This window comes from Aegilops tauschii, chromosome 7 (genome assembly GCF_002575655.3).
Source record: "Aegilops tauschii subsp. strangulata cultivar AL8/78 chromosome 7, Aet v6.0, whole genome shotgun sequence".
NCBI lineage: Eukaryota > Viridiplantae > Streptophyta > Magnoliopsida > Poales > Poaceae > Aegilops > Aegilops tauschii.
Window position 1 is genome coordinate 227469861 of NC_053041.3, and position 72089 is coordinate 227541949.

Genomic DNA, 72089 nt, shown 5'->3' on the forward strand with positions numbered 1-72089 from the left:
ATAGGGTACCATCTAAATCCGTTGAGACGACATAATATGAACTGTGGTTTGGCAAGAAACCAAAGTTGTCGTTTCTTAAAGTTTGGGGCTGCGATGCTTATGTGAAGAAACTTTAACCTGATAAGCTCAAACCCAAATCGGAGAAATGTGTCTTCATAGGATACCCAAAGGAGACTGTTGGGTATACCTTCTATCACAGATCCGACGGCAAAACTTTTGTTGCTAAATTAGGAAATTTTCTAGAGAAGGAGTTTCTCTCGAAAGAAGTGAGTGGGAGGAAAGTAGAACTTGATGAGGTAACTATACCTGCTCCCTTATTGGAAAGTAGTTCATCACAGAAACCAGTTTCTGAGACACCTACACCAATTAGTGAGGAAGTTAATGATGATGATCATGAAACTTCAGATCAAGTTATTACTGAACCTCGTAGATCAACCAGAGTAAGATCCGCACCAGAGTGGTACGGTAATCCTGTTCTGGAAGTTATGTTACTAGACCATGACGAACCTACAAACTATGAAGAAGCGATGGTGAGCCCAGATTCCGCAAAATGGCTTGAGACCATGAAATCTGAGATGGGATCAATGTATGAGAACAAAGTGTGGACTTTGGTTGACTTGCCCGATGATCGGCAAGCCATAGAAAATAAATGGATCTTCAAGAGGAAGACGGACGCTGATAGTAGTGTTACTATCTACAAAGCTAGACTTGTCGGAAAAAGGTTTTTTTTGACAAAGTTCAAGGTGTTGACTACGATGAGATTTTCTCACTCGTATCTATGCTTAAGTCTGTCCGAATTATGTTAGCAATTGCCGCATTTTATGAAATCTGGCAAATGGATAAACAAAACTGCATTCCTTAATGGATTTATTAAAGAAGAGTTGTATATGATGCAACCAGAAGGTTTTGTCAATCCTAAAGGTGCTAACAAAATATGCAAGCTCCAGCGATCCATCTATGGACTGGTGCAAGCATCTCGGAGTAGGAATATACGCTTTGATAAGTTGATCAAAGGATATAGTTTTATACAGACTTGCGGTGAAGCGTGTATTTGCAAGAAAGTGAATGGGAGCACTACAACATTTCTGATAAGTATATGTGAATGACATATTGTTGATCAGAAATAATGTAGAATTATTCTGCAAAGCATAAAGGAGTGTTTGAAAGGAGTTTTTTAAAGAAAGACCTCGGTGAAGCTGCTTACATATTGAGCATCAAGATCTATAGAGATAGATCAAGACGCTTGATAAGTTTTTTCAATGAGTACATACCTTAACAAGATTTTGAAGTAGTTCAAAATGGAACAGTCAAAGAAAGAGTTTCTTACCTGTGTTACAAGGTGTGAAATTGAGTAAGACTCAAAGCCCGACCACGGCAGAAGATAGAAAAAGAATGAAAGTCATTCCCTTTGCCTCGGCCATAGGTTCTATAAAGTATGCCATGCTGTGTACCAGATCTATTGTATACCCTACACTGTTTCGCAAGGGTGTACAATAGTGATCTAGGAGTAGATCACTGGACAGCGGTCAAAATTATCCTTACTGGAATAAGGATATGTTTCTCGATTATGGAAGTGACAAAAGGTTCGTCGTAAAGCGTTACGTCGATGCAAGTTTTTGACACTAATCTAGATGACTCTAAGTCTTGGTCTAGATACATATTGAAAGAGGGAGCAATTAGCTAGAGTAGCTCCGTGCAGAGCATTGTAGACATAGAAATTTGCAAAATACTTACGGATCTGAATGTGAAAGACCCGTTGACTAAAATTATCTCACAAGCAAAACATGATCACACCTTAGTACTCTTTTGGGTGTTAATCACATAAGCGATGTGAACTAGATTACTGACTCTAGTAAACCCTTTGAGTGTTGGTCACATAGTGATGTGAACTATGGGTGTTAATCAAATGGTGATGTGAACTATTAGTGTTAAATCACATGGCGATGTGAACTAGATTATTGACTCTAGTGCAAGTGGGAGACTGAAGGAAATATGCCCTAGAGGCAATAATAAAGTCATTATTTATTTCCTTATATCATGATAAATGTTTATTATTCATGCTAGAATTGTATAACCGGAAACATGATACATGTGTGAATAGATAGACAAATAGAGTGTCACTAGTATGCCTCTACTTGACTAGCTCGTTGATCAAAGATGGTTATGTTTCCTAGCCATAGACATGAGTTGTCATTTGATTAACGGGATCACCTCATTAGGAGAATGACGTGATTGACTTGACCCATTCCGTTAGCTTAGCACTCGATCGTTTAGTATGTTGCTATTGCTTTCTTCATGACTTATACATGTTCCTATGACTATGAGATTATGCAACTCCCGTTTACCGGAGGAACACTTTGTGTGCTACCAAACGTCACAACGTAAATGGGTGATTATAAAGGTGCTCTACAGGTGTCTCCAAAGGTACTTGTTGGGTTGGCGTATTTCGAGATTAGGATTTGTCACTCCGATTATCGGAGAGGTATCTCTGGGCCCACTCGGTAATGCACATCACTATAAGCCTTGCAAGCATTGTGACTAATGAGTTAGTTGCGGGATGATGTGTTACGAAACGAGTAAAGAGACTTGCCGGTAACGAGATTGAACTAGGTATCGAGATACCGACGATCAAATCTCCGGCAAGTAACATACCGGTGACAAAGGGAACAACGTATGTTGTTATGCGGTCTGACATATAAAGATCTTCGTAGAATATGTGGGAGCCAATATGGGCATCCAGGTCCCGCTATTGGTTATTGACCGGAGACATGTCTCGGTCATGTCTACATAGTTCTCGAACCCGTAGGGTCCGCACGCTTAACGTTACGATGACAGTTTTATTGAGTTTTGATGTACCGAAGTAGTTCGGAGTCCCGGATGAGATCGGGGATATGACGAGGAGTCTCGAAATGGTCGAGACGTAAAAATCGATATATTGGACGACTATATTCGGACTTCGGAAAGGTTCCGAGTGATTCGGGTATTTTTCGGAGTACCGGAGAGTTACGGGAATTCGTATTGGGCCTTAATGGGCCATATGGGAAAGGAGAGAAAGGCCTCAAAAGGTGGCCGCACCCCTCCCCATGGTCTGGTCCGAATTGGACTAGGGAAGGGGGGCGCACCCTTCCTTCTTTCTCCTTCCCCCTTCCCTTCTCCTACTCCCACAAGGAAAGGAGGAGTCCTACTCCCGGTGGGAGTAGGACTCCCCCCCATGGCGCGCCTCTCCCCTTGGCCGGCTGCCTCCCCCTTGCTCCTTTATATACGGGGGCAGGGGGGCACCTCAGAGACACAACAATTGATCCTTGAGATCTCTTAGCCGTGTGCGGTGCCCCTCTCCACCATATTACACCTCGATAATACCGTTGCGGAGCTTAGGCGAAGCCCTGCGTCGGTGGAACATCATCATCGTCACCACGCTGTCGTGCTGACGAAACTCTCCCTCAACACTCGACTGGATCGGCGTTCGAGGGACGTCATCGAGCTGAACGTGTGTAGAACTCGGAGGTGCCGTGCGTTCGGTACTTGATCGGTCGGATCGTGAAGACGTACGACTACATCAACCGCGTTGTGATAACGCTTCCGCTTTCGGTCTACGAGGGTACGTGGACAACACTCTCCCCTCTCGTTGCTATGCATCACCATGATCTTGCGTGTGCGTAGGAAATTTTTTGAAATTACTACGTTCCCCAACACTTACCATCTACTCTCTTCTATATGCTGCAAGATGAAGGTGGCCAGAAGCGTAGTCTTCGACTGGATTAGCTATCCCCTCTTATTCTGGCATTCTGCAGTTCAGTCCATCGATATGGCCCTTTACACATATACCCATGCATATGTAGTGTAGCTCTTTGCTTGCGAGTACTTTGGATGAGTACTCACGGTTGCTTTTCTCCCTCTTTTCCCCCTTTCCCTTCTACCTGGTTGTCGCAACCAGATGCTGGAGCCCAAGAGCCAGACGCCACCGTCGACGACGACTCCTACTACACCGGAGGTGCCTACTACTACGTGCAGGCCGCTGATGACGACCAGGAGTAGTTAGGAGGATCCCAGGCAGGAGGCCTGCGCCTCTTTCGATCTGTATCCCAGTTTGTGCTAGCCTTCTTAAGGCAAACTTGTTTAACTTATGTCAGTACTCTGATATTGTTGCTTCCGCTGACTCGTCTATGATCGAGCACTTGTATTCGAGCCCTCGAGGCCCCTGGCTTGTATTATGATGCTTGTATGACTTATTTATGTTGTAGAGTTGTGTTGTGATATCTTCCCGTGAGTCCCTGATCTTGATCGTACACATTTGCGTGCATGATTAGTGTACAATTGAATCGGGGGCGTCACAAATTGGTATCAGAGCCGACTGCCTGTAGGAATCCCCCTTCCACACTCCTTGGCCAAAGTTGAGTCTAGTCATTGCAAAACTTTTACTAACATGGCTGTGTGGCTTACGGGCCCACGTCGCCATTGGGTGGTATTAGGATCTTTTATTCCTCATCTATACTCTGGGACTCTGATCTCTCGTCTATTCGGGTTTAAATGAATTTACTAACTTTGACTCTAGGATCTCGTAAATACTTCCATCCGGAGAGCCCTTAGCGCAAACGATCGCCTGCTGCACCGAAGGATTCGGAAGATACTCTCTGATGTTCTCTCGAGACTTTGTGTCCGTTGCTTTTGCAATTCCCTACCACCGAAATATCCCTATGGATAAATACATACACTTGTTGTTCTTACTTTCAATCCCATGGATCTTGTTATTACAAGATACCCCGAAAATTCTCTCTATAGTTCTGAGAATTCTTTGTGCCTACTGCCTTGCAGTTCATTACCCACATGAACACTCCTACAGATAATGCCTCGCACATACCGAGTATCCGCCCATCCCCAGTTGTTTATGTGTTTCACTAAGGTCTTCGAAATACTATTCGATCTTCCAAAAATCCTTAGCAGCTTATTGCTCTTGAAATTCTTGCTTGCTTTCATTATGGTTAATCCCATAAGTATAGTAATCTTATTGGCAGCCTTTGTCACTATCATTTTGAGTCCATTGATTCAATTGGTTGCGAATGCTTGCAATCCTCAATCAGATCCTAGAATTCATCCTTTCGGCTCAGACGTCATATTAAGCATGAGCTGGATCTCGACCAATCAAATTGTTGTCGATTTTACCACTAAGCTTACTCAACTTATCCATCCCTAATCAGAGCGTTTGCTTCTGATCCTTTGATTGGGAAATCATAATTCCTTTACATGTGAGCTTTGAATTAGTCAGTTGCTTCTATAATCCAATGCCTCCGCATTGTTTCTTCCTCTGGTTGTGTGCCGATACACACATCAGCTCCGCTATGGACCGTCGGATCCTTTTTGAAATATCATCCGACAGTGTCCTTCGTATACAAAAAACCTAGAGAAGTTCTTTCCCCGATACATAATGCCTTCGGTAAATTGTATCTTCTCCTTTTGTCACCCATGCTCTACTATTGAGCTTGTGTTATTTACTATTGAAGCTTGTGGTATATGTTCCCAAGATACCCCTAAGGGTTGTACCTATGCCTTCCCAGATCCGGGTAAACCCGAGAGCTATTACGAGTCATACTCTTCTGGTGTTTTGCTAGATAAAATTTATAACATTACAACTTCTTTGAAAAATGAGAAGTGAATGAAAGGTTATGGATTGGAGAAGTGGGAGTCGACCTTGAACCTTTGTGTTCATGCCCATGGACACAATGTAGATCCTATCATGGAAGCTTCTTATAATAATAACTATTTCCCTGGTATAATATCATCTGGTATCGGTGAATTGATCCTTTGCAATCATGGTTCCGACCATGTTCTCCTTTAAATACCATTTCCTATGCAAGTTTAAGCAATTGTCTTCTATAGAGCAATACCCCAGTCCACCCTCTACTTTGATCTGTCGTCGAGTATTACCCCCTGGTATCTCGAGATTATCACGGAACCGCATAACTTCTTATGAGTTCTTCATCAAGTACTACATTCTCACGGATTACAATTTTCCCTGGGTTTTGAGTGGTTAATCACTCGAGACCCCGATAATTGAATCGAGTCCGCACTACGGTTCAACAACTTTTAGTAATGTTGCTTACTTACGAGTTTGTACCCGATCGCGTCATTCCTAGCCTGTTTGGCTATATCATTATCTTGATGATTTTAATTGTGCTACCTAGTCCTTATTCTCGGAGCACAAAATTTGACGATGAGCTAATCTTACGATGATCTTTCTCGTCATATCATTTCTCCTTGAACAGCAAACTTGATTTCAAGTTTGTGTCGTACCCATGGTTCCAATAACCCTTTGCTTCATCATTCCTTTGACTTGATGTCATCGCCGACCGATTACATCTTCATGAAACCTCTTGACAAATGTGTCGTGATCATAATCAAGATTCTGAGCGTTTCCAGGATATCAATCGAATTCATGATGGGAGATATCATCCTTGCCCCCACGATGATTGTGTTAACATCGACAACATTCTTGCATTTCCGCAACACAAAACTGGTTCACGGTTTGTGTTGTACCTTGAGTTCCTTGCTATCCAGCATTTGTTCTTTACCTTGGAGTATTACCATCTTTTATGTCAAGAATGTTGTGAGAATTTCACCACCTCTTAAGAATTCTTGATAAAGTGATGCTTCTCGACCTCACCATTCTTCTTGGTCCCCGTGTTGTTTCTAACCGGAAAACCGACAATTGAACTATGATGTGCGACTTCAAAACTTCTAGCAACCCTATTGCTTTGAAGTTAATGGTCGATATTTCATTCTTAGACCATTGGTTATCGAATCACCATTCTAGCATTGATCATTCTACCTAAGCCCATATTTCGGGTGCACCTTTCAACCAATGTTTAATTGTGTATGTTTGCCTCGAGCATACCTCATTAAATCATTTGATCTGACAAATGTTATCTCCTTGTTCACATAAGTGTGGAAATCCCTCTTTTTGGAAATCTCGATGAGTTGTCGCTGAGTCCATTAGCCACCTCCACATCCTCTCATTGGTTTAATGATGAACTCTTGTTTCGGAACTCGCTTCCACAGTTCATCTTCCGAGAATCTTACAATGTCATCTCATCAATTCATGTTGCACCTTTTCTTCTCAGGCATCCTGAGTCTGAGGTATCCTGACACCAATCAGATCTGAATCTCGGTCAGATATGATGGTTGAAACATTTTTCCAAGAGTTATAGCATTGGTCTACATAAGACCCGATAAGGTGATGTCATGCCCACAACACCTGGCCGGAGGCCCTATTGTTATAGATTCCTTCAACAAGATTACCCATTCTTCCATGAGGAAATGGTAAGACTTATTCTATAAGTTATTCCCGATGGATCCGTTGTGTTTCCAAAGTCTGATCTTCACCTAATGACCATGTCAATGCTATCTCGAGGCATGTCTATGGTACTCCGATTTTCAACAAGAACATTGCAAGCGCAATGCTAAATGTTTCTTGATCAACTATCCAAACATCTTTGTATGGGTACAAATCATAATTCTTCTTACCCATTTTATCTATATGGTCATGACTTTGATCTCCTGACACATATATCATGCCCTGCTTAATCTTGGGAGGGATATACTCCTATTCATTGTGATTAAACACATTTTCCTTTCCATTGTTTTGTTTAACCTTTCTCGTAATCTACTTAACTGAGCAGTGATAATTCCCTACCTAGGTGAGCACCTCGTTGTACACCTCTGTCAGTAAGTCCCTGTTACTATTGTTGTTGACATTCCGGTAGCCACCGATGGACGAGAACCTTGCCTATTGGTCCGCCTCGTTCAACGAGCAGGAAAATGGTTCTCTTCGTCCCTCGCCCTTGGTACTGATGTTGTTGCCGACATAAATGACAGGCTATCCTCTGACATTCCTTGCTTACATGATCACGCAAGACGTCTCCGCCCTTCCTACTTTTAACCCACATGGTGGGCCCATAACCCACAGTTCCACAGGATCGAAACCTGACTCTCCGGTACAACCCTGTTTCTAATGGTTATTCCTCACGCTTGGCTTCATATTTAATTCACGGTCCACCTTCCGAGAGATCATCAATTCTGGTATCAGACACAATACTGATTCCCATTGCTTTGAACCCCTTTTCATGCCCTGTTTCAGGCATCGAACGATTGCCTGCCCGCTCGAAACTTCCCATGATACCTCCTTACTTTGCTCTCGATATTTTCGTAAGTTTCAATTCGAGAGTTACTTCCACCACCTTCCTCGATGTTATTGACCAGATAGTCGACCTTGCAGAGGTCTGTTCTCCCGGAATGCCCACCCTTTATTCTTTCGTAAGTACGATGGAGTTCCTGAAGAAAGGACGCTGACTTTATCATGATGACCTGAAGCAGGGAAATGAAGACATCAATGTATTGGACCGGCCTCTTCGAGAAGAGCAAGCCAGGATGAGAAGACCCGCTAGATTCGTAACCAAACCTTCCCCCTTTCACTACCTCTTAAATCTCGGGATGATATTTCTTGTAGTGGAGGAGAATTGTGACGCCCGGATAATTAAGCTACAGTGATCCTGTGTTAATGATGTCACGACACCTCGATTACTGTTGCTAATCTCGCGTTAGTTCGAAACCAGTTCGAATTCAAATTCAAAATCAGGCAAACAACAAACATTTTCAAATATCAAGACTAAATTGTTCTAGAGGTGACAAATAATGCATAGGTAATTATAGTGGAGAAACCACACTTTTATAAAATGTTGAAATACTCTAAAATGAATGAAGCAGTAGCAAAAATATTATTTAAATGCCTTTGGTATTTTATAAATATTTTAAACTGTTTTATTTCGGAGTAAAACATTTTATGGCGGTGGGTTTTTCTGAAACATTAATTTAGGAGCTTTTGTCATATTTTACTAAACTAAAATTAATGTATAACTAGAAATAAAACAGAAATATAAACAAAAGAAAAGAAAAGTCAAAACAAGCAAAATGTTAAAACAAAGAAAACCCCTACCTCCCCACTGGGCCCTTAGGCCATAATGGGCCGAGGTAGCCCAGCCACCCCCGCTCTAACCCTAGCCCTCACCTCCTGATGCCCTCGTTCCCTCCCGTGCGCCGCCACACGCACACGCATCACAGAACGCTCTGCTCGATCCCCTTCTCTCCCTCTCTCGCTTTCCCTCGTCCTCTCCCACACATGCATGCGCATATCGCGCTAGGGAGAGGAGCTCCTCGCGCCATCCTCTGCTCGGCGGAGGGCCATGGCGTCGCCGCCTCTGCTACTTGGCCTCCTCCAGCAGCGCTACAGCAAGCCCCCTGCTCGAGCTCCTCCGTCGCACCTCGCGCCCGAGCTGCTCGTCCTCCGCCTCGTCCCCAGCTGCTGCTCGCCGCCAGGGCAACCGCCGGCCTCCCCGAACGCTTCCCCGACCCCTCGTTGTGAGCTCCCTGTCGTCCCCTCCGCTTCCCCCTCCTTCCTAGCGCTGTGGCCGCGCTCGCTCGCCGCAGACCGCGCTCACCGCGAGCCCCTGCGCCCGCCGTGGCCGTAACCCCCCACCCTCGCTCGCGAGCTCCGCCACTGCCGCTCGTCCGCTGGCCGCTTCTCTGCAGCCGTCGCGGTCGTGCTCACCGCCGGCGACTTCGGCGGCCTTGGCACGAACCGTGCGCACCACCCCACTCGCCTCTCTGGGGCATTCTAACACGCCTAGCCGCGCGCCCTCCCGACGCCAGAGTTGGCCGGACCGTGCTCCAGCTAACCGCCGGCCTAACCGGCTTAATTAGGGCGCTAATCACCTTTCCCCCTCTCACTGTCAACCGGGCCCCGTCCCGTTAATCAACTAAAATGCTAACTGATTTAACTAATGCCACACTGACATATGGGACCCAACACCCTAAGTAACTTAAATAAAATCGGTTAAAAGGCCCTGTTAGATTTATTTAGTGCTAGTTAAATTTTACACCCCATGACATGTGGGTCCATTGACCCTGTTGACCAGTCAAACTTTGACTGGTCAACCTTTTGACTGCACTGTTGACTAGACCCCTGGACCCCCACCTGTCATACTAAGAGGCTTGTTACCCTGTGGGTACACATAGCAGTTTTCTCATTTAGTATTTCGAATTAAATTAAATCCAGAAAATTAGAAAAACTTTTAGAAACTTTAAAAAACATATAAAATAATTCGTAGCTCGGATGAAAAAAACTTTGTACATGAAAGTTGCTCAGAACGACGAGACGAATCCGGATACGCAGCCCGTTCGTCCGCCACACATGCCTAGCATAGCAAACACGCAACTTTCCCCCTCCGGTTCATCTGTCTGAAAATGCGGAACACCGGGGATACTTTCCCGGATGTTTCCCCCTTCGCCGGTATCACCTACCACTACGTTAGGTCACCCCTAGCACCGCATATTGCCGTGTCTTGCTTTGTGTTACATTTGATTGCTCTGTTATTTATTGTGTTCCCCCTCCGTTACTTCTTTCCGGTAGACTCTGAGACCGGTGCCGATGTCCGTGTGTTCGACTACACCGAAGATGACCCCTCCTTCTTGCCAGAGCAACCAGGCAAGCCCCCCCCCTTGATCACCAGATATCGCCTATTCTTCTCTATACTGCTTGCATTAGAGTAGTGTAGCATGTTACTGCTTTCGGTTAATCCTATTCTGTTGCATAGCCTCTCATTGTTGCTACAGTTGTTACCCTTACCTGCTATCCTACTGCTTAGTATAGGATGCTAGTGTTCCATTAGTGGCCCTACACTCTTGTCCGTCTGCCATGCTATATTACTGGGCCGTGATCACTTCGGGAGGTGATCACGGGTATATACTATATACTTTATATACATGACACATGTGGTGACTAAAGTCGGGTCAGCTCGTTGAGTACCCGCAAGTGATTCTGATGAGGGGGCTGAAAGGACAGGTGGCTCCATCCCGGTAGAGGTGGGCCTGGGTTCCTGACGGCCCCCGACTGTTACTTTGTGGCGGAGCGGCAGGGCAGGTTGAGACCGCCTAGGAGAGAGGTGGGCCTGGCCCTGGTCGGCGTCCGCGGTTACTTCAAAATAACACGCTTAACGAGTTCTTGGTATTTGATCTGAGTCTAGCCATTTGGTCCATATGCACTAACCAACTACGCGGGAATAGTTATGGGCACTCGATGTCGTGGTATCAGCCGAAGCCTTCGTGACGTCAGCGACTGAGCGGCGCGCGCCGCATTGGACCGTAAGCTCGCACTTGTATTAAGGGGGCTAGGTCTGCTTCCGGCTGCGTATGCAACGTGAAGGTGTGCAATGGGCGATGGGCCCAGACCCCTGCGCGCATAGGATTTAGACCGGCGTGCTGACCTCTCTGTTGTGCCTAGGTAGGGCTGCGACGTGTTGATCTTCCGCGGCCGGGCATGACCCAGAAAAGTGTGTCCGGCCAAATGGGATCGAGCGTGTTGGGTTATGTGGTGCACCCCTGCAGGGAAGTTTATCTATTCGAATAGCCGTGTCCCTCGGTAAAAGGATGACCCGGAGTTGTACCTTGACCTTATGACAACTAAAACTGGATACTTAATAAAACACACCCTTCCAAGTGCCAGATACAACCCGGTGATCGCTCTCTAACAGGGCGACGAGGAGGGGATCGCCGGGTAGGATTATGCTATGCGATGCTACTTGGTGAACTTACCATCTACTCTCTTCTATATGCTGCAAGATGGAGGTGGCTAGAAGAGTAGTCTTCGACAGGATTAGCTATCCCCTCTTATTCTGGCATTCTGCAGTTCAGTCCACCGATATGGCCCTTTACGCATATACCCATGCATATGTAGTGTAGCTCCTTGCTTGCGAGTACTTTGGATGAGTACTCACGGTTGCTTTTCTCCCTCTTTTCCCCCTTTCCCTTCTACCTGGTTGTCGGAACCAGATGCTGGAGCCCAGGAGCTAGACGCCACCGTCGACGACGACTCCTACTACACCGGAGGTGCCTACTACTACGTGCAGGCCGCTGACGACGACCAGGAGTAGTTAGGAGGATCCCAGGCAGGAGGCCGGCGCCTCTTTCGATCTGTATCCCAGTTTGTGCTAGCCTTCTTAAGGCAAACTTGTTTAACTTGTGTCTGTACTCAGATATTGTTGCTTCCGCTGACTCATCTATGATCGAGCACTTGTATTCGAGCCCTCGAGGCCCCTGGCTTGTATTATGATGCTTGTATAACTTATTTATGTTGTAGAGTTGTGTTGTGATATCTTCCCGTGAGTCGCTGAATCGGGGGCGTCACATACATAGACAAACATAATGTCACTAGTATGCCTCTACTTGACTAGCTCGTTGATCAAAGCTGGTTGAGTTTCCTAGCCACGGACATGAGTTGTCATTTGATTAACGGGGTCACATCATTAGAAGAATGATGTGATTGACTTGACCTATTCCATTAGCTTAGCACTTGATCGTTTAGTGTACTGCTACTGCTTTCTCCATGACTTATACATGTTCCTATGACTATGAGATTATGCAACTCCCGAATACCGGAGGAACACTTTGTGTGCTACCAAACGTCACAACGTAACTGGTGATTATAAAGGTGCTCTACAGGTGTCTCCGATGGTACTTGTTGAGTTGGCATAGATCGAGATTAGGATTTGTCACTGCGATTGTCGGAGAGGTATCTCTGGGCCCTCTCGGTAATGCACATCACTATAAGCCTTGCAAGCAATGTGACTAATGAGTTAGTTGCGGGATGGTGCATTACGGAACGAGTAAAGAGACTTGCCGGTAACGAGATTGAGCTAGGTATTGAGATACCGACGATCGAATCTCGGGCAAGTAACATACCGATGACAAAGCGAACAACGTATGTTGTTATGCGGTTTGACCGATAAAGATCTTCGTAGAATATGTAGGACCAATATGAGCATCCAGTTTCCGCTATTGGTTATTGACCGGAGACGTATCTCGGTCATGTCTACATAGTTCTCGAACCCATAGGGTCCGCACGCTTAAAGTTCTTTGACGATCGGTATTATGAGTTTTTGTGTTTTGATGTACCGAAGGTAGTTCGGACTCCCGGATATGATCACGGACATGACGAGGAGTCTCGAAATGGTCGAGACGTAAAGATCGATATATTGGACGACTATGTTCGGACACCGGAAGTGTTTCGGGAGGTTTCGGACATATACCGGAGTACCGGGGGGTTACCGGAACTCCCCGGGGAGTGTAATGGGCCTATTGTGCCTTAGTGGAGAAGAGGAGGGGCGGCCAGGGCAGGCCGCACGCCCCCTCCCCCTCTAGTGTGAATTGGACAAGGAGGGGGGTGGCACCCCCCTTTCCTTCCCTTCTCTCTCCTCCTCCCCCCTCCTCCTACTCCTACTAGGAAAGGAGGAGTCCTACTCCCGGTGGGAGTAGGTCTCCCCCCTTGGCGCGCCCTCCTCCTGGCCGGCCGCCTCCCCCCTAGCTCCTTTATATACGGGGGCAGGGGGCACCCCAAGACACACAAGTTCATCATTGATCTCTCTTAGTCGTGTGCGGTGCCCCCTCCACCGTAATCCACCTCGGTCATATCGTAGCGGTGCTTAGGCGAAGCCCTGCGACGGTAACTTCATCAACACCGTCACCACGCCGTCGTGCTGACGGAACTCTCCCTCGAAGCTCTACTGGATCGTGAGTTGGTGGGACGTCACCGAGCTGAACGTGTGCAGTCCGCGGAGGTGCCGTAACTTCGGTGCTGGGATCGGTCGATCGTGAAGATGTACGACTACATCAACCGCGTTGTCATAACGCTTCCGTTTATGGTCTACGAGGGTACGTAGACGACACTCTCCCCTCTCGTTGCTATGCATCACCATGATCTTGCGTGTGTGTAGGAACTTTTTTGAAATTACTATGTTTCCCCGTAGTGGCATCCGAGCCAGGTTTATGCGTAGATGTTATATGCACGAGTACTAGAACACAAGTGAGTTGTGGGCGATACAAGTCATACTGCTTACCAGCATGTCATACTTTGGTTCGGCGGTATTGTTGGATGAAGCGGCCCGGACCGACATTACGCGTACGCTTACGCGAGACTGGTTCTACCGACATGCTTTGCACACAGGTGGCTGGCGGGTGTCTGTTTCTCCAACCTTAGTTGAACCGCGTGTGGCTACGCCCGGTCCTTGTGAAGGTTAAAACAGCACTAACTTGAAATATCGTTGTGGTTTTGATGTGTAGGTAAGAACGGTTCTTGCTCAGCCCGTAGCAGCCACGTAAAACTTGCAACAACAAAGTAGAGGACGTCTAACTTGTTTTTGCAGGGCATGCTGTGATGTGATATGGTCAAGACATGATGCTAAATTTTATTGTATGAGATGATCATATTTTGTAACAGAGTTATCGGCAACTGGCAGGAGCCATATGGTTGTCGCTTTATTGTATGCAATGCAATCGCCCTGTAATTGTTTTTACTTTATCACTAAGCGGTAGCGATAGTCGTAGAAACAATAGTTGGCGAGACGATAACGATGCTACGATGGAGATCATGGTGTCGCGCCGGTGACAATGGTGATCATGACGGTGCTTTGGAGATGGAGATCAAAGGCAAAAGATGATGATGGCCATATCATATCACTTATATTGATTGCATGTGATGTTTATCTTTTATGCATCTTATTCTGCTTTGTTTGACGGTAGCATTATAAGATGATCTCTCACTAAATTTCAAGGTATAAGTGTTCCCCCTGAGTATGCACCGTTGTGAAAGTTTGTCGTGTCGAGACACCACGTGATGATCGGGTGTGATAAGCTCTACGTTCAAATACAACAGGTATAAGCCAGTTTTGCACACGCAGAATACTCGGGTTAAACTTGACGAGCCTAGCATATGCAGATATGGCCTCGGAACACTGAGACCGAAAGGTCGAGCGTGAATCATATAGTAGATATGATCAACATAGTGATGTTCACAATTGGAAACTACTCCATCTCACGTGATGATCGGACATGGTTTAGTTGAGATGGATCACGTGATCACTTAGACGATTAGAGGGATGTCTATCTAAGTGGGAGTTCTTAAGTAATATGATTAATTGAACTTTAATTTATCATGAACTTAGTACCTGATAGTATTTTGCTTGTCTATGTTGTTGTAGATAGATGGCCCGTGCTGTTGTTCCGTTGAATTTTAATGCGTTCCTTGAGAAAGCAAAGTTGAAAGATGATGGTAGCAATTACACGGACTGGGTCCGTAACTTGAGGATTATCCTCATTGCTGCATAGAAGAATTACGTCCTAGAAGCACCGCTGGGTGCCAGGCCTGCTGCAGATGCAATTGACGACGTTAAGAACGTCTGGCAGAGCAAAGCTGATGACTACTCGATAGTTCAGTGTGCCATGCTTTACGGCTTAGAACCGGGACTTCAACGATGTTTTGAACGTCATGGAGCATATGAGATGTTCCAGGAGTTGAAGTTAATATTTCAAGCAAATGCCCGGATTGAGAGATATGAAGTCTCCAATAAGTTCTACAGCTGTAAGATGGAGGAGAATAGTTCTGTCAGTGAACATATACTCAAAATGTCTAGGTATAATAATGACTTGATTCAACTTGGAGTTAATGTTTCGGATGATAGTGTCATTGACAGAATTCTTCAGTCACTGCCACCAAGCTACAAGAGCTTTGTGATGAACTATAATATGCAAGGGATGGATAAGACAATTCCCGAGATCTTCGCGATGCTAAAAGTTGCGGAGGTAGAAATCAAGAAGGAGCATCAAGTGTTGATGGTCAACAAGACCACCAGTTTCAAGAAAAAGGGTAAAGGGAAGAAGAAGGGGAACTTCAAGAAGAACGGCAAACAAGTTGCTTCTCAGGAGAAGAAACCCAAGTCTGGACCTAAGCCTGAAACTGAGTGCTTCTACTGCAAACAGACTGGTCACTGGAAGCGGAACTGCCCCAAGTATTTGGCGGATAAGAAGGATGGCAAGGTGAACAAAGGTATATGTGATATACATGTTATTGATGTGTACCTTACTAATGCTCGCAGTAGAACCTGGGTATTTGATACTAGTTCTGTTGCTAATATTTGCAACTCAAAACAGGGACTACGGATTAAGCAAAGATTGGCTAAGGACGAGGTGACGATGCACGTGGGAAATGGTTCCAAAGTCGATGTGATCGCAGTCGGCACGCTACCTCTACATCTACCTTCGGGATTAGTTTTAGACCTGAATAATTGTTATTTGGTGTCAGTGTTGAGCATGAACATTATATCTGGATCTTGTTTGATGCGAGACGGTTATTCATTTAAATCAGAGAATAATGGTTGTTCTGTTTATGTGAGTAATATCTTTTATGGTCATGCACCCTTGAAGAGTGGTCTATTTAAATTAAATCTCGATAGTAGTGATACACATATTCATAATATTGAAGCCAAAAGATGCAGAGTTGATAATGATAGTGCAACTTATTTGTGGCACTGCCGTTTAGGTCATATTGGTGTAAAGCGCATGAAGAAACTCCATACTGATGGACTTTTGGAATCACTTGATTATGAATCACTTGGTACTTGCGAACCATGCCTCATGGGCAAGATGACTAAAACGCCATTCTCCGGAACAATGGAGTGAGCAACAGATTTGTTGGAGATCATACATACTGATGTATGTGGTCCGATGAATGTTGAGGCTCGCGACGGGTATCGTTATTTTCTCACCTTCACAGATGATTCGAGCAGATATGGGTATATCTACTTAATGAAACATAAGTCTAAAACATTTGAAAAGTTCAAAGAATTTTAGAGTGAAGTGGAAAATCATCGTAACGAGAAAATAAAGTTTCTATGATCTGATCGTGGAGGAGAATATTTGAGTTACAGGTTTGGTCTTCATTTGAAACAATGCGGAATAGTTTCGCAACTCACGCCACCCGGAACACCACAGCGTAATGGTGTGTCCGAATGTCGTAATCGTACTTTAGTAGATATGGTGCGATCTATGATGTCTCTTACTGATTTACCGCTATCGTTTTGGGGTTATGCTTTAGAGACGGCTGCATTCACGTTAAATAGGGCACCATCGAAATCCATTGAGACAACACCTTATGAACTGTGGTTTGGCAAGAAACCAAAGTTGTCGTTTCTTAAAGTTTGGGGCTGCGATGCTTATGTGAAAAAGCTTCAACCTGATGAGCTCGAACCCAAATCGGAGAAATGTGTCTTCATAGGATACCCAAAGGAGACTGTTGGGTATACCTTCTATCACAGATCCGAAGGCAGAACATTTGTTTCTAAAAATGGATCATTTCTAGAGAAGGCGTTTCTCTCAAAAGAGGTGAGTGGGAGGAAAGTAGAACTTGATGAGGTAACTGTACCTGCTCCCTTATTAGAAAGTAGGTCATCACAGAAACCGGTTCCTGTGACACCTACACCAATTAGAGAGGAAGCAAATGATGTTGATCATGAAACTTCAGATCAAGTTACTACCGAACCTCGTAGGTCAACCAGAGTAAGATCCGCACCAGAGTGGTACGGTAATCCTATTCTGGAGGTCATGCTACTTGACCAAGGTGAACCTACGAACTATGAAGAAGCAATGGTGAGCCCAAATTCCGCAAAATGGCTTGAGGCCATGAAATCTAAGATGGGATCCATGTATGAGAACAAAGTGTGGACTTTGGTTGACTTGCCCGATGATCGGCAGGCCATAGAGAATAAATGGATCTTCAAGAAGAAGACTGACGCTGACGGTAAAGTTACTGTCTACAAAGCTCGACTTGTTGCGAAAGGTTTTCGACAAGTTCAAGGGGTTGACTACGATGAGACTTTCTCACCCGTAGCGATGCTTAAGTCTGTCCGAATCACGTTAGCAATTAGCGCATTTTATGATTATGAAATTTGTCAAATGGATGTAAAAACTGCATTCCTGAATGGATTTCTGGAAGAAGAGTTGTATATGATGCAACCAGAAGGTTTTGTCAATCCAAAGGGAACTAACAAAGTATGCAAGCTCCAGCGATCCATTTATGGACTGGTGCAAGCCTCTCGGAGTTGGAATAAACGTTTTGATAGTGTGATCAAAGCATATGGTTTTATACAGACTTTTGGAGAAGCTTGAAAGTGAGTGGGAGCTCTGTAGCATTTCTAATATTATGTGTGGATGACATATTGCTGATTGGAAATGATATATAATTTCTGGATAGCATAAAAGGATAGTTGAATAAGAGTTTTTCAATGAAAGACCTCGGTGAAGCTGCATACATATAGGGCATCAAGATCTATAGAGATAGATCAAGACGCTTAATTGGGCTTTCACAAAGCACATACCTTGACAAAGTTTTGAAAAAGTTCAAAATGGATCAAGCAAAGAAAGGGTTCTTGCCTGTGTTACAAGGTGTGAAGTTGAGTCATATCCAATGCCCGACCACTGCAGAAGATAGAGAGAAAATGAAAAGTGTTCCCTATGCTTCAGCCATAGGCTCTATCATGTATGCAATGCTGTGTACCAGACCTGATGTGTGCCTTGCTATTAGCTTAGCAGGGAGGTACCAAAGTAATCCAGGAGTGGATCATTGGACAGCGGTCAAGAACATCCTGAAATACCTGAAAAGGACTAAGGATATGTTTCTCGTTTATGGAGGTTACAAAGAACTCGTCGTAAATGGTTACATCGTTGCAAGATTTGACACTGATCCGGACGATTCTAAATCGCAAACCGGATACGTGTTTATATTGAACGGTGGAGCTGTCAGTTCGTGCAGTTCTAAACAAAGCGTCGTGGCAGGATCTACGTGTGAAGCGGAGTACATAGCTGCTTCGGAAGCAGCAAATGAAGGAGTCTGGATGAAGAGTTCATATCGGACCTAGGTGTCATACCTAGTGCATCGGGTCCAATGAAAATCTTTTGTGACAATGCTGGTGCAATTGCCTTGGCAAAGGAATCCAGATTTCACAAGAGAACCAAGCACATCAAGAGACCTTCAATTCCATCCGGGATCAAGTCCAGGAGGGAGACATAGAGATTTGCAAGATACATACGGATCTGAATGTTGCAGACCCATTGACTAAGCCTCTTCCACGAGCAAAACATGATCAACACCAAGACTCCATGGGTGTTAGAATCATTACTGTGTAATCTAGATTATTGACTCTAGTGCAATTGGGAGACTGAAGAAATATGCCCTAGAGGCAATAATAAAGTTATTATTTATTTCCTCATATCATGATAAATGTTTATTATTCATGCTAAAATTGTATTAACCGGAAACATAATACATGTGTGAATACATAGACAAACATAATGTCACTAGTATGCCTCTACTTGACTAGCTCGTTGATCAAAGATGGTTAAGTTTCCTAGCCATGGACATGAGTTGTCATTTGATTAACGGGGTCACATCATTAGAAGAATGATGTGATTGACTTGACCCATTCCGTTAACTTAGCACTTGATCGTTTAGTTTACTGCTATTGCTTTCTCCATGACTTATACATGTTCCTATGACTATGAGATTATGCAACTCCCGAATATCGGAGGAACACTTTGTGTGCTACCAAACATCACAACGTAACTGGGTGATTATAAAGGTGCTCTACAGGCATCTCTGACGGTACTTGTTGAGTTGGCATAGATCGAGATTAGGATTTGTCACTCCGATTGTCGGAGAGGTATCTCTGGGCCCTCTCGGTAATGCACATCACTATAAGCCTTGCAAGCAATGTGACTAATGAGTTAGTTGCGGGATGATGCATTACGAAACAAGTAAAGAGACTTGCCGGTAACGAGATTGAGCTAGGTATTGAGATACCAACGATCGAATCTCGGGCAAGTAACATACCGATGACAAAGGGAACAACATATGTTGTTATGCGGTTTGACCGATAAAGATCTTCATAGAATATGTAGGAACCAATATGAGCATCCAGGTTCTGCTATTGGTTATTGACCGGAGACGTATCTCGGTCATGTCTACATAGTTCTCGAACCCGTAGGGTCCGCACGCTTAAAGTTCTGTGACGATCGGTATTATGAGTTTTTGTGTTTTGATGTACCGAAGGTAGTTCGGTGTCCCGGATATGATCACGGACATGATGAGGAGTCTCGAAATGGTCGAGACGTAAAGATCGATATATTGGATGACTATGTTCGGACACCGGAAGTGTTTCGAGAGGTTTCGGACATATACCAGAGTACCGGGGGGTTACCGGAACCCCCCGGGGAGTGTAATGGGCCTATTGGGCCTTAGTGGAGAAGAGGAGGGGCGGCCAGGGCAGGCCGCGCACCCCCTCCCCCTCTAGTCCGAATTGGACAAGGAGGGGGGCGGCGCCCCCCTTTCCTTCCCTTCTCTCTCCTCCTTCCCCCTTCTCCTACTCCTACTAGGAAAGGAGGAGTCCTACTCCCGGTGGGAGTAGGACTCCCCCCCTTGGCGCGCCCTCCTCCTGGCCGGCCGCCTCCCCCTAGATCCTTTATACACGGGGGCAGGGGGCACCCCAAGACACACAGGTTGATCATTGATCTCTCGTAGCCGTGTGCGGTGCCCCCCTCCACCATAATCCACCTCGGTCATATCGTAGCGGTGCTTAGGCGAAGCCCTGCGTCGGTAACTTCATCAACACCGTCACCACGCCGTCGTGCTGACGGAACTCTCCCTCGAAGCTCTACTAGATCGTGAGTTCGTGGGACGTCACCGAGCTGAACGTGTGCAGTCCGCGGAGGTGCCGTAACTTCGGTGCTGGGATCGGTCGATCGTGAAGACGTACGACTACATCAACCGCGTTGTCATAACGCTTCCGCTTACGGTCTACGAGGGTATGTAGGCAACACTCTCCCCTCTCGTTGCTATGCATCACCATGATCTTGCGTGTGCGTAGGATTTTTTTTGAAATTACTACGTTTCCCAACATTACCCAGGTTCGGGCCCTCTCCATCGAGGTAATACCCTACTTCCTGCTTGATTGATCTTGATGAATATAGGGTTACAAGAGTTGATCTACCTCGAGATCATATGTTGTGGTCTAAGACCTAAGGGTATGATGAGTAATGTCATGATCATCTATCGGCTAGCTTGGCCTCGGCTTATATAATGTACCAGAGGCCTAGGATAACTAGATTCCTAGTCGAATACGCCGGTGGAGAGGAGTCCTTGTATTGATCACCAAGTCTTGTGGAATCTTCCTCGTGTATGCATCGGCTGTCCGAACTAGCCCATGAGCAAACGGCCATGGGGGTCCTCGACCCAATCCAACTGATCGGGAAACGACGTGGTGAGTACCCCCTAGTCCAGGACACCGTCGGTAGCCCCCTGAACCGGTCTTCAAGTTGGGGACGCTCCTCGATCCTTCCGAACTGTTCTTCATCTTCGGTCGTCGGTCTTGAAAACTGGTTCAACAAATCTTCTCATCTTCGATCTTGAGGATCGCCGAAGTAAATCCGAAGAGTTTACACGTCGGTTATCCGAGGAGCCCCTTTAAGTTTCTAGCCTTTATCAATGCCTTGTTATTTTTATGCCACACCTCGGGTTTGAAGTTGTTCCCGGGCGGCAGTGTCCTCTTGCATCCGAGCTCCAATGTCGGACTGTATTCGAGGTATCTTATGCAGCCGAGCACCAACGCCGGACCGCTTCCGAGCTCCAACGCTGGAGTGTATCCGAGCTCCAACGCCGGACTATATCCGAGGTGTCATAGATCATCTTGGTTCAAAAAATTTGAAGGAGTTTAGCCGAGCTTAATGTCGGAAATGCCCTCTATGGAGCCAGCCACTGGCGCCCGAGCTTTATGCCGGACTTCTTCCGAGATGGTGCACCACCCCGACTGGGGCCGGTTTTTTGTAAATATTTTTAATTGGTGCAATTTATTCTCTGCCGAGATATATAGCCAGTAGTCCTCAAGGTGTGTATCGGTCTAAAACCCAAGATGCACCTGAAGGATGACATAAGACCGCTGATTCCAGTAGCCCCCTGAGACTCAGGTGGATTTGCAAAATCTGCCTGAGGATCAACTCCTAGCTCGGCAGCATACGTAGGAATAGAAACACAGTGTATTACATTAGAGGTAATAGTGATCGGCGGACGGGCCCCTGAAAGTGGGTCGTGAGAAGCCGCCGTGATATATTAGCTTGATGCCGGATAAGTCCCGGACGGTACTTATTATTGTCCGAAGACGGACTTGTCCATAGTTCGGTCATGCCGAACACTGTGCACTTTGAATTTTCTGCATTGAATAGGCAATGCAGTAGCCCCCGAGCCATTGGTCGGGTGGCAACACCAGATCAGGGGATCGATGTGCCCCTTTAATATTTATAAATAATGAGCGCGAAGCCCAGTAGCCCCCAAGCCTTAATGTGGGCACAGGTGGCCGAATTAAGGATCAATATCCGGAGTAAAATCAGAAATTATGATTCTATGTGTCCAAGTGCTTGACATCATTAATCCTTGGATCCGCATTGTACAACACTTTGTTGACCGACCATCAGCTTCCACCTCCTTGGCCAGTAGCTGAGGAGTGTTTGTCCTACTTTATAAAGCCTTTATAAGGGCAAAGATTTACGGCAAACAAGGCAATCCGGCCATACGGTTTTATAAACATAGGTACGCGGAGAGATATACTATATTACTTGTTAAAGTAAGAAACATCTTCTGTCGTGGTTTTGTCACGGCAGATGTCCTAGAGAAAGGACTTAGTCGTGGAGCCATCGCTACGGGTTAGCTTAAAGGGGTTAAAGCGGACAAGGGACGCGAGAGAGTTTTATACTAGTTCGGCCCCTTACGATGAAGGTAAAAGCCTACGTCTAGTTGTGATGGAATTGATGGGGTTTCGATGACCAGGGAGCGAATACGTTTTGCCTGAGTCTCGAGTTGTTGTCTGTTGTCCTTGAACCGCCGCCGGGTCATCCCCTTATATACATGGGTTGACGCCCGTCAGTTTACAGACTCCGAGGCCGGCTCATAATCGTGTCCGGCTCGGTCTCTGCTACTCTTATCTTACAACACAAGTTTACATATCAATGCCGGTTTGTGTCTACAGGCCTTAAACCGGCTTTGGGCCCTGGGCCTTCATGAAGCGTCACCATCTGTCTTCATAGGCTTCAGATACAGATGAACTACTTATGGGGTTAACCCGGCCACTCCTGGCCGGTTTACGCCCAGTGGTAATATCCCCAACATTAGGCCCTAGATTGATTTGAACTGGTTCATGTCAATCCTCAATACTTAAGAAATTTGCTTCTTCAACATCTTCACATAGTCTTGTAAACCGTCGTGACATCATCTTCTAGGATCATGGTAAACCGTCGTGACGTCACCTGCTATTTAAAACTGTGTATAATCCACCTTCATTAATGAGCCTCCGACAATCGAGGTGACAGCTTCGCCTCATATCCAAAAATTCGGCTCCTCGATTTTCGCGCCTATCGGTTATCTTCCTTATAAATAGGGCCAGGGGGTCTTTCCATTTTCCCCCTCATGCCTCTTCGCGTCATCGTCATCCTCGCGGCGCCCGAGCCTTCGACCTCAGCCGCCGTCGTCAACCTTCGACTGCTGGACCAACCTTGGCCGCTGCATCGACCTGAACGTACCAGAGCTCCTCCGCGCTCCGCCGCTGCTCGACAGCCTCCGTAAGTCTCCCCTTTCTCTTACCATAGATATGCACTTAGGGTTTCTGTCGTTCATCAGTGTTCTTCGCCGCCCTTCTTTATCCTTACTTATATCCATGGATTAGATCCAAAAAAACACATAGATCTCGCGCGGTAGTAGTTTTAGCACCTGTTTGATATCCAACTCATCTCGTTTAAGTAGAAAATCCCATCTGAACCTTCGTCAACTGCTTTGGTACCAATATTTAGGTCTAAATACATTTTCATTTTCTGACATGCGGTAGATCCAAAATTACAATGCCAACTTGTGAAACCTGTTTTCCCCTTCACTTATACATCTTTAATACCAGATTGGGCGGTTTAACTTCACATACAAAATTATGACCCAGTAGATACCATTAGTCCCCTGTTGAACTGCCAATGCTTTCATCATTGTACTGTTTCCATTGTCAGACTCCGGTTTACGAATAACCAATTCCGGTTTATCAATATGCTTGTATCCTTATACTATTGTATAGTTGTCCACTGTAAATCTTAAACCGGCAATAAACATGTTTCAGATTTCCATTGCCATGGCCAAGCAAGTGTATGAATGCAATTGGGCTCCTTCTCGAGTAACCGAGGAACAATTAAACAATCTTGTTAAAACGGGCGCTTTAGCCAAGAAAGATGTCATCCACTGGAGGGTCCCTGGCCCGGAAAGTCCTCCTAGACCCAAGGACGGAGAGGTAGTCGTGTTTGCTGATCATCTTGGACGAGGTTTTAGCCCTCCCGGTTCAAAAAAATTCCGGGATGTACTGGCCAATTTTTAGCTGCGCCCTCAAGACATCGGTCCCAATTCTGTGACCAACATCTGCCACTTCCAAGTCTTTTGTGAGGTTTATCTGCAAGAGGAACCTTCAGTCGAACTGTTTAGGGATTTCTTTCACTTAAACAGTCGCACAGAGTTCTCAGATGGACCCAATACGGAGCTGGGCGGAATGGCGGTTCAGAAAAGGAAGGAAGTCACCTTCCCTCACCCCAAACTCCACAGTCACCCCAAAGAGTGGAACCAGACTTGGTTTTACTGCATTGATACATCTCCATCTGATGAAAATCCTTTGCCGGGTTACCACCCTGAACGTCTTAGCAATACTCATCCTTTTCCTCAGAGGTTGACAACAAGAGAAAGGGCCAACTATGCTCCCCAATTATCAAAGCTTAGAGCCTTCATGGCGAACGATTTAACAGGAGTTTATCTTGCTCGTTGCTGGATAAGCTGGAGTATTCTGCCCATAAGCCGGCGCCCCGGTTTGATGTGTGAGTACACGGGGAGTTTGAAGGATGCTCAGTGGCACATTGACATTCAGCTTCCAGATGCAGTAGTCACTGAAGCTGTAAAGAAGATACTGAACGAACCGGAGGCTGTCTATGCCCAAACCGGACCACTCCCTTTCTGCACCTTCAACAAACCACCAGCTGTAAGAATCATATAATCTTTTTATCTGAAGTTGCTTCTGTCCAAATATTCTCTGAAAGTGTGATTATTTTCTGACAGGGTGACGATCCGTTCTGGAACAAGAAACCATCCCAAGATAAACCGGTGAAGCCGCAAGATAAACCGGTCAAGCCAGTTCGTCCAAAGACCAAGGTTGTTAAAAAACCTGCCAAGAGAAGGACCACTGCATCCTCCGATCTACCAGCTGATGACGATGTGCGTAATCCGGAACCAGAGGTAGAACTTGACTCTCTTGGTTCATTTTTCGTACATTTGATTGACAATAATTATTATCAGGATGACGCTGAAGGAAGTCATGCTGAGGACATAGAGGTAACCATTCTTTCCTCCGATTCAGATCCTCTGCCAACATCAAAAATCCGTCAAGCAAACCAGAAAGTAAAATTTTCTCACCCTCTTGCTTACTTGGACCCAAACTTTCTTTTGAAGACGCAGCAGCACGAGGCTCGCCGTACAACCCGGCACAGCGGCCAGGTAGTTACCTCCGCCGGTTTAACGAACAGTCCGGTTCGGAAACGCCAATCAGAGGTCTCTTATCCCATTGATACTTCATGCCCAAAAGCAGGTTGTTTTCGCCAGCCTCTTAACCCGTCTGATTCAAATTATCAGGGTACTTCTCACTCATCCTCTGGCGAGTCATCAGCCACACAGCTTCCACCCCTCAAAACAGTTCCTGGGTGAGCTATGCACGTGTCTTTATTCTTGATGTGTTATCTTTACATACTGTATTGATCCTTATGTCTATCTTTTCTCAGCGCCAAGCCAAGACCCAGCAAGAAAGCTCGGTTAAGCAAACCGGCTGATGATAATGTAGCTGCTGAGCCGGAAACAACTCCAGATCCGGAAGAAACCGACGCTGACGCCATGCTTCACGATCCGCCGCCTCAAGACCATGAATTCCTTGCTGAACAAGTGCAAGTTGACACTACAAGCCATGCAGACCGGCCAACCAGCCCTGTCCGAACTGATGACAAACCGGCCAGTCCGGTTAAGGGTACTAACAATCCGCCAACTCCAGCGAAGGCTGCTGATGACCAAGATGATGACATTATGATTACTGGCACTGGCCACACCACTCCTGGCAACCCTGTCGCTTTGTCAAAGCATACTGCCAAGGACGAGCTTTCTGCTATCGGCAAAGGCAAATGGAATGCCGATTTATCAAGCTATGCCAATCTCAATGCTCAAGACATTCACTCTGGCTTCTTGAACCGTCTGTATACCAGCCGTGACTATGAAGCTAGTTTGGTAAACTTGATGAAGGAGCGATATGAGGTAACTACTATTTTCTCTTTTGTCCAATTGCAGTTTATCAAATCCTAGTAGCTCCCAAGTGACGGTTTATGATACCAATCTAAACCGGGACTTTTACCATAACTTAACTTTGCATATTTAGCTTCCAGGGACCGGATTACCTTTTTAAGATGAACCGGCTCCTTAAAATTTGCCATACTTCTCTTTCACCGGTATAGCCCCCAAGGGCCGGTTTAACTTTATAAAGATGAACCGGGACTGTAGAAGAATTCTCATACCAACAGTTTTTGAACAAACACACATTAGCCCCCAAGTGCCAAGATTAATACTTGTATTGTGCTTGGGACTTGTAGAAATTTCTGATAAGGAGAAAATATGCATTAGCCCCCAAGTATCAAGGGGATAACTTGTTATGTGCTTGGTACTTCAAATATGTACTGTCAACTCATTGTGTATCTGTCTCTTTATAGGCTGAACTGAGCAAGAAGGAAAGCCAAACCGCTGATCTGCAAGAGAACATCAAGTCCCAACAGGCCGAAACTTCAAAAGCAAAAGATGAGCTGACGAGCGCTTTAGCCGCTATGGAAAAGCTAAAGGAGAGCTTTGCCAAGGAGCGGGTGGATTGGAACACAGAGAAATCCGCTTTGCGGAAAAGAGCTGAAGACGCAGAAGCAGCTCTCAAACCGGTGGTAGACGAGCTGACTGGTGTAAAGCGGCAAGTACATGCGATGACCGCTGCTGTGTTTGGTAAGCATCTTTTCCTTAATACTTTCAACATATCTTCCCATGCGTTGCCGGTTTACTGATGTTTGCAATGATGCAGGAACTCGCATTAGTCATCTGGGCTCTGATGTTCAGAAGAAGCTGAAGGCTGCCTACACGCTAATAGAACAACTGTATCCCGGCGCTCAACGAATTATCTGCACCGCTTCTCACAATAAGCCGCCGACGTTAATCAAGGATACCTTAGACAGGCTATCTATGCTGCCTGCCCGGGTAGAAGAGCTAAAGAGGTCTGCTGCAAGGGCTGGCGCTCTGACCGCTCTAACCCAGGCAAAGGCGTGGGTGCCTGATCTTGATCCAGTGGACGTGGCTAAAGGCTTCCCAAGCTTAAAAGAAGACGGATCAGAATCTGGCCAGGAGGATCTCCGCGCCATAAACCGGGAAGTACGTCCACTGGCTTGTCAATTGGCTGAAGAAGTTGATCTCTCACACTATCAGGCAAGTTATGATGACAAGAACAGACGGGTTGCGGCGCCAGTTCCAGAAGCGCAAAATCTGATCCCTCCAATCCGTAAGCACACTTATGCCCCTGATATTGAACCATCAACCCTTATAAGCGACGAAGCTGTGTTCCAAGCTTTAACTGGGATCGACTGGACAACTGTTGATTTCCAGCCGCTGGCTAGAGACGAAGAAGATGAACCGGTGCAAGATGATCCGCAGCCGTCAGGTCAAGCTGATAAGCAATCATAATCCGGGGGCCGGTTTAGTCTTCCACTTGTTGCAATGCTTATTGAGAAACAATTATCCCTTTGGGCACTGAAACGCCTTGTAATAGGCTAGTTAAAACACTTGGTCTGTTATGCCTTCGTGCATATTTATCTGCGACTGATGCATGTTAATCCGCCATGCTTAAGATATGATGTTCATAATCCATAGCTATTTATTCAAGCTGTTCCTGCAGATAAGAAGTTAAAAGCGCCCTGGCGATTTATCACCGGGCGGGTCATGATACCCAAATATATATATGACCAAGGTTGTAAAAGATAACCAAATATGGAAATACATGATACCTGTTACCTTTAGGCAAAGTGTTGGCTGACCAACCTTGTAATGGGGGTAATAACCCTAATCCGAAGTAAAAGTAACTCGTGTTATATGATGCCGGTTTACAATAAAACCGTTTCGGGTTGTGATAAACACCGGTTTACTCCATACTAGTGACTATGAGTCAAAACCAGAACGGGCTGATAGTCTCCGGATTATAACTTGATCATGTACTGACAACTTGTAGTTGACAGTCTAACCGGGTTGATAAACACCGGTTTGAAAACATCACAAATCTTATGAAAACAAAGAAAACTCAGCAAAAGGCAAATAAAAACCGTTGTAGTTGAGGCTTTTCACGGGCTGCCAGGCCCCAAATTTGATCAAGAGGTGTAGCTATGGTTCGGGTTCGACCAAGCCCCCAAGTGATGATGTGGCATTACGCCGATCAAGAGGTGTAGCTATGGTTCGGGTTTGACCAAGTCCCCAAGTGATGCTGTGGCATTGCGCCGATCAAGAGGTGTAGTTATGGTTCGGATACGACCAAGCCCCCAAGTGATGCTGTGGCATTACGCCGATCAAGAGGTGTAGCTATGGTTCGGGTTCGACCAAGCCCCCAAGTGATGCTGTGGCATTACGCCGACCAAGAGGTGTATCTATGGTTCGGGTTCGACCAAGCCCCCAAGTGATGCTGTGGCATTACGCCGATCAAGAGGTGTAGCTATGGTTCGGGTTCGACCAAGCCCCCAAGTGATGCTGTGGCATTACGCCGATCAAGAGGTGTAGCTATGGTTCGGATACGACCAAGCCCCCAAGTGATCTAATATCAAGCCTTGAGAAGCTAAATCAAGGGGTAAACCGGACGCTGCTTTGTAAGCTCCATGTAACCACACATGATGTAAGAAAACAACACATACCCCGCTTTAACTGAGGTTCCGGTTTATTATATTGATCATAATATATGCAATGTCATAATATGTACTTAAGCAGAGCCTGTAGCTCAAGTATAGTAGAGCCGAAGATGAGCAATATTCCACGGCCGGTTGGTCTCCTCCTCCGATTTACGTGAGTCTTTGCGCTCTCGAACATCGATTAGGTAGTATGACCCGTTGTGCAGATTCTTGCTGACCACAAAAGGTCCTTCCCAAGGGGGGATAGCTTGTGCATATCCGTCTGATCCTGGATGAGTCGAAGCACCAAATCTCCTTGAAAGGTTCTGGTTCTAACCCGGCGGCTATGATAACGACGCAGATCTTGCTGATAAATCACCGAACGGGCTGCCGCCATGTCACGCTCCTCATCTAACAGGTCAAGAGCTTCCTGCCGTGCCTTCTCGCTGTCAGCTTCAACGTATGCCGCTACACGAGGTGAGTCATGACGGATGTCACTAGGAAGAACCGCTTCCGCTCCATAAACCATGAAGAACGGTGTATATCCTGTCGATCTGTTGGGTGTGGTATTGATGCTCCATAACACTGAAGGTAGCTCCTCAACCCAACAACCCGGCGTCCGTTGCAAAGGAACCATAAGCCGGGGTTTGATGCCTCTCAAGATCTCTTGATTGGCCCTCTCCGCTTGACCATTGGACTCGGGGTGAGCCACTGATGATACGTCAAGACGGATGTGCTCACGTTGACAAAACTCCTTCATGGCACCCTTTGACAGATTGGTACCATTGTCTGTTATAATGTTGTGTGGAAAGCCAAACTGGAAGATCACCTTTTTGATGAATTGAACCGCCGTGGCTGCGTCACACTTACTAACTGGCTCTGCCTCCACCCACTTTGTGAACTTATCAACCGCCACCAAAAGGTGGGTCTTCTTGTCCTTGGACCTCTTGAAAGGCCCAACCATATCCAGCCCCCAAGTTGCAAATGGCCAGGTGATTGGAATCATCCTCAATTCTTGAGCCGGTACATGAGCGCGCCTTGAGAATTTCTGACATTCATCACATCTTTTGACCAAGTCCTCGGCATCAGCATGAGCTGTCAACCAATAGAAACCGTGACCAAACGCCTTGGCCATCAAAGATTTTGAACCGGCGGGGTGACGACAATCTCCTTCATGGATCTCACACAAAATTTCACGGCCTTCCTCGGGAGACACACAGCGTTGAAACGCCCCTGTTACACTGCAATGATGTAACTCTCCATTGATAATAGTCATGGACTTGGACCGCCGGGTTATCTGCCTGGCCAAAGTTTCATCCTCTGGTAACTCGCCCCGGTTTATATACGCCAAATATGGAACCGTCCAATCCGGGATAACATGAAGAGCCGCCACCAACTGGACCTCCGGATCAGCAACAGCCAAATCCTCTTCACCAGGGAGCTTGACGGACGGATTATGCAAAACATCCAGGAAGACATTAGGTGGAACCGGTTTACGTTGGCAACCCAGGCGGCTTAAAGCGTCCGCCGCTTCATTCTTCCGCCGGTCCACGTGATCAACCTGATAACCTTTAAAGTGACCTGCAACAATATCCACCTCACAACGATATGCTGCCATTAGTGGGTCCTTGGAATCCCAAGTGCCGGACACTTGTTGAGCCACCAGATCCGAGTCACCGAAGCACTTAACTCGGCTTAGGTTCATCTCCTTAGCCATCCGAAGACCATGGAGTAAAGCCTCATATTCAGCTGCATTGTTAGTGCAAGGGAACATTAAACGGAGAACATAACAAAACTTATCACCTCGTGGGGAAGTTAATACGACTCCAGCCCCTGAGCCCTCCAATTGCCTGGACCCATCAAAATGAATAGTCTAATAAGTGTGATCCGGCTTCTCCTCTGGCGCCTGTAATTCTGTCCAATCATTGATGAAATCCACAAGTGCCTGAGATTTGATCACCGTTCGGGGTATGTATTTCAACCCGTGAGGCCCGAGCTCAATAGCCCACTTAGCAATCCGACCAGTTGCTTCACTGTTCTAGATTATATCCCCCAAAGGAGCAGAGCTGACCACCGTGATGGGATGACCTTGGAAATACTGCTTAAGCTTCCGGCTTGCCATGAAAACCCCATACACCAATTTTTGCCAATGCGGGTACCTCTGCTTGGACTCAATAAGTACCTCACTGATATAGTAAACCGGCCGCTGAACCGGATATTCCTTTCCTGCCTCCTTGCGCTCCACCACAATAGCCACACTAACAGCCCGAGCATTAGCTGCCACATTAGCTGCCGCTTTAAGTCCTCAAATGCTTCATTAGCAGCGTCACTCCAGACGAAGTTATCCATTTTCTTCAACATCTGATATAAAGGGGTGGCCTTCTCACCAAGGCGACTGACAAACCGGCTCAATGCGGCAATCCGGCCTGCCAGGCGTTGAACATCATTGATACACTTCGGTTTAGCCAAGGAGGTGATGGCTTTGATTTTTTCCGGATTAGCTTCAATGCTCCTGTTAGACACCAAAAAGCCCAAGAGCTTGCCTGCAGGTACACCAAAGACACACTTGGCCGGATTAAGCATTATTTTATAAACCGGCTGGTTATCAAAGGTTTCCTTCAAGTCATCAATCAATGTCTCCTTCTTCCTTGATTTTACCACAATATCATCCACATAGGCGTGAACGTTGCGGCCGATCTGTTTGTCCAGACAATTCTGCACACACCTTTGATAAGTCGCCTGGGCACTCTTGAGCCCAAAGGGCATGGACACATAGCAGAAGGCTCCAAAGGGAGTTATGAAGGTTGTCTTCTCCTGGTCCTTAACTGCCATTTTGATCTGATAATAACCAGAATATGCATCCAAAAAACTTAAACGCTCACAACCCGCCGTAGCATCAATAATTTGATCAATACGGGGAAGGGCAAAAGGATCTGCTGGACAAGCTTTGTTGAGATCTGTGTAGTCCACACACATACGCCAAGTGCCATTCTTCTTGAGGACCAGCACCGGATTAGCCAACCACTCAGGATGGAATACTTCAACAATAAATCCAGCCGCCAAGAGCCTGGCTACTTCTTCTCCAATAGCTTTGCGTCTTTCTTCATTGAACCGGCGGAGAAACTACCTGACCGGTTTATACTTGGGATCAACATTGAGAGTGTGCTCAGCGAGTTCTCTCGGTACACCTGGCATGTCAGAAGGCTTCCATGCAAAGATGTCCCGATTCTCATGGGTGAACTCGATGAGCGCGCTTTCCTATTTTGGATCCAAGTTAGCGCTGATGCTGAACTGCTTGGATGAATCGCCAGGCACAAAGTCAACAAGCTTAGTTTCATCAGCCGATTTAAACTTCAGGGCCGGATCATGCTCTGTAGTTGGTTTCTTCAATGAAGTCATATCTGCCGGATCAACATTGTCCTTGTAAATCTTCAACTCTTCTGTTGCACAAACCGACTCAGCATAACATGCATCACCTTCTTCACACTCCAGAGCAATCTTGCGGCTCCCATGCACGGTTATAGTTCCCTTGTGACCCGGCATCTTGAGCTGCAGATAGACATAACAAGGCCGTGCCATAAACTTAGCATAAGCTGGCCGTCCAAATCTGGCATGATACGAGCTTCTGATTTTCACTACTTCAAAGGTCAAGGTCTCTGATCTTGAATCATGCTCATCTCCAAAAGCCACCTCCAGAGCTATCTTACCAACAGGATATGCCGACTTACCAGGCACCACACCATGGAACACCGTATTGGACGGTTTAAGATTTTTATCTGTTAACCCCATGCGACGGAAAGTTTCATAATAAAGGATATTGATACTACTCCCTCCATCCATGAGTACCTTAGTGAACTTATAACCTCCCACCTGAGGTGCCACCACCAGAGCCAGATGACCTGGATTGTCAACCCGGGGCGGATGATCTTCTCTACTCCACACAATTGGCTACTCGGACCAGCACAAATAACGGGGCACCGCCGGTTCAACGGCATTCACCGCCCTTTTATGAAGCTTCTGATCACGCTTGTCCAAGCTAGTGGTGAAGACATGATACTGTCCACTATTCAACTGCTTCGGGTTGCTCTGGTAACCCGACTGCTGCTGCTGCTGTTGATTGCCCTGATGATTATAGCCGCCTTGGACCCTGATTACCTTGATTGTTATGTCCACCCTGATTACCGTGGAAGCCTGAACCGGAATTTCCTCCACCATAACCCGGCCCATGAGACTCGGGGCCCGAACCGCCTCCTGGTCCATGATCATACCGGAAAGAATCAGAATTTTTGAACTCTTGCATGATGTAACAATCTTTCCAGAGGTGCGTGGACGGTTCCTCCTTCGTCCCATGCTTTGGACAGGGCTGATTCAACAGATAAGACAAACAGTCCGGATTAGGACTTGGCCTTCCACCGCGCTGGGGCGGTTTACCCTTACGCCGCTCGCCCTTGTCCTGTGTATTAGTGTTAGCCACAAAGTCTAAACCGTGGTCCGCTTTACGCTTGCCACCATTTCCATGGCCCGCCGGGTTGTGGTGCTGCCCCTTGGCGTTGCCGCTCTTCTTTCCCTTCCCTGTCTTATCATCGTCAGACTCGGGATCCTTGGTACTATCAGAGTCGGCATACTTCACCAGTGCAGCCATGAGGGTTCCCATGTCATTACAATGACGTTTGAGCCGTCCCAACTTCAACTTCAGGGGTTCAAACCGGCAATTGCCTTCCAATGTTAAAACTGCGGTGTCGACGTTGATGCGGTCTGATGAATGCAAAATCTCCGAAACCCGGCGCACCCAATGGGTTGTTGACTCTCCTTCCTCCTAGACACAGGCAGCTAAGTCCACAATCGACATGGGCTGCTTGCATGTATCCTTGAAATTCTGAATAAACCGGGCTCTCAACTCGGCCCATGACCTGATAGAATTAGCCGGTAAGCTCTTTAGCCAAGTGCGGGCCGTCCCTTCTAGCATCATGGTGAAGTACTTCGCACATGCCACATCATCTACGTCCAGCATCTCCATGGCCATCTCATAGCTTTCGACCCATGTTTCAGGGGATAAATCGGCGGTGTAATTCGGCACCTTACGCGGGCCCTTGAAATCCTTGGGCAGGCGCACATTGCGTAATGCTGGGACAAGACATGGCACTCCCAAAGAACTAGAGGTAACTCCTGGTTCCACCAATGTGGTTGGACGAACCGGAGTAAGCTGACGGGCTTCATGCTGCGCTGCTAACTCGGCCTCTCTGCGTGTCCGAGCCCGGTCCACCACCTCCTGAGCATCACCAGCACCACCCGCCGGGTTATTGCCACGGGGCGGATCATGGTTCCGCGCATTGCTTGACACCGCCGGTTCATCCATACGCCTGCTATAACTCTAGCTTGGAGGGGGAGTGGAATGAATCCGATCGCGACTATATGAATAAGCCTCCTGTTGAATCAAGGTTGTCTGAAGAAGCTCCTTAACCCGACGCGTCTCGATCGCCACTGGAGAATCGCCTTCGATCGAGATGGCCGCCAGCCGTGAAGCGGCAGCGACAATGTTGTCCATCGGATTAGAATAGTGACCCGGTGGCGTGGGGACATGCGGTGCCACAATGTTGTTCTGACGAGGCGGATCCACCAAACGTGGCTGAACCGGTGCCCCTGCTCCAGGTGCCTCCGCCCGGTTTACCACCGGTGGATTAGTGGTCCCTGCTCCTGCGGTGTTAAAGAGATTTCTAGCGTCATAAACCGGCGGCAGGCGAGATCGGTGCCTCCTCTTCAGGACTTCGTTCGACGCACTCTGATCCAGCATAATCCGGTAAGCTTGTGCATCCAAAGCGGCCCGCTCCGCGGCTATCCTGGTATCCTCAGCTGCTAAGTCGGCTTTGGCCTGGGTGATCTGATCTTTCACTTTCGCGATTTCCGCATTGTGTGCATCCTAATCCGCTGGGTTAACCTCCGCCATCAGCATTGCCAATGCGTCAAACAAATCGGATAGAACCTGAGCTGGTGGTCGCACAGGGCCTCCTGCCCCGGCAGCTGCCGCCGCTGCTGATCCGGAAATCATCACCGCTGCGGTCGAAGAGTGGAGCGCCGGTTGCGTACCGGCCATGAAGATCGCAACCCGGTTTGGCAGATCAAAGGGGTCCGGAATACTGTCGCCATCGGAACAGCCCCCAATCCGGCCATCTTGTAACTGATATAACGACTCGGTCTCTCCGGTTGATGACTCGTCGCCGGAATAGACGACAGTCTCACCACCAGATTCCGATCTACCCTCAGATTCCCCTCCATGGATAACTCCCACGAAGGCACGCTTCATGACAGGCTTGACCCGGGCAGATCTCGCACGCTGAGCCATTTCGGCGAGGTCGGTGCAGATGTCCGGCTCAGGGCCCGGTTCGCCGATCTTGCCAATGAAAACGTGTATGCCACCAAAGGTGACCCGGTACCCGTACTCGATTGAGCCGGCCTCGGGGCCCCAGCCTGCATCGTCGATGTAGAGCTTGCCGCGACGACTCTTGGTCATCCGGCCCACAGCGTAACCCTTGAGTCCCTCGAAGTTGCCCTCCAAGAACTTGAAACCATCGTGCGATAGCCCCACGGTGGGCGCCAACTGTCATGGTTTTGTCACGGCAGATATCCTAGAGAAAGGACTTAGTCGTGGAGCCATCGCTACGGGTTAGCTTAAAGGGGTTAAAGCGGAAAAGGGACGCGAGAGAGTTTTATACTAGTTCGGCCCCTTACGATGAAGGTAAAAGCCTACGTCTAGTTGTGATGGAATTGATGGGGTTTCAATGACCAGGGAGCGAATACGCTTTGCCTGAGTCTCGAGTTGTTGTCTGTTGTCCTTGAACCGCCGCCGGGTCGTCCCCTTATATACATGGGTTGATGCCCGTCGGTTTACAGACTCCGAGGCCGGCTCATAATCGTGTCCGGCTCGGTCTCTGCTACTCTTATCTTACAACACAAGTTTACATATCAATGCCGGTTTGTGTCTACAGGCCTTAAACCGGCTTTGGGCCATGGGCCTTCATGAAGCGTCACCGTCTGTCTTCTTAGGATTCAGATATAGATGAACTACTTATGGGGTTAACCCGGCCACTCCTGGCTGGTTTACGCCCAGTGGTAATATCCCCAGCATCTTCCAAAGAAAATAGTCCCGCTATCGGTTCCTTTCCTTGGGTTGTCCTGCTGACCATGATCATGAAACCTCACCTCCAATCAATGTGGGAGGAAAATATTGAGGATTTAGTTCGGGTAAAGTTTCCGAACTCTGTGGTCTAAATGAACCAAAATTTTCACTTCCGTCGTTGTCGACCAATTATATCCTTTAAGATTGCTAGCTTTCGGCTTCACCCAGTCTGAGGTACTAACTCGAATGACCCGGTAGTAACAATCACAGAGGTGCTCCCTTTACCGCCAAGCCGAACAATCCGGAACGTAGGGGTAAGCACAGGAGCCAGGCAACCCAGCTTGGCCAAAATCTTAAGTCAAATTGATGCATATTTATGGCTTTATAACGAGAATTATGGAAGGCAACGTTCGTATATTGAATACAAACGCTAAGGATATGTTTATTTTGACTCTGTTGCGACCGTTTATCAGTTGAAAGTGGCCCATCGTCGGCTTCCACCCCCTTGTAGATGCTACACAGGGTGTTTCCGTAATAACAAATCAACCCCTAACTGACGTCTCGTTGCCCGAAGGAGATTGTGTTAGCGGAAATGAGGCAATCAGATATGCGGGTTTTATAACTTTCACGTAGTCATAGGAGCTTTAAAATGGGGAAGCTAGCTATGAGCCCCCATTTAGTGTTCGGCGACAGCCGAGGTCAAGCCGTAAACACTTAGGCCAATGTTATGAACGGCCCGTCATTTAACATGGGGTGACCTCTATCGATGTTATAGTTTAACACAGTCATCGGATCGTTGACCAGTTTGCGCTTATTGTGACAGTCAGTTTTCGGCATTCTCCACTGAGGTGCTTTAACGATGCTAGCTAGAAGCACAATCGCAGTGGTTCTCCCTTTGCACACCTAGCCGAATAAAGCGGAACGTAGGAGGCAAGCACAGGAGCCGGGCAACCCAACTATTGACCGAAGTCACAATTCGAAACCGATGCATATATAGCAATATCCGAAAAGTTTTTTGCCGAATCTCTAAAGGTGTCCGGAGTTGCACTGCGAGACTTATGCTAGAAACACACAAATAGTTTAAAAGTGCCATAGGCTTGGAAAACCAAAAAACTGCAGTAAAAACCTGACGTCGAACTAGATAAAGTGTTCGGTGTCAATCCGAAAATTGGTCTTAGAAGAAAAATTGTGCTTCTGTCGTGCTTTAACACGACACACCTATCTCAAGACTTAAAGCGGGTCAGCCTACGGCTTCAACCTCCTATCCCGAAGCGGAGTACTTCTCGTTAGGCCAGTTTAGCAAACTAAACTCTAGCGGCTTTGAGAGAGAAATTAGGCTCCCCGGCTATTGACCACACACTCGTGTCGAAAAAAGGAGTGATAGAAAAAGACTCTGCAATGACTAAGAAGAAGAACACTTATTAAACAGCTCACATAAATTTAAGAGCCCCCATGTGACTTGGGTAAAAGAATTTTATGTATAATGAATGTATGTACCGAAGTACTTATATCATATATGTGTTCACCCGAACTTTAAACGCGTCTTAACCGACCGTCGGCTTCTCCCTCTTCGGTCAAGGGCCGAAAAGTGTTATGTACTCCACCTGTCGAGAATATCGACGGTGTTTCCGATAACCAGGCAACCAGGCCATAAGGCTGTAACAGACAAAGCGCGCTCAGGGAACTTATACTATATTACTGACGAAGTGTAAGAAGCATCTTCAAAGAAAATAGTACCCCAACCGATACCTTTCTTCGGTTGCTCATTGTTACTATGAGACTTGTGCAATAGATTTTTTGTACTCATGAGTTCCGTTGTGTGCCGACCATGATTGAAAACAATAAGAGTGCTAGCTTTCGGCTTCACCCAGTCTGAGGTCCGAGCTCGGATGACCCGATCGTGACAATCGCAGAGGTGCTCCCTTTACTCCCTAGCTGAACAATCGGGAATGTAGGGGTAAACACACGAGCAAGGCAACCCAGCTTGCGGAACACTTAAGTCAACATGGTGCATATTGTGGCGTAATACACGAACAAGGAACAAAACCATACAAGTATAATCATATGCAAGAGGAAAGGCTTCATAAAGGAAGCCCCCAAGTAAACGGGGTATTTGAATTTGTGTGTCACAAACAAAGTTTTGACAAGGAAGTTTTTCACATACAACTTTTTGCCAAAAAGGTATAATGCTTGGTCAAACCGAAGAAAATTTAAAACTGAAAGTTTTTGAGCATGAAAGCGACTTAGCTGGTTAATGTGCTCGGTGTTGATGCATGGCCCGAGCTTGCGGCGAGACAGTGTCCCAGCCCCCAAGCCGGTCCCGAGGTGGCGGAGCGAAGAGCTCGGCACTCTGAAGTGGCGACATAGCACGGCCAATGTAGGCCGACAGTGTGACACCGAAGTCCCCGGCGTGGGTTAATGAAGTGATGACGAAGCCCCAGTCCAGCCGAGGTGACGTGATACGTCGGTACGCCGAGGTGACAGCGCTGCCCGACCCGGATCATTTACCTGTGCACAGAAAATAGTGCAAGCCGGAGATAATAGGAATAATAATAAATTAAAAAAATATTGCATAATTAATAATTTATGCAAAGTGAGTAATAAAAGAAATATGGTTCGTGTGCCGAATACTCGATGAGGTAGAGTTCTCTCAATGATGCCGAAGTCCCCGAGGCAACCAAACATGTCGGTATGGCAATTCGACCAACAAGGTGATCACGCGAGCCCATTTATGCCGATTGGGACGACGACGTCGGCTTGCGGAAGTGAACGCGTGATGCAGTCAAAGTCGATCACCTATACACATAAATAGTGCGGTCCAAAAGGAACAATATAAATATATATAAAATCCTTGCATAATTGCTTTTCGCAAAAATAATTTATTTAAAGAGATGAGGCCTGGCGCCAAAGTCAATGTCGATGCAGGGCATCGGCGTGACGTGGTGAAGGCGTGGCAAAGCCTGAATTCACAAGCCGGTCCGAGTTCCGAATGCGGCGTTCGCCGAACGGTATACGGAAACTGACCGAACCACCACGCGATCGTCGTTAATGCGGCCACCCTTTGACAGACCTGTGTACAGATGATGAAACAAACCAGAGTAATAATTCCTCAGGAAAAATAAACCCAAGCAAGAAAAAATTACTAGGATTAATAGCACCTGATTTAGCAATATGAAGAAAGGTTACTCCCAAAATTGGGACTTGATCCGCACACCCATTGCATGACGGGCGATGATGCTGACAAAGGTTGGCTCGCCGAGGCAAAGCCCCCGGTCCAGCTAACGTGACGAAGCTGGTCGGCTGGTGACGCCGAAGTCTCCGGAGTAGGTTGATGAAGAGATGGCGAAGCCCCTGCTCTAGCCGAGATGACGGAGCGAGTCAGTAAGGAGATGTTGCAGCTGCCATGTAAGCCGAGGTGTTGAAGTAGTTCGGCGTGATGGACACCGGCTTGAAGAAGCAACAGTGCGGCCATGCCAACGCTGGTCATAACTTGTGACGCGGTCAATGCCGGATTGATGAAGTGACCGAGTGGCGATGTCGGCGCGCCTGACCCGTGGGGCGATGGTGTTGGTGATGACTTAGCCTTCGCGATGCCGAACTCTTGTTCGGCTTGCGGAGCTGATGATCCGATAAGGTTAGGCTCGGCTCGATGAAGCGACGATCTGTCTAGCGCAGGCCGGCTGACATGGAGCAATGTTACCGGACTGGTTTGACACCAGCGTGATGGTGAAGAGTACCTCCAAAAAGGAGCAAAATTTGTGAGCATGTGTTCAAAAACAAAACACAATACCCTACAAAGAGATTCTTCCTAAAAGGTTGTCCAATATCCCGTTCATGAAGAAAGATGAACTCAGGTCGGATTCGTATTTGCGCAGAAAACAGATCCGAAAAGTGATGCACTAATCGGAAGGTTCCCGGAGTTTGGACGGTCGGATCGAGCTAAAATTTTGAGAGGTAGTAGATATAGGAATTCCGCAGCCGATCAACGGTTGGATCTTCCAAAGGACGTCCGAGCTAGACGCTGGACACCACTCTCCAAACTCGTCCAGATTCCCGTCCAGATTTGACAGGGCTCCGGTATATCGGAGATCGTCGGAGATTGCTCCATCGGAACGCGATGAAATTTTACAGTGTTGTTGTAGACTCAATTCCGCACAATTCCACCGAAGGAATCATCAAAGCGATGCTCGAGGAGGTGGTGGTAGCGGATACAAGTTCGCTGTTCGAAAAAACAACACGGTCACCCGAGGGCAATGTTGACGTTGAGCCCCCGAGCTCCATGGGTGATTCCTCCATGATCATGATAGAGATCGGAGTTGATGTTGATGAAGGCCCTCATCCGAACATGACGATTGGAGGCAGGGCACAGTCCTTGGTCAAGCCAAGGTGACCAGTCGAGGTGGCGACGAATACGCCGACTTCATAGTTGATCTGCAGGCGAGCCATTGATCCTTTTGTCGACCACACAGCGGAGCTCTCAATGAAAGCACCATTGCCGGTGTCAAAACCGGCAGATCTCGGGTAGGGGGTCCCAAGCTGTGCGTCATGGATCGATGGGTAACAGGAGACAGGGGACACGATGTTTTACCCAGGTTCGGGCCCTCTCTATCGAGGTAATACCCTACTTCCTGCTTGATTGATCTTGATGAATATAGGGTTACAAGAGTTGATCTACCTCGAGATCATATGTTGTGGTCTAAGACCTAAGGGTATGATGAGTAATGTCATGATGATCTATCGGCTAGCCTGACCTCGACTTATATAATGTACCAGAGGCCTAGGATAACAAGAGTCCTAGTCGAATACGCCGGTGGAGAGGAGTCCTTGTCTTGATCACCAAGTCTTGTGGAATCTTCCTCGTGTATGCATCGGCTGTCCGAACTGGCCCATGAGCAAACGTCCATGTGGTCCTCGGCCCAATCCAACTGACCGGGAGACGACGTGGTGAGTACCCCCTAATCCAGGACACCGTCAGCCGCCGCTTGTTGGGACCCCATTGGGCAGGGGGATTTTCTTGACCCCCGTCCAAGGGTTTTCTCCTGTCGGCGGGCCGTCCTCCTCGACCTCCGGCGTGGCGATGAGCACGGGGCCGATGCCACAGGCCGTCGCCAGGGTCGGCTCCTCCTCTGCTCCGCCACCTCTCTCCTTCCCGCCGGGGTTTTTACACCGGCCTCGGTTCGCTGCGACTGCGCGTGCTCCGGTGAGTCAAACCCCCTCAATGCTTGCACGTAGATGTAGATTAGGGGTTTAATCCATAGGCATGTGCTAGTAGTTAGTGGATTCGATAGGACTCGAGTAGATCCGATTGGATGCGATCCCAATCGAATCCAATCGGACCGATCTGTTCTTGTTTCGTACAGTGTGTGTCCTAGGATAATTTTCTTCTGCTACTGCTAGTGTGTCCTAGGATCCGTGTTAATGCTAGGATCTGTGTTCATGGTAGGGTCTTGCTAGGATGTGTGTTCATGCAAATGGCATGTTCATGTTCAAGCTAGGATCATGTTCATGTTGTTGTTCATGTTGTTGTTCATGTTGCTAACATACATGTTCAAGCTAGGGTTTGTGTTGATTGTTATACGTGCATGTAGTAGGACCATTCTAGGATGCTGCAAAATGTGCATGGCTGCACATGGGTTGTATTGGCACTTGTTGTTGCTATTTTTAGATGTTTCCATGCTTAGGATAGTGCACTGATGAGTGGCAGTTGCAGAAAAGCAGATGCCATTGATCATTGGCACTTGCTGTTGGGCAAGTCCACTGATTAGTGGCATTTTCCCAACAACAAGTGGCATTGATCCTATGGCACTTATCAATGGCACTTGCTGTTGGGCAAAATGCCACTTATCAATGGCACTTGCTGTTAAACAAATGCCACTGATTAGTGGCCACTTATCAATGGCACTTGCTGTTGGGCAAGTCCACTGATCAGTGCCACTGATCAGTGACATTTGCCTAACAGCAAATGCCATTGATAAGTGGCATTTGCTCAAAGAGTTTGTGCACTGATCAGTGGCATTTTCTCTTGGGCAAATGTCTCTGATTAGTGCCATTTTGCAAAGAGTTTGTGCACTAATACTTGTCATCTTACCTGACAAGATATTGAAGACTGACTGGGATGTGGCAGGTGGAGGAGCTTAGGTGGTGGTCGGAGCTGAGGGCGCCGAGGACTTCATCCCCACGAACAGGTGGCTCAGGACGGTGGACCTGCCTGGCAGGATCGCCTTCACGAGCCTGCCTCGTTCAAGGGGACGATCTCTGAGGCAGGGCCACGAGGAGGGGGGCCGGGAGCCGCTGCGCTTCTACCAGCAGATCAAGGACAACAAGGACCTCACCATGATCGTCATCCCTCGCAAGTTCGTGGAGGTGATGAACACCTGGCTGGTCATCAAGCGGCTCCCGCGCGTGGTCAGGCTGTCGGCGAACAAGCGGTACGTGTTCTGGGTGCAGGTCCAGAACTTTGAGGGGCACATGGTGCTTGGCCGGGGCTGTAACTACTTCTGCTACCGCCACCGGATCGTCCCCGGTGACCTCGTCGTTGTGCACACCTCAGGACTCGGACTGAAGGTTCAGATCTACAACCACGACTCCTCGGTCATGTGCAGGTTTCGTTGCAGCAGGAACAACTGCGTTGGTGACATCGAGCATGCTATGTAGTTAAGTTAAGTAAGGTGTTAGTGTTGAACTTTTATGGTGTGTGGCGAGACTTGTGCTGGGAACATGTTCATATTTTGCTAGGAGCAGCACCCTGGCATGGAGCAGGGAAGGAGGATGCCCCTGCTATTAATCTAGACTTATGCTATGTAGTTAAGTTTGTTGTCATTTCCTTGCTTGTTGTGTTAAGTTTGCTGTCATTTCCTTGCTTGCTTTGTTTGATCTTGCTGTTGTGCTGATCATGTGGTGGTAAGGCCACCACATTTGAATGGGGTGAGCAGAACACAAACGTTGTTTGCAACCAAACATCTGAAGTTTGCATCTGCTCACACCCTATGCACAAAAACGACAACCAAACAGCAGGGGGGTAAGTGCCCCTCCATGCGATGCACACAACCAAACATGTTGCATCTGCTGCATATGAGGCTGTATTTCAAGAACCAGGCTGGCTGGAGATGGACATGCAATGCAACTACTGTTGCAAACTGCAACCAAACACGCCCTATACGCACGACAAAATATGAAGGACTCATAGACGATGTTCAAAATCCAGCCACACGAAAGAAGGGCAGACCCCCTCTCTCAGCCTCTTGTCGCCCCCCCCCCCCCCCCCCCGCGGGTGACCCGGGCGCTCGAACCCTAATCACCAGCCCTCGACTCCCCCTCCCCTCTCCCTCCGCGCCGCCGCCGTCGGCGGGATCTCCATCGCCCATTCCTGGAGCGGGGGGCTTCTCCTGCTCCTCGACCTGACGGCGAGCTCGGTGGCCGGCGCGCCGTGGTTCGGCGAGGCACACAGGCAGGCGGCAGAGCCCACTGGTCGACCTTGGCGCGCTGCTGGCAACCAGTGCGGTGCTTCGCGTCGCGGTGAAGTTCGGGTCGGGCCAAATCCAATCTGGTCGGATGTGAGGGCGACGACTGGAGCATGGTGGAGCGGCAGGCCTGACGGGGACCGGCAGCAGTGCGGTGGAGCGTCTATGGTGGAGCCGGTGATGCCCGGAGGCGGCGGCGTGAGCTCACGGTCAAGCGGGTGACGGCCCTGTGATGGCTCGGCCAGAATGGAGTTCTGGCGAGCAGCGAGCAGCCGGTCACCCATGTGCGGTGTAGCGAAGGGCGGTGCGCTCCGGGTGGTGCCGGCTTGGGTGTTTTTCGTGGTGAGGCAGATCTAGCCGTTGCAAGGCTGTCCCTTGGAGTGGGCGATGGCCGTCGTGGGCGGTCCTGGACTTTGCCGGAGGAGTGGGGTGGTTGTGTTCTTTGTCCAGGCTAGGTGTTGGTGTTGTGGCCGTGTTTTCCCCTTGTCGTGCGTGCGGCCGGTCGCCGGCTCTCGGCTTTGCGACTACATTGACTAGGTGCTGCGGTGGCGGCTGAGGCTACTTGGACGGTGCCACCAATCCCTGGAGGTGTGGTGAAGTGCGATGCATGGATGAAAGTCTTGCGCGGGTTTTGCCGGGCCGGCGACGGTGGCACTTGTGGTTGTCATTCCCCTCTTTGGAGGCGTTGTCGAAGCGTGTTCGTCATTTCCCTCGCTCTTTTGGAGTTGATGGTTGTCTCGGGCGAAACCCTCGATTCGGTGGTGGATCGGCACGATGGCGGCGTCCTCAACGTCGTTCCTCCGTTGGGAGCATGGTGTTTGGAGACATGGTTGCTTCCTCGTTGTTCTTCTCCGGTGCTCGGTGCTATCCTTCCTAGATCCTCGACGGCGCTATGCACGCCCGTCGCCGGTGTGTCCAAGACGGCGTCTTCTTGGGATTGGATTGAGCCCTGACATCCACTTGCCACTTCCTCTTAGGCGCTCAGAGTGGATGGTGCGTCGACAAGAGAAGCTCTGCGGAAGTTGTGGTCTTTGGAGGTGATCGACGTTGGTCGAGACGCGGTGTTGTGTACCAACTTAGGATAGGCTCTTTGGTGTTGTAGGTTGCTTTGTGGTGGTGTCCGTCCTTGGTTTTTCTCGGGTGTGGTGTGTGCTACGCTCGTTGTTCGCAGTGGGTGTTAGTTTTCTTATAATTATATAAAAGACCTTCTACCTTTTATAAAGCTATGATACTTTTATAAAGCTATGATATGTCTAGACGTACTTAAAAAATATCCGGCCACACATGCGCGCATACATCGGCACCGGCCGCTGGATTATGATGTCGTGCAGCAGGATCGTGCACGAAGGAATTTCGTTTCTACTCTAAGCCGAGCTCTTAGAAACCCGGAGACCATCGTCGCTGATCGTCGCTGGCCACGTTTGGTGGCGTGCGTCATGTCAGTGCGTCAGGATTGGTGCAAGAAAACCCTCGTCCAGTCTTCAGTTGACCCGTGGTCGGCCCCTCCGTTCGGCAGCCACCCGTGAACAACACCTTCTGCCGTCCCCTTCTTGTTCCGTTTCACGTACAGCAACAGACAGCGATATGCCGTCGAAGAACAAAGAAACAAACAAACAATGATGGGTGGTGGTACTGTACTGTATTGAAGGTTGGTGAAGACGGCCGGGTAATCCACATGCACCTTCGTTCCTTTGGTCAGAGGAGCACAAACCTCCTTGCTCATAACCAATAAGCAGAGGGTTTGGTGCCGCAGAGTGCTCAAGTTTATTCCGGTTAAGCAGTATACTACTAGGACTAGAGTCCAAGGAGCATCACCTTCGTTCCTCGTGTGAGAGCAGATTCTCCTTCTTGAGAACCAATGAGAGAGAGGGTTTGATGCCGAAGAGTTTGTTCCGGTTGAGCGTTATACTACCAGCAGCACCACCACCGTCCAAAGTTCCGGGTAAAAATGTTGGAATAGACTAACCCACGAGTAAACAAAAAGCATGGGACATACGGTATGCAACTTATAATGATACCTAAAACCATCTACACTCAAGCGTTCCAAACCAATTTCAAACGTCCGGACGGCCCGCCCGATCACTGACCGATCACGAAAATCTGACTCAGCCGGGCGCCATAAATGGGCCTCAAACGCCAGGGCTATCTGGCGCCCTCATATCCAGCCCAAATATAGGAAGGATATGGGGCTGCACGGGCGCGCCCGGGCACGTCCGTCACGTCGGACCCGGCCCGCCCCGACCCCACTCCATCTCCACAAATATCCCCAATCCAGAAACCCTAGCTCACTCTACTCTCGATCCGTCTCTTCTTCTCCCCTATGATTCCTTCGATTCGATCCACTCTGGCGACTCCGACGACTCCAGCGACTGCGGTGATCATGTCGAGCGCCGGCAGCCGCTCCCCTGCCGGCGCTCCAGATCGGCCGCCTCGCCTCTCCCCTGCCGGCGTTGGCTCCTCCCGGCCCGCGCTTGGCTCTGTGCAGGCTGCGCAGTCTGCCCCTGCCACGCGGGCAGCGGTGGGTGCTTGTGCTTCCCCAGCCGGCCCAGACACGCACGCCGGAGTCGCAGGCACGCGCCGCCCGCCACGAGAGGCAGCGGGCAAGGGATAGGGACGCGGCGGAAAGCTTTGTCCGCCGCAGTCGCAGGTTACCGACGGAGCCCAACGAGGATGAGCGGCTCCTCCCGTGAGTCTACCGCCGGTCGCTTAAGATGCCGGAGATGGACGCTCGGCGGCTCCGCCGGAAGAACGCGAAGGATCTCCGGCTTGCCATCGAGCAGTCCGAGCGTGAGGTCAAGGAGAAGGCGACGGAGGCCGCTCGGCTGGCGAAGCTCAAGCGCTAGCAAGACCGGGCCATCCGGTGCCTCAAGGGCCTCATCATCGTCTTCTCCTCCGATGATGACGACGACGGAGGTTCCTTGTTCGACGAATCGGATGATCCTCCACCAGCCGCCGACGGCTACAGCTGCGCCGACGACCGGAAGGGGAAGGAGCCGACCCGGAAGTGCCGAAGATCCGCTTTCTTCAATTAAATTTTAAGTTTTAGCTGTAGTTTCAAGTTGTCCGTCGTTTATGTGAACTTTGGTGGTCCTATGAACATCCGGTCGTGATCTTTTGGTGAAAATATTGTGCTTGCCGATGCCCGTTTCTATGTCCGTTTGCTCATCTACGTAGTTTGATCGACGTTGCATGGTTTAGTGTGGATATAGGGATTGGATATGAGATATACGGATGTGGATGCCACGATTTGAGGAGTGCCCGGTCACTGCCCACGGACGCGTCCGGGCGCGTTCACGGACATTTCAGGGGTCATATTTGTCATAAACGGTTGTAGATGCTCTAAGCATGTGAGCATGCATAGTACATAGAAACGAAGCATCTATGAACACAAGATATACGACTTGCACATGAACGAGTAAACGAGGGATGAACAGATCATACCCTCAGATTGGCAAGGCCAACGCGACGACGACGGCCGCAACCTCTGCGTCGTTCGTGGCCTTCTTCTTGGTGGCGGCGTCTTTGACCATGGTGTCGATGCAGGGAAAGTAGTAGAAGTAGAGGAGGAAGACGAGGACGGATCGGGAGCAGTCGTGTCGAGACGCTCGCCAAAAACCTTATTATCGTTCTCCCGGGCAGAATCTCGAATGACAGGGTTCCAGAGGCACCTGCTCTCTCGACCAACCGTGCACGCGGTCGTCATGATGGGTCGCCGGAAGCAGCATAGGGAGATGAACATTAGATGACGGCTAGGGTTGTGCAGGAGGTAGTGAGTGAGTTAGGGTTCACTCTACTGGCCAGCGCCTTCTTGTATAGGCCGTCAGGTTGATGGCTTGGGCTCAGGCTCATGACCGAGTCCGCGAACAGCCCACGGTCCAATGTCTTGGACAGTGGCATGACTGTGGCGACTTGTCAATTAATCCGAGATCATTTTACCATTCTAACAAGCAAAAATAAGGATCGGCTTGTTCCCGCAACCCACGACACGCGTGGCGTGGCGTGGGGAGGCGAGGCGAGGTGGCGGAGGAGGAGCGCGCGTGTACAACTCCTCTTCCTAAGCTCCGACTGGCATGTGGTAGAGCATCCCTTATAAAGGGATCTGACCCTAACTCCACTAGCAGTACGGTACTAAAATTTTCATCAATTGTCATGCACCTAAATGGGTTTTAGAAATTAACCCGGGTATATTGTTATATATGGGTCTAAGCCCATGTATAATCCAACAATCCCCCACAAGATCTGAAGGCACACAAGTTTGTCAACCGTTTCAAACAAAATTTGATATACCAGAATTTTCAGTGAAGACTGTAAAGTTGAACTTCCACCTAGAGCAACAGGGTTAGACTTCTTCACAACTGAACAATGAATTATGCCTTGAATTGTCAGTTTAGCATGCAGAAGTTTCGACTATTGTTAGCTGATACGTGGCTGCCGAAGGCTAAACCCCACGGATGAAGCTTATTAGTTATACTACTTACCTTCTCATGAGCATCTTGGAGATTACCCAATCTCATGGACTGTAACCAGCAATAGGGTTATGTATGTTCCTTCAAAGAATAATGTGTAGGATAGCATCTTACTTACATAAGCTTTGAAACACATTAAAACAAAAGTTAGTCTGCCGTACAGATTATACTACTACTAGTATTAGAGTACAACGAGCATCACCTTCTTTCCTCGTATGAGAGCACAATCTCCTTGAGAACCAATGAGAGAGAGGATTTGATGCCGAAGAGTTTGTTCCGGTTAAGCATTATACTACCAGTAGTTGCACCACAGTACAAAGTTCAGGAAAGAAAGAAAAAATTCAGAGTTCCGAAAAACAGCGTTCTACACGGAACGCATGGCCCTAAACGGAAGCTTGCTTCTTGTCTTGCTGTATAATTCGGCCGAGCTGAGCTTTGACCCGAAGCTCCAGCGCAAACATAGTCGTCAACAACTTTCAACTTACCAGTAGGAGTACATTTACTACCACATCACCGGCACGCCGGCCAAACCAGGCAAGAAATAGCAAAAACGTCATTGCTATCAACTTGCCAGTAGGAGTACATTTACTACCACATCACCGGCAAACTTGCGAAAACAGGCAAGAAATAGCAAAAACACCATTGCTATCACTCCGCCCGATGAGATCTCCACTCCGGTTACAAACTTCTCAGAAAGATTAGGGAAAAGCGACCCAGGGAAATTCGGGCAGGAGATAAGCTAGGAGGCCGGCAGCGCCTTCCTCTCTGCTTCTCCGCAAGGCGACACCTGTGTGAACGTGGCTTTGCGACCGCGAGAGAGCCCTTTTCCCCTTTCTCCCTGTGACTTTCGCCTTTCTTCCATTCATCTAAACCGGCGGCGGCAGAATCTAAACTCGTGGGGCAGGGAAACCGGTAGAAATACGGACGCGGCTCGGGCAGTGCACGGCGTCCAGCCCAGTTGAACGCACGGGCGCGAACGCTGTTGAGGTCGTCTCTCGGCCTCTTTCTTGGTTCGCCATTAATGGCCGTGCGTTTCCTCGTACTACTGTCGCTCCTCGTCCTGGCCTCCTCCAGCTCAGGCTCCACCACCTCGCTCGCCACCAACGCCACCGCCGATGGCGGCTCGCTGGATAGTCTGGATGCGGGGAGCCTCACCGAGTTCAGCTTCTCCACCTTCCATCCCGAGTACCGCGGCAAAAACCTGACGGTGGTCGGCGACGCCGACATAACCAAGCGCGCGCTCCAGATCACGCCGGACACGGGCAACGAGGCCGCCCACTTCCTCACCAACAAGTCCGGCCGCGTCCTCTACTACGCCCCGGTCAGGCTCTGGCGCCTCCAGAAGGGCGGCAAGGGCAATGCCAGAGGCGGCGCGGGCGGCGGCAAGAGGGTCGCGTCCTTCCGCACCGTCTTCACCGTCAACGTCTTCCGCCCGTCGGGCGCGGACCCGGCGGAGGGGTTCGCGTTCCTCATTGCGCCGTCCGCGGGCGAGCCGCCCGCCGGGAGCTACGGCGGGTACCTCGGCCTCACCAACGCGACGACCGACGGCAACGCCGCGAACCAGGTCGTCGCCGTCGAGCTCGACACCGAGAAGCAGCCCTACGACCCGGACGACAACCACATCGGCCTCAACGTCAACAGCGTCGTCTCCGTCGCCAACGCCTCGCTCACGCCCCGCGGCATCGAGATCTCGCCGGTCAAGACCGCCAAGTTCAACGTCTGGATCGACTACGACGGCGCCGCCCGCCGCATCACGGTGTACATGGCCGACTTCCAGGACGCCAAGCCGGCGTCTCCGGTGCTCGCCGCGCCGCTGGACCTCGGGGCCACCGTGGCCGAGAGGTCCTACTTCGGGTTCGCCGCGTCGACGGGCACCAAGTACCAGCTCAACTGCGTCCTGGCATGGAACATGACGGTGGAGAAGCTCGACGAGCCGAACGACAACAGGGGCCTCATTCTGGGGCTCGCCGTCGGGGTGCCCGTCGCGGTGCTCGCGCTGGGCGCCGCCGCCGCATTGGGGTACTACCTGTGCGTGGTGAGGCGGCGGAAGGTGGGCCGCGACCAGGGCAGCGCCATCACCGGGACGATGATCCGGAGCCTCGCCGGCGGGCCGCGGGAGTTCGACTACCGGGAGCTGCGGAAGGCGACCAACAACTTCGACGAGCGGATGAAGCTGGGGCAGGGCGGGTACGGGGTGGTGTACCGCGGCACGGTGGCCGACGACCACAGCAACCCGACCGCCGCGGGGACCGCGGTGGAGGTGGCGGTAAAGAAGTTCTCGCGGGCGAGCACGCAGGGGCAGAACGACTTCCTCGCCGAGCTCAGCATCATCAACCGCCTCCGCCACAAGCACCTCGTCCGCCTCGTCGGTAAGCCCTGCCCCCTCCCCCCTCCGGCCGCCGCAGCGCGGTTTACAACTTGTTGATTTAGTAGTAGCAGGAGTATAGTATATAATTTCTTTATTCGCTTATCGTTTCCGACACGTGATTCTTGCACATGGGGTGTCGCCGTTAACAAAGGCCAATTCGTGCCGCCATTAACAAAGGCCAATTTGAACCGGGTTTGCTCGGTTTCCTAGGAGCTTGATGCATGTGCACACTTGCACAACAATGCTTTGACCCTTCACTTTAGTTGAACTTTACAGCTTGAATGCGTTCATGGCGTCAAACACAGACCAACATAAGGCTTTCACAGTCTGTATTCTGCTTAATTAACAATGTCATCTTGCCCTTTTTAAATTTAAAAGGACATCTTGCTCAATTATCACACGGGATAGTTTCATGGGTACACCTCATTACAAGCAATGCCCATCATGATCTATCTATTCGGTTCATAAAGAATACAAAGAAAACATCTATACATTCCTTTTTTTTCAGAACGCATTACACACACTTTTTTGGGGTAAGGCCACATTTCTAACAGTATGTTCATATGCTGTAATCCAAACTTTGTACATGTACATGACATTCATAATGTCAGATTAGACTATAAGCGCACATTTGTCTTACAAGAATCTGATTGATCTCAAACATTTTGTGCAAAATTATCACTCCACACCTGAATTACAGGACCTTAAAAAAATTGCGAGTGAGAGATACAGAGTGCTAACTAACATGGGGGGATGGACGGTGCAGGGTGGAGCCACGACAACGGCGAGCTGCTGCTGGTGTACGAGTACATGTCGAACGGCAGCCTGGACCAGCACCTGTTCAGCTCGGCGCCGGGGTCGCGGCCGGGGCAGCCGCTGGGGTGGGAGCTCCGGTACAGCATCGTCCAGGGCGTGGCGTCGGCGCTGCACTACCTGCACGACCAGTTCGACCAGCGCGTGGTGCACCGCGACCTCAAGGCCTCCAACATCATGCTGGACGCCGCCTTCACCGCGCGCCTCGGCGACTTCGGCCTCGCCCGCGCCATCGAGACGGACAAGACCTCCTACATGGAGGAGGCCGGCGGCGGCGTGCACGGCACCGTCGGCTACATCGCCCCCGAGTGCTTCCACACCGAGAAGGCCACGCGCGAGTCCGACGTCTACGCCTTCGGCGCCGTCATCCTCGAGGTCGTCTGCGGCCGCCGCCCGCGCTGCGACATCGACGGCTTCCACTTCCTGGTGGACTGGGTGTGGCGCCTCCACCGCGACGGCCGCGCGCTCGAGGCCGTCGACCCCGGCCTCGACGGCGCGTTCGACGAGGACGACGCCGAGCGCCTGCTCATGCTGGGCCTGGCCTGCAGCCACCCGACGCCCGCCGAGCGGCCCAAGGCGCAGGCCATCTCGCAGATCCTGCTGCGGTCCATGCCGACGCCGGCCGTGCCGCCGTTCAAGCCGTCGTTCGTGTGGCCGGCGACGGACGGAGGATTCGACACCATGTCCACGACGGCGGGGTCGACGTCGAGCACGGTCGTGACGTCCGCGTCCACGTGGAGCGGCAACTTCGCGAGGGGCAGCCAGAACCACGCGCCGCCGCCGGAGCAGGACACCTCCGGTTCACTGGTTTGACACGTCGGTTTCGCATTGCCACCGTCACCGTGGTTTCTGATTGTTTAAACCGGAGTCTCCTACGCTTTTTTTTGGCTTTCTCAAAATTCCTCATCTGTAATTATTATCTTTCTAACGAGAATTGTTCTTGCATTTCTCGGCCTCTTTGTGTACTTGGTTAGTGCAACTCTTGTGAAGGCAAAGTTGCAAGTCTAATGAGTTCTGTTCTAGATAGCGGCGCGAACAGGAAAAGTTTTTTTTTTAAGATCCAGCAGTCGCTGGCTTCATTGTACTATTAAGGAGGGACATGCTGAAAAAGAAGATTTCGCTACGAATCGAACGTCAGATATTTTTAGCATGGCAAACCAAAAGCCTAAGATGACAAATTATGTTCTCATGAGGATGACAATGTATTTTAGCACGCAAGACAAATCCTACTCGCGATAACATAATTTGTCATAAAAGCGTTCAATTTGCCATGCTTAAAAACTGATCTTGGATTTGAACATTTCTCTCAAAAAAGGTACAATCCGAACATCAAGGAAAAAGTCCAGACAAAGGGAAAAAGGCCGGAAACAGTGCAAGCCCAGTCTTTCACGTCATATCCCTGAACGCCATAGATCGTAGATCTCGTGTGATGGCCGCCATCACATCATTGACCACGGTGTTTCCTCCCTAAAGGTGCAGTTGTTGTGTTCCTGCTATATCTCCCAAGTTACTAGTATAATCATCGGTTTGGTCTATTTTCTATTATCGTCGGCAACAGAGTCGATGATGGTCGTCGTCTTCTGTTGCTGCCATAGACCAGATGGCCAGGGCGACAAGGCAGGTCCAGTGGAGGTGAAAGGAGGACTCGAGGAGGCTCCGCATTCAGAAATGGCAAAATTAAGCATTTGGTCATTTCCTACGCTGCAACGGATCATTGTACCAGAGGAGTTCTTGGTGGAGGAGACAACTGAAGATCTCCATCATTTCTGGCACCCAAGCCGCCCAGAAGATGGACGTGTATGCTACTACCGTTGATCCTTGGGATTGCATGCAGTAGGTCGAGCTGGACGAGTACTCGCCGGAGCATTCAAATTTCCACGTGATCGTGTCCAGGGCTTCCTTGGACAACGCGATGTTTGCCGCTTGGATCTTCCTGCAAAGCTTGATGAATTCCAGGGTGAGCCCGGAGACATTGCCATGGCAGAGGCCCTGAACCCACGTGTGGTTCCTCAAAGCCGATGCTACTGTCTTGTTCTTTCTTCTTGTGTGCTCAAAGAGGTTGGAGAAGACTTCACAGAGGGAGGCACCGCCCAGCCACGAGCATTGCCAAAATATGGTTGTGCTGCCGTTCCCGATGTATACCTTGGTGGCGGACACGAAGAGTGTCCGGTCAATGGTTTTGTAGGGTGCTTAGTGCCCACCCATGCACACTCAAGGTGGCACCAGGAGAGCCAAAGCCAACACGGAATCAACGCCCGGCTGAAAAGACCAAGTTCGTGAAAGCCAAGCCCTAGAGTGTTAGACCGGAGAGCATACTTGGGCCATTTCACCTTGTAGCTGATGCTAGAAATCCCATTCTCATGCGCCAGTATGAAACAACATCACACCTTGTCGATGTCCTTGAAGAATTTTTTCGGGGCGCCCAACACCGTAAGAGCAAAGGTCGGTATAACAATAAGCATGCAGCGAACCAACACATGTCGACCGCAACCAACATTAGGTGACCTTTTCAACCCACAACTCTATCCCTAATTAGGTCTAGTATGAACCGCAACTGAACCAGGCGAATGCTTGTGACGCTGATGGGGACGCCGAGGTATTTCATGGGGAAACCGACTCTAGACCCCAAAGATCGGCAACACCTAGGTCGGCTTGTGTACTCAAAGTTTATGGCAATCCCCCATGATGCTTATATGTGAAGCTTAAAATAGCCGGCCCAAATGGGGTGATTACAGTTAGCGGGGCTGCCAAGAACACACATGAGGTTGAGGTGGCTTACCTTGAACTCTATGAAGCAGAGCTCGCCTCCCTCGGGGTTGACGACACAAAGGAGGCCACAAAATTAGAGACATTACTCCATCGAAGAAAACAAGAGCTGACCCCGCTCCATCATCGGCTCAGGAGAACATGAAGGTCTCCACAGACTCAACCGAATCCACAAAGATAACTACCATAGGCGTAGGCAATACGAGGAGGAAAGGTGCCGCACCCTGATTTCTTAAATTCGGCAACGCCAACAAGCACGTGTGGTACACCACCCCAACCGCATAGTTTTATCCATTTAAGAACTTTTTATATTCCTCAATTATGCTTATAGTTCGGTCAAACAATTATGAATAAATGTGTTCCACTCCATAATGACTTTTGTGATTTCATTCATTATTTCAATCGCTCAAAACATTGATCTCTTCGGGGTAGACTTGGGGGATGCATCCAAAATGACCTCATTGTAGCTAGACCCGGGAGAGGGATCTTTCTCCGGTTTTAGGTGTTTTTATGAGTTTGCTTATGGTTGTGTTCTGCTCGGGAAGACGAGGCGGTGGCAGTTCCCTGAGGATGCGATAAGGTTCTCTCTGCTTAGCCCCCATTCCGCTGATGCGTCTAGCATTGTCGGATGGTGTGTGGAGGTGTATCTCCGGCGGATCTCGCGGGATCCAATCGGTTCTGGTCCTGGATGGATTTTTTGGATCCAGTCTTTGTTCGTCTTCGTTCATGTATCATCGACGGTTACTGTTCTGGTGCGCTGGTCTTATGGGGCCTTAGCACGACGACTTCCCGACTGTCTACTTCAATAAGTCTGGCCCGGCTCCAGTTAGGGAGGGGTGATGGCGACGGTGCGCCTTCGGCTTGGTCCAGTGCTTCTAGTCGTCGTTAGGTCGTCTATGGACACTGATGTAATTTTTGTTATTTTGTGTTCTTTGTACTGGCATGCCGTCTTGCATGATGAATAGATCAAAGTTTTTTTTAAAGAAAAACTAAGGTCTATTTGGTGACAAGTCGCACATGATGGATATTGATTTCCCGAGGCAGCAAAATTTTCCCCTCATCAACTGTACACGTTTAGGGCTTGTTCGTTTAATCCCTTCCTCCACGGGATTGGAGAGGTTCGAAGGGGATTGGGGAGGAATTTGACTTATAGGGGATTTAATCCCTCACAATCCCCTTTAATCCCTCTCAAACTCAATGCAACCGAACAAGGCCTTAGTGAATTTTTTTGGGTCCAGCTTGTGATAGGCTGTTCGACCTACGCAAGGGCTTGGCTGCAACAAGTCATGGATAAAACTGTATATGCGCTTCTTCATGGATGGGTGATCGGATCATGGACTTTTCTTTTCTATCGAGGGGCAAAGTGCGCGTTCGAGAAACTGTTCCGACAAGATAATTAGACTTAAGTGGAGCGTAATACCACAGAGCGCCCGTGGCCTAATGGATAAGGCGTTTGACTTCTAATCAAGCGATTGTGGGTTCGAGTCCCACCGGGCGTGCTTACTTTTTGTCAATACAGCCTCATCGTTCGCTATGTGGAGCATAAATTATTTTTCCTTCCATTCATATAGAACTGCTCTTTTTGCCTATGTGGAGCATAAATTATTTTTCCTTTCATTCATATAGAACTGCTCTTGCAAAAACCGTCGAACACAATAGAGACGCTTTAGAGTGAAATTTTATTCATCCCAGATACACCTATGTCACGTGTGCTTCTATTTTATTCCGTTGTCAATCTGCACAAGCATGTTAGACCTGTGTATTAGACTGCTTGGAGTCCTGCTCAAGGGCAAGTTTGGATGTAACTCGAAGCATAGGACCGTCTTGTTGCGCCATTTTTATTTCTTCTACCGCCTATCCGTTGGTCGTTAATTCACCGTTTTCTTCGAAAACGCACTTCTCAGCTAGAGCTCGTATGAGCTCGAGTGAACAGTAAAATTCAAAAAAAAATCTATTTTGATAAATATTTTCAGTGCTTACAAAATTTCATTGCGAAAATGGCATACATGGAAGTTGTGACAAAAGGAAATTGATGCACCAAAAAGTTATTTTGGAGTGTTTATTTTTTTGCCACGACTTCCACGAATGTCATACTAAGTCTTGCCACAATCTTTTCTTTCAGAATGTTTTGATTTTTTTACGATTTTCTCGGATTTTATTGTTCACCCGGGCACATATGAGCTCGAACTCAGTTAATCCAAGTCCCGTTTTCGTTGTCTTCTTTTGTTGTTATTTCACTGAAATGTCATTTAATTCTCTATTCATCGGTTGACCGTTATTGTTTGTTTCTTCATCTGACTTTATGTATTTTTCCCTTGCAACGCGAGGACACCATTTACCTCTTTACAAGATATGTCCAGCGGGCAAAGTATATTACTTTCCAGAACCAAGACAGATGGACTTAGAAATTTATTAGGACATTGGTTGGTACCATTACAAGATTTTCTACACATGTGTGTTTCCACGTCATCTCAATTATTGAAAGACGTTCCATTAAAATCTTGTATCAGCAAGTCATGCATGTACTTATAACTTACAACTTTTTCATTAAGACTACCCACAGTGGGAGTAACATAGATAGTAATATCACATATATTTAAATAAAATAGATGATGTGGCAAGCAATAAATGAAGAAATGGACGAAAGTGGTAACATAGCTAGTTACTAGTAGTATGAGTAACACCACACATATCTAGATAAAATGAGACTATAGCTGTCGGGGATATACTCCGCGGTCCCGGCCGGAAGTATAACCCGGCCGGACTGGACGACTCACTGGTAACCCACCCGGAGCTTGGCGATTCACGGGTAACCCGCCCGATCTTGGCGGTTCATTAGTAACCCGGCGGGCGGGTCAAATGGATGACGAGGCCCAAGGCCCAGAAGGCCGGTTCACGTTTAATGGTGTGGGCTGGTTTATGAGGAAAGCACAAGGAATATTCCCTTACAAAGGAAGCAAGACTAGGACTCCACTTGTAATAGAGTAATCCTAATCCAACTAGGATTAGTCATGTAAACCGCCCCTTCAACATATATAAGGAGGGGCAGGGCTCCCCAAAAAGGGAGAGGGCAACAATCAATAATCTCTAGGGCTAGACACAATTAGAGGAGAGCCGGTTTATGGCGACTCCCTCATGAGCGTAATGAGATCTAGCCTCAAACAACATGTAGAGTTATTACCGGATGATGTTTCCCGGGGCCCAAAGCTGTCTAAATCCTCGTCTTGTGTTGCGTCTCTCGATTCCGCTCAACCCCTCTCAAGCTACCACATAGATGCATTGGCCTCGCGACTAAGTCCTCACCCTAAGGACATCTGCCGTGACAAAACCACGACAGTTCGGGCCCACCGTGGGGCCTGCGCACGGTGGTGTTGAGTTCTTGGAGGGAGCTTTTCTAGGGTTCGAGAAGATTGCAATTGGTCAGATAACAAAAAGCGGGCACGGAAGGATCTACATCAACTTCGAATTCATCAGTTGAGATTAAAAAAGTTTCAGTGTCCGCATAAAACAGATCAAAGGGAAAAAGTTTCTTTGATAGCGGCGTACATCAGATATGGGCGATCCATCGTATGGTTTCCGACTCAAGGGTGTTCGTGAGAAATCTCGCAAAGCGATGAATCCCAACGCAATTTCCACATCAGCGCCGCCGCACTCAGCCAGCTGCAAAATTTCAGAGTACAATACATCAATCATCATTCTATGTGCCAAGACAAATTGCTGCTGTCAACACATCAAATCATGGGTCAAATCTGCTGTATAACGTGAAGAGCACAAGCTGCAACCTGACAAAGCCGGAGTTGCAGAAGCAAGAAGTCCGAGTCGTCAACACGGTCGGCACGGAATCAAAATCAGATTCGTCCTCCGCATACCAAAAAAAATATACAAGTCCAAGACTGACCAAATACATCAACGGGTACGGGGACGGGAGTACTTCATCCCAATGGACAGGTTCCTTTGCCAAGTGCTTGCACGTTTTGGTCAAAGGGTCAACGGCTTCAACGGTTTAGAAAGAGAGGATAGTCAATCGGCCCGTGCGCTGCCTTGGTAGTGACAAGCCGACGTGCGCCTTCGCCGACTCGTCGCGGAGCACGTTTCCGTCTCAAACACGATTCTCAACCGGAGGCCGTCGCCTTATCCCCTGCCTCCTCCGGCCCTGAATCTGCAGCAGACCGCCGCCAAGCCGGTCATAGTCACTAATGCTCACCTCCGTCAAGCTGCTTCCTCTGAGCCGCTCCCGGATCGTCCCACCGCCGTCATGGTCTGCGGCGTCACCGGCCCTGTTGGGCCGAGGAGCAGACCCGCCATCGGCCGCAGCGCCCCGCGCGCCTGTCTTCGCCCAGCGCACCGCGGGTCACCTCAGCCGCACCGGTCTTGTCATGGCCTCCTCCGTCCTCGGCCCGCCAGACGTCTCTGAGCTGCCGCCAGACGTCTCAAGCCTCGTTAAGACACAATACATGTCTAGCAGGGCCAGAAAGGTATTTCCCAGATTAAGAAAACGGATCATACGGAGTCGGGTCTCGAAGAAAACCTCAAAAGCTGTCTCGCCGTGAAGACTTAAGGATCATCTGTCGTCTGGGCGAATCAGGTGCTATTTATCCTATTTATTTTTAAGCACATATTAATTCATCCGAGCAAAACTACTTTGCCCTGCTGTGTTTTATATGCAGGAGAATTATTCATTACAAAGTGGCATTATACTGCGGAGATGGAGGCGTGCCAACATCATTCGACACAGGTGGTCGTCCTTACTCAACGGACTCCCGCACCGGCTTACAACGCCGTGGCCGACTCGCCCGTCCGCTCCGGCTTACAATGCCGTGACCGATTCATCTCTCCGAGCCGCCTCTGATGCTGTGGTCGTTACTGTCCGCCCTGCGGTCCGGCCTATCCAAAGTGCCAGGTTAACTAATGAGCTTTATGCACAGATCATGGGTCGTTCACAAACATTAGCTTCACGGACAAGTGTGTTGCGGTCCAATTTGCATCAACACGTCGGCTGAATCGCCCGTCCGCGCCGCCTTACAACGCCACGGACGACTCGCCCGTCCGCCCTCGCCGCCGATTCATGTGTCCGCGCCGGTTTACAACGCGAAGGACAACTTGCTTGTTACTACCGTTGTACAAACGCCGCGGCCGATTCATCCATCTGCCCGCATGGCCGACTCACCTTTTTTGATTTCAGTTTCAGCGTGGTGATCATCAACTCCGCGGTGGATATTTTCTGGCTTAACATATCAGGTGAAATCCATCCATTATATTTTCATATTATGTATTGCTTTTTTTTAAAAGAGCAATTACTCTGGCTTGCAAGTTTTCCAATGCAGGACAAATTATCTACTGCAAAAAGGGATTATTATATCGCTGAGTTGTTGGATAACCCATGCCGGTTTATATCGCGGTCCAGTCCGCATCAACTCGTCAGGACCGTGCGAATTACCCAATAAAGCGTGCACAGGTTGTCCGTCTCTCGCGGCCTGGTCCACATCAACATACCGGGCCGCACCTGTCTGCATGAGCTGTTTATTGAGTATGAGCAAGTCACAGCTTGGGTAGCCCAGTTTTCTTTCAAATTGGAGGCAAATTATCATCAACCGCCGTTTGCACTGGATGGCTCAATGGGAAGGCGCACAAGTCGCCGCCACTACAGTTTTGTTAACTTCAAAAATCGCCAGTTGGAAGGAACCATTGGCCGAGTTGCTGACACGGCTCATACGGGATCATTTATAACCCGCCGCAGTCACCTCAACCTTCTGTGGATTCACATCGTGCTATCAACACCAATTATATACAAGTTATGCCGGCTTATATCACGGTCAAGTATGGAGAATCTCAAGCCAACTCCTCGAGTCACCTTGAGACTCGGGGGCTACAATGATATGACTCAGCAAATGTTGCCGGTTTTCAGTGGAGTCGAGAACCCCAGGACGTTGGAGGGAAAGATAACCCGGTCCCGGAGGCTACTACCATATGGATGAAAATTTAAAGGCCGTCAGAAAATTTCCGGTTTAGAAAATATATGACAGTTACAAAAACCCGGCTTAATGAAGAAGGTCCGGGTCATCAGAAAGGATTCCGGTTTAAAATCCGGCTCAAGGGAAGTCAGTCTCACTGAAGCTCTCGAATATCCGGTTTACAATCCGGTTCAAGGAAAATCTGTTCTCCCACAAGGCTCTGAAGCTCTCAAATCCGGTTTAAGAATTTCCGGTTCAGAAAGAATTAATTTCTCGCAAGTTCGAGTTTAAATGCCGTCAGAAAATTTCCGGCTGAAAATAAAGATTCCGGTTTAAAATCCGGTTCAAGTGAAAGATGTCTCCCACAAAGCTTTGAAGCTCTCAATATCCGGTTTAAAAATCCCGGTTCAAGAAGAATTTATCTCTTGCAAAAAGTTAAAGGTTGCCGAAGAGGGCATGTTGCCATGATGCGCGGTTCAAACATGGATATTCCGCATTGATCACTTGGGGGCTTGGTCGTATCCGAACCATAGCTACACCTCTTGATTGGCGCAATGCCACAAAGTCACTTGGGGGCTTGGTTGTATTCGAACCATAGCTACACCTCTTGGCTAGCTCAAAAGCCACGACAGTAAGTCACTTGGGGGCTTGGTTGTATTCGAACCATAGCTACACCTCTTGGCTGGCTCAAAAGCCACGACAGTAAGTCACTTGGGGGCTTGGTTGTGTTCAACCATAGCTACACCTTTTGGCTGGCGCAATGCCATTACTTAGGGGCCAAAGAGTGTTGTCAAGAACAACTCAAACATAGGCACCCGTTGAGCACAGCTCAAAATGTTGCTTGGGGATTCTTTGCTATCGCAATGAACAAAGAAATCTACACTTGCAATAGGCTATCAAGCCGTGGCTTGGAAGCCTGGTATATACACCTAAAACCCCGGGTTAACCTGCCTTCGTTAAGTAAGTCACTCCACCCAGGTAAGCCTGGTATGACCCGCCAACTTGACAAGTCAATCGCATATGACCCTGAACTTGTCAATGATAGACCGGCGATTGGTTAAAGATGGAGGACCATCATAAAAGGCTTTGTGAAATGGTTTAACTCAGTGGCTTGGTAGCCCATGAAAAGCCTCGAATTTGGGGCCTGGCAGCCCGTGAAAAGCCTCGACTACAAGTTTTTCATATGCTTTTGTTTGCCAAGTTTTTTCTCTTTTGGTGACATTTATAATGTTTTGATAAACCGGTGTTCGTTAACCCGGCTTGACTTTCAACTACAAGTTGTCAGTACATGATCAGTTATAATCCGGTGTTTATTAACCCGGCCTGGCTTTCGACTATAAGTCGCCAGTATATATTTGGATTGCGCCATTGGAATCATGCGCTTATAAATCATTGGATTATATTATTCAAATCTTTAATAGCCAACATGGCTGGATTTTTATTATGGTTATCAATAGCCAATATCATGATGGAGGTCTTCAACGTCACTTCAACGCAATGGTTATTATTTTATTAATGGACATGATTTGTTTTTACAATGGAGGGAATAGTCCCGAGTCGCTGCAGGCTCACGATCCGGCGCTTGGGGGCTACTTATTCAAATTGAGATTACATCAAATATGCAAGTCCCATGTCACTGCCAGCATGCACCATGGCACTTGGGGGCTAATGCAAAGTCATTTTTTTGCTCACTTTATGGAAGACCCGACTCGTCACATTGTAATGAGCTGGCCCTTGGGGGCTACCAATTGCTTCTGTCAACAATTCAAGGTACACAAGTCTTAAAACCATTATATTGAAAGGTCCATTGCTCAGTTGGTAAAGCACAAAGCTCTTAACCTTGTGGACGTGGGTTCAAGCGCTACGATGGAAGCTACATTATAAGATGTTATTTTCATTGAAGTATATATCAAGTCCCGGTTCAGTATTATTTTACTAAGCCGGCCCTTGGGGGCTACACTGATTGAAGTTTTTATAAGCAATTACAAGTCCCAGGTTGATGCAAGCATGACAACCCGGCACTTCACTACAAAAAAAGACACATCCGTGACATTTTGGGCCGAATGATTTTTTTTCTGTCATACATATGACACTTCTATGACGATAATTGTGACAAAACCCGGTATCATCATAGATGTGGTGGGATCCTACTTCTATGACAAAAAATCATGACAGGAAATGGGCTTTTCGTCCTGGGCGGGCCGGAGACACAGCTGCATGACATTCTTTGGGCCGTCCATGACGGAAAAAACCGTGGTAGAAGCGAGGGCGAGGAAAATTTCGGGGAGTTCCCGGTTACGGTGGGAGGTTGGGGGCCGAGCGATGCGCGTTTCTCTCATACACGCACGCGCGTGTGTGTGAGACGTTGGCTCTAACTGAACCCCAGCGAGGCGTTGGGCTCTAACTGAACCCGAGCGATTGCACTGCGGCTACGCGTTACTGAACCCGAGTGTCGGGGATATACCCCGCGGTATGACCCGGCCGGAATTGGCGACTCACTGGTGACCCGCCCGGAGCTTGGCGATTCACAAATAACCTGCCCGATCTTGGCGACTCATTAGTAACCCGGCGGGCGGGTCAGATGGACAACAAGGCCCAAAGCCCAGAAGGCTGGCTCATGTTATGATGGGCCGGATTAAGAGGAAAGGGATCACGAATATTTCCTTTACGAGGAAGTAAGACCCCGACTTGTAATCAACTTGTAAGAGAAGATAGACTAGTCCTAGTCCTACTAGGACTCCACATGTAACCCGCCCCTCTAACTTATATAAGGAGGGGCAGGGCTCCCCAAGAGGGAGGGACAAGAAAATAATCTCTAGGGCTAGACACATCTAAGAGGAGAGCCGGTTTATGCGGCGACTCCTTCATGAGCATAATGAGACTTAGCCATAAACAGCATGTAGGGCTATTACCGGATGATGTTTCCCAGGGCCCGAAGCTGTCTAAATCCTTGTCTTGTGTTGCGTCTCTCGATTCCGCCCAACCCCTCTCAAGCTACCACATAGATGCGCTGGCCTCGCGACTAAGTCCTGACACTAAGGACATCTGCCGTGACAATTCCACGACGGTTGGCGCCCACCATGGGGCCTGCGCACGATGGTGATGAGTTCTTGGAGGGTCTCTCCGAGGGATCGAGGAGTTTGTGATTTTTGGATCAAAAAGTGACGGTTCAGAAGGATCTATGCCAACTCCGTGTGATCAGTCACAATTGAAAGTTTAAACAAATCAGAGTTAAAAGTGTGCCGCCGGTCGCTGAAAAGATGTCGAGTTGACGAGACCGAGAGATAAACCAAAGTTAGAGCGATTTTGGAGCACTAGCAGCTTTCAACAGTGGAAATCGGATCAGGAAAAGGAAAAGATGACCACGACCAGGAAGTGGATACGGCCACGATTCGGAAGTGGATATGGCTACGACGCGTTTTCCCCTCGCTGGTGTGCCTCGTCGCCGTATCTCGCGCCGCCTCCGGCTCCAAACCGCCGGCCGTCTCCGTTCCAGGCCTACTTACCCCCGGCTGAGAACCCCCTGCACCGTGCCTCTCCAGCCCGCCGCCGTCGCGGAGCACCTTTATTCTGCTCCTATGGTTACAGCGGTGTTCAAACCTTCGTGTTAAATCGCCATCTCCGCGTTGCTGAGTCGCCGGCGATATAGTGGTTTATTTTGACTCCAACCAATCGCCTCGCAGCAGCTGAGAGCCGCCGGGCCTCATCCCGAACGCTTCTCCGGCCTCGCCTGAAAGACGCCGCCGCCTGGAGTTGCCCCTGTCAAGCCAAGTCGCCTCTGCTTCGACACTCGCGGCCCTGACCAGCACCGGCCCGCGCCACGCTCCGTCGGGTTCAGCCCCGCCTCTGAGTCGCCTGGAGCCGGCCCCGCCGAGCCACGTCAGGCCGGCTGCCCGCCTCTACCGCCGCTGGCGGGTCACCTGCCATCTACAACTGCTACAGCAAAAGGGCAGCCACCCTGTCGACCCTGCGGGCGCGCCCCTGTTTCTGCCGCACCTCGCTCCGAGCCGCCGGCCGTCTCTGCCTTACTGCCTGGCCCGTCGCTCCTCCGCGCACTGCCTGGTCTTCGCTTCCAGCAGCAACGTGAGCTGCCTGACGCGCCAAGCCGCCGCTCGAGCGCCGCCTCCTGTACAGGCTCACCCTCCGTGAAACCGTTTCTGTTGAGCTGCGAGCTGCCGCCTCCTTTGCGTTGAGTCGTCCTCGTTGCCACCCCGGTGCACTTCTGCTGCGTTCCGTGCGTGCGCAGTCGCGACCCGCTCATTTCCACTAAAGTCACTGCTGCTTTAGATATGTATACACGCGTGAGAAGAAATCAGGTGAAGGAGAGTTACTGGTTCCTGTATTCTTTCCTCCGGCTTTTGTGGTGGCCACTGCTGCTTCCATGTTGATCAAGATAAGTCATGTCAACTACTGGTACTACTTAATGCATGTGAAGATCAAGGATACTGTACGCCTTGGTTACTAGTGTTACTACTATTGCTACAGAAGCACTAATACTAGTTGGCTGATCTGGTACTAATTGTTGTGAACTGCTACGTCCACTGCACAATACTACCAGGTGCTACCTGCCTTATCTAATTTTTAATGTATATATTAAATCTCTTTAAAAGATCAATTACTCTGTCTTGCAATATTTCATCCAGGACAATTATTTATGACAAAGGTGATGTTATACTACGGGTATGGAGCATGCACTGGCAATGTTCTGCACCAGCGTTTTATCCGTGCCACACTACCTGATGAACGGACGTGCGCAAGTCGCCGCACCTGTGGCCGGTCTACATTAACTCGCCGGGACTGCGCCCGCGGCTGACTCGCCCGTCCACGCGGCTTACCGCGCCTGCGATTGACTCTCCCGTCCGCACCGGCTTACAATGCCTCGGCCGACTCATCTGTCTACATCTGTGGCCGACTCGCTCATGATTGGTTTTAACTTCACCATAGTGATCATCAACTCCGCGGCGGATAATTCCTGGCTTAACATATCAGGTGAAATCCATCCAGTATATTTTTATATTATATATTGCTTTCTTTTAAAGAGCAATTACTCTGGCTTGCAAGTTTTCCAATGCAGGACAAATTGTCCACTACAAAAAGGGATTATTATATCACTAAGTTATTGGATAACTCATGCCGGTTTATATCACGGTTAAATATGAAGAATCTCAAGCCAACTCCTCTAGTCGTCTTGAGACTCGGGGGCTACAATGACATGACTCGGGAACTCCGGGTAATTGGAGGGAAGGATAACCTGGTTCCGGAGGCCACCGCCATATTGATGAAAATTTAAAGGCCGTCAGAAAATTGCCGGTTCAAATTAAAGATTCCGGTTTAAAATCCGGCTCAAGAGACATCTTTCTCCCGCAAAGCTTTGAAGCTCTCAAATCCGGTTCAATATCCGGCTCAAGGTAAATTTGTCTCTTACAAAGCTTTGAAACTCTCAAATCCGGTTTAAAGTTCCAGTTCAAAAAGAATTAATCTCTCGCAAGTTCGAGTTCTCAAACAAATTAAGGGTTGCCAAAAGAGAACTTGCTGCCATGATGCGCGGTTCAAACATGGGTATCCTGCCTTACGGCTTATCTTATTATGGTCACTTGGGGTCTTCCTGTTCAAACATAGGTCGTATTCGAACCAAAGAGAACATAGCTGTCGGTACCCTCTTGATCGGCACACTGCCGAGCTCACTAGGGGGCTTCTTGATCGTATTCGAATCATAGCTCAACCCCTTTTGGGAACCGACGTGGATCGTATTCGAATCAGCGTCGTTAAACAACTCTCAAGGTCATTTGGGGGCTTCCTGTTCAAACATAGGTCGTATTCGAACCAAAGAGAACATAGCTGTCGGTACCCTCTTGATCGGCAACGCCAAAGCCACTAGGGGCTATATGATCGTATTCGAATATTAGCTTAACCCCTTTGGGACGGTTTTCTGATCGTATTCGAATCAGAAGCCTCAAATTTTTTGAAGTCTCTTTTTGCAAACAATTTTTTGATTTTATTTGAAGCTCTTTTGATCATATCTAAAGTGTATATGAGTGGTTGCTATTTAACCCGGTTTGACTTTGGATGATAAGTCGCCATCATATGACAATCATAAACATTTGGAAGTCTTGATTTCTAAAGATTGGGTTATCACCCTTACTGCACAGGTCACATAAACCGGCAGTGAAAATTCAATATCACAGGTATAATATTATTATTATAGTTATGTTTCAAAGTTATGGTTCATAACAGGCTTATCTGTGACTCCTTGTTACACATCAATGGTTATATGTGAGATATTATGACCCGCCCTGCGATAAACCGCCAAGGGATCTTGTGATCTAATTATGTGCAGGATAAGACTACATTTGGGTGGTTACCCGCCCTGGTTTTTGACGTTAAGTCGCCAGGGAATATGTTGTTTAAACTCCGCAGGATTTACAGAGCTATGACTTACATAAATGATTAAATTCAAGCCCATCATCATAGATTGAAAGTGGTGTCTCAAAAGGGTTATCAATTCTTGATTTTCTCAAAGGCTATAAGCCGCCGGGTTGTACAAATTCCGGCTTACAATGGAGGCGTATTAAATCGCCATCGGCCAAGAGCCGCCGGGTATTTAAACTCCGAATTGACTTATCAGCAGATGAGGTATTCAAAGTCGCTTTGGCGCAATGGCTATTATTTTATCAATGGATATGATTTATTCTACAATGGAAAGAATAGTCCCGAGTCGCTGCAGGCTTACGACCCGGCACTTGGGGGCTACATTATTCAAGTTGAGATTACATCGAATATGCAAAGTCCCATGTCACTGCCAGCATGCACCATGGCACTTGGGGGCTAATGCAAAGTCATTTTTTGCTCAACTTATTGAAGACCCGACTCATCACATTGTAATGAGCCGGCCCTTGGGGGCTACCAATTGCTCCTATCAAAAATTCAAGGTGCACAAGCCTCAGTCCATTACATTGAAAGATCCACTACTCGGTTGGTAGAGTACAAAGCTCTTAACCTTATGGACATGGGTTCAAGCCCCATGGTGGAGATTACATCATATGATGTTATTATCAATGAATTATATACAAAGTCCCAGCTCAGTAATGTCTTACTGAGCCGGCCCTTGGGGGCTACACGTTGTTGCTCCAGTTTACATGATCATATTTACAAAGTCCCTGCTCATTATTGCATAATGAACCGGCCCTTGGGGGTTACACTGGTTGAAGTTTTATGAGCATAAGGCAATTACAAGTCCCTGGTTGCTACAAGCATGACAACACGGCACTTGAGGGCTACAGGTGATATACATATAAGGGGGGAAGATCTTCAAATTCTCAGTTTTGAACAGATCAAATTGACCCGGTGTTTGCAACAACCATGATCCGGTGTCACCAATAATTATGACCCGGCGTCGGCAATAGTTATGACCCAATGCTATCAATATTTACAAGCCGACAATTTGGGTTATGATAAACCGGCAAGTTTTACCTCTTCAAGTCGGCTGAAAGTCAGATGAGTATTTCAAGACCAATATGTTTTAAGCCGACGCTTTGGAAGACGATTCAAGTGGATTATTTCTTACAATATTTCTCTACAGGAGACCAATGCCAGCAAATTGACTCTGAAGCTGGCCTATTGACCCGGATTTCTTAAAAGAAGTATCTGGATTTTTTGCATTCACAAAGTTTGAACATATCTACTAAAGGAGATTTGCTATGAGTTCATGGGCATGTATCAAGAAGGAAAGGACAAGGATTTAAAAGATGATCAGGTGCTGACTTACAAAAATTTAACCCGGAGCACAACCTATCAAGTTTGTTCTTGTGTTTATTTTACAGGATCAGTTTAACATGGATAAATCCAAATTAAACTGGGGGCTAATGTCGGGGATATACCCCGTGGTATGACCCGGCCGGAATTGGCGACTCACTGGTGACCCGCCCGGAGCTTGGCGATTCACAAATAACCTGCCCGATCTTGGCGACTCATTAGTAACCCGGCGGGCGGGTCAGATGGACAACAAGGCCCAAAGCCCAGAAGGCCGGCTCATGTTATGATGGGCCGGATTAAGAGGAAAGGGATCACGAATATTTCCTTTACGAGGAAGCAAGACCCGGACTTGTAATCAACTTGTAAGAGAAGATAGACTAGTCCTAGTCCTACTAGGACTCCACATGTAACCCGCCCCTCTAACTTATATAAGGAGGGGCAGGGCTCCCCAAGAGGGAGGGACAAGAAAATAATCTCTAGGGCTAGACACATCTAAGAGGAGAGCTGGTTTATGCGGCGACTCCTTCATGAGCATAATGAGACCTAGCCATAAACAGCATGTAGGGCTATTACCGGATGATGTTTCCCAGGGCCCGAAGCTGTCTAAATCCTTGTCTTGTGTTGCGTCTCTCGATTCCGCCCAACCCCTCTCAAGCTACCACATAGATGCGCTGGCCTCGCGACTAAGTCCTGACACTAAGGACATCTGCCGTGACAATTCCACCACCGAGCGATCGATCGGTGGCTGTTAACTGAACCCGATCGAGCGATTCCTTCGCTACTGCTGCTAACTGAAGCCGATCGATGCTGCCTCTGGGATGAACAGTGAGCTTTGCGGGGGGGGGGGGGGGGGTTGGATGAACAGTGAGCGGTGGCGTTGCCTCTGGATGAACAGGACCCCGTGGTGTGGTGGAGGGCTAGATGAACAGTAGACGGTGGAGGGGTGCCCGTGGAGGGGTGGTTGAACAGGACCCCGTGGTGTGGAGGGCTGGATGAACAGTAGACGGTGGAGGGGTGCCCGTGGAGGGGTGGTTGAACAGTAGCCGATGGAGTAGCGCGCGGTGGAGGCTGGATGAACAGGAGCCCGTGGAGGCTAGAGGAGGTCGACGGTAGCCCGTGGAGGCTGGAGGAGGTCGACGGTGGAGATGAAGAGTATCCCGTGGAGTCCCATTTTGCGGTACGCCACACCCCTCCCGATGAACAGGATCCCCGTTTCGACCGTAGGAGGTCCGTTTCATCCGTTTTGCGGTACGCCACACCCCTCCCGATCAACAGGACCCCCGTTTCGACCGTAGGAGGTCCGTTTCGTCCGTTTTGCGGTACGCCACACCCCTCCCGATCAACAGGACCCCCGTTTCGACCGTAGGAGGTCTGTTTCCTCCGTTTTATGGTATGCCACACCCCTCCTGATCAACAGGACCCTGTTCCGAACGTAGGAGGTCCGTTTCCTCCGTTGTGCGGTACGCCAGGCCTCGTTTCCATCGCCTGTTCCGTCCAAGCCCTCCCGATGAACACGACCACGCATTCCATTCCGACCCAGCCGGTTGGCTCCCACGCGTTCCGTTGCCTCCCGATGAACACGACGCATTCCGTTGCCTCCCCATGAACACGACGACGACGCGTTTCTCCGTTCCAACCCAACCATGTACACGAGCCCTGGTCGTACATATGCGCGAGTAGGCGTTCGAGACCCCGCCCGTATGTACACATACGTGTTCGTATTTTCTTTCTTGCACCCTGGCCGCTGTACGTACGTGTACACGCTACGTGCGCGCCTCTACTACGACACGTACGCGCCTCTACTACGACACGTGCGCGCCTCTACATCCACCAGTATATATGTACGTACACGTTCGCGACCAGAATGACAACGCTACGTACGCTTCGACCAGGTGGGTCCCGACTGTCAGGCACTTCCTTGCCTGCGAAGATGTAGCTGGTGGGTCCCAGCAGTCAGGGGGGCGAATCTTTTTTTTGCCCGAACGCACTTCCTTGCGTGCGAAGATGTAGCTGGTGGGTCCCAGCAGTCAGGGGCAAACGTTTTTTCGCGAAATACGGTGGCCCGTCCGGTGGGTCCCCGCTGTCAGATGGAGGAATAATTATTTTGCACGTAATAAGGAGGCACTTCCATGCTGCGGCCGTGGACCCAGCTGTCAGCCTCTCCACGTACAGTCCACGTCCGATGGAAGCCGTTCCTTGACCATGTTGACCACGCCGCGCCGAGAGCACCAGGGCAGTGGACGACGGTGAGGCCTAGGAAGGGGACGACGCGGAGCCGGGGAAGACGCGGTAGTGGATGCCCACGCGTAGAGGAGTACGAGGGTTCATTGGTTCGCTGCGGTGTGAGGCTGTCGTCGCCGCAGAATAACAGGGGGTGTGGGTGAGTAGAGGGATGGCCTGGCCAGCGGTGGGAGTAGTAGGGGGCGGTGAGGCCTCCGCCGCATCGCAGCCGGCCACGGGAGGCAGGAGCACGAGGCATGACCGGCGCTGGTTTGGGCGGCTGGAGCAAGAAGACCAGAGGTTGAAGAAGCACTACGGCCGTTGGATGGACATCGTACGGTCACTGGAGCTAGAATCGTGCATATTGACTAAGTTGACAAAGCCCTCCGTCCCCGTCAACTTAGTAGGCCCACAAGTCAGCCTGCCACTATACTGAGTCCCAGCTAACAGGGGGAGTATTCATTTTTTTGTGCGTAATAAGGAGGCACTTCCTTGCGTGCGAAGATATAGCTGGTGGGTCCGAGCTGTCAGCGGCGCTAAAGTTTTTTTCACGAAATACAGAGGCCCTTTCGGTGGGTCCCTGATGTCAGGTGGAGGAATCATTATTTTGCGCGTAATAAGGAGGCATTTCCTTGTGTGCGGCCGTGGACTCAGCCGTCGGCCTCTCCACGTACAGTCCACTTCAGATGCATGTCGGTCGTTGACCACGTTGACCAGGCCGCGCCGAGAGCACCAGGGCGGTGGACGACGTCGAGGCCTAGGAAGGGAACGACACGGAGGCAGGGAAGACTCAGCAGTTGTTTCCCACGCGGAGGGGAGTACGACTGTACAAGGGTTTACTGGTTCGTCTCCCGTCGCCAGAGAATAACAGCAGGTGTGGGTGAGTAGAGGGATGGCTAGGCCAGCGATGGGAGTACAGTGGGGCGGTGAGGCCTGCGCGGCAGCAGAGCCGGTCGCGGGGAGGAGGGAGCAGGCAGTCCCGCCGGCGCTTGTTTGAGCGGCTGGAGCAGGAAGAGTAGAGATTGAAGAAGCACGACGGCCTTTGGATGGCCATCCAACAGTCACTGCTTGTGCGTCAACCTTTTTTTTAGGAAAGCCTCAAATCTGTGGAAAACAGCATACAGCCCATCTGCCATTATTTCTAATAATTTACATCCCATTTGCTAATTATTAAGGTTTTTTTGGAGCTCATATTCTTTTTGTTAGCATTACAGCCCATATTGTGGCCACGGTTAAAAAATTATATGAAATTTTGCATATTTCGGTGCGGTCCGAACTATTTTTAATCCCGAAATTTCGACTCACATTCAAACTGATTTTAAAAATAAATGTATATCAATATAAAATCCAACAAATTCTCCACGCATAAAAATTAATGTAATTTAAAATCTCAAAATGAAAAAAAAGATATTTAAAACTAATTGTCGATTTGATGTGTTTTAAAAATGTACTGCCCATTTCTCATTACTGATGGGCCATTTTCTCGGCCAGCCGAATGAAAGCTCTCCTCGTCTTGAAAGATTTGCAGCCCAACAGGCCTGACAAAGCGACTTACTTGGCAAATCACAAAAAAACTGGGTTGTGGCCGTGGACCCAGTTGTCAGCCTCTCCACGTACAGTACTCTTCCGATGGAAGTCGTTCCTTGACCACGTTGACCACGCCGCGCGGAGAGCACCACGGCGGTGGACGACGGCGAGCCCTAGGAAGGGGACGATGCGGAGCCGGGGAAGACGCGGCAGTGGAAGCCCGCGCGGAGAGGAGTACGAGGGTTCACTGGTTCGGCTGCGGTGTGAGGCTGCTGTCGCCGCAGGGCCTGGCCAGCGGTGGGAATAGTAGGGGGCGGTGAGGCCTCCGCGGCAGCACAGCCGGCCACGGGAGGCAGGAGCATGCGGCACGACCGGCGCTGCTTTGGGCGGCTGGAGCAAGAAGACCAGAGGTTGAAGAAGCACTACGGCCGTTGGATGGACATCATACGGTCACTGGAGCTAGAATCGTTCATATTGACTAAGTTGACAAAGCCCTTCGTCCCCGTCAACTTAGTAGGCCCACAAGTCAGCCTCCCACCAAGGTGGGTCCCAGCTAACCAGGGGAGTATTCATTTTTTTGTGCATAATAAGGAGGCACTTCCGGTGGGTCCGAGCTGACAGCGGGTGGAACGTTTTTTCACGAAATACGGTGGCCCGTCAGGTGGGTCCCAGCAGTCAGGGGGCAAACGTTTTTTCGCAAAATACAGTGGCCTGTCCAGTGGGTCC

At 48.8% G+C, this 72089-nt stretch overlaps 1 protein-coding gene and 1 non-coding gene across 2 annotated transcripts; both read left to right on the plus strand.

The window, feature by feature from the left end:
* Positions 1-48783: 48783 nt before the first annotated feature.
* Positions 48784-52268, plus strand: LOC109747862 (probable L-type lectin-domain containing receptor kinase S.5). The gene is made up of 2 exons (XM_020306906.4): positions 48784-50335; positions 51101-52268. Exons 1-2 carry the CDS (start codon positions 48988-48990, stop codon positions 51958-51960), a joined length of 2208 nt encoding a protein of 735 aa, XP_020162495.1. The 5' UTR covers positions 48784-48987; the 3' UTR covers positions 51961-52268.
* Positions 52269-55339: 3071 nt separating this feature from the next.
* TRNAR-UCU (transfer RNA arginine (anticodon UCU)) lies at positions 55340-55412 on the plus strand. Its single transcript has one exon. It is a non-coding gene; the product is annotated as a tRNA-Arg (tRNA).
* Positions 55413-72089: the final 16677 nt, after the last annotated feature.

What these genes read in the sequence shown, in the direction of transcription:
- LOC109747862 (XM_020306906.4), top strand. Translation starts at nt 48,988, where the DNA reads ATGGCCGTGCGTTTCCTCGTACTACTGTCGCTCCTCGTCCTGGCCTCC. An exon ending in GCACCTCGTCCGCCTCGTCG is followed by an intron (nt 50,336 to 51,100) that starts GTAAGCCCTGCC and finishes TGGACGGTGCAG; the next exon opens with GGTGGAGCCACGACAACGGC.